The 72,089-nt window shown below is 43.2% G+C and overlaps 3 protein-coding genes across 6 annotated transcripts; 1 reads left to right on the top strand and 2 right to left on the bottom strand.

The window, feature by feature from the left end:
- Positions 1 to 7,411: 7,411 nt before the first annotated feature.
- Positions 7,412 to 40,079, bottom strand: LOC147636272 (uncharacterized). Of its 4 annotated transcripts, none has more exons than XR_015266511.1 (3): positions 39,633 to 40,079; positions 8,441 to 8,642; positions 7,412 to 8,204 (listed from the first exon to the last, which is right to left on the bottom strand). XR_015266511.1 is itself a non-coding variant. In XM_086801719.1 (3 exons), the coding sequence occupies exons 1-2, from the start codon at positions 39,919 to 39,921 to the stop codon at positions 8,469 to 8,471; spliced, it is 324 nt and encodes a 107-aa protein (XP_086657845.1). In that variant the 5' UTR covers positions 39,922 to 40,059; the 3' UTR covers positions 7,412 to 8,204; positions 8,441 to 8,468. The 4 variants fall into 4 exon arrangements, 2 of the variants coding, with proteins under 2 accessions (XP_086657845.1, XP_086657846.1); XR_015266510.1 differs by having other exon boundaries at positions 8,441 to 8,636; positions 39,633 to 40,047; XM_086801719.1 differs by having other exon boundaries at positions 8,441 to 8,503; positions 39,633 to 40,059.
- LOC147636273 (uncharacterized) lies at positions 35,735 to 38,466 on the bottom strand. Its single transcript, XM_086801718.1, has 3 exons — positions 36,813 to 38,466; positions 36,423 to 36,715; positions 35,735 to 36,307 (listed from the first exon to the last, which is right to left on the bottom strand). The coding sequence occupies exons 1-2, from the start codon at positions 36,986 to 36,988 to the stop codon at positions 36,436 to 36,438; spliced, it is 456 nt and encodes a 151-aa protein (XP_086657844.1). The 5' UTR covers positions 36,989 to 38,466; the 3' UTR covers positions 35,735 to 36,307; positions 36,423 to 36,435.
- A 21,175-nt stretch (positions 40,080 to 61,254) lies between the features above and the next one.
- LOC147636274 (transcription factor MYC4-like) lies at positions 61,255 to 64,422 on the top strand. The gene is made up of 2 exons (XM_086801721.1): positions 61,255 to 61,517; positions 61,801 to 64,422. Exon 2 carries the CDS (start codon positions 62,160 to 62,162, stop codon positions 64,320 to 64,322), a length of 2,163 nt encoding a protein of 720 aa, XP_086657847.1. The 5' UTR covers positions 61,255 to 61,517; positions 61,801 to 62,159; the 3' UTR covers positions 64,323 to 64,422.
- The last annotated feature ends 7,667 nt before the right edge of the window (positions 64,423 to 72,089 follow it).

Consider the following 72,089-nt stretch of genomic DNA (forward strand, 5'->3'; position numbering starts at 1 on the left):
CATGATAGTTGCAGGTCACTACTATGCACAAGGGTCAAATACGCAAGGGTTACAATGATTTTGTGCAGTGTGAGTGGAGTAAGGAGGTGATTATATACTCTAATCTAGTTCTTGTTGTGAAACTCACGCTTCGGTGAGTTAACAGCAAGAAGGGAGGCCTCCCATAGTGGTCTTTAGCCTAGCACAGGCATGTGAGCATCTTGGAGACCCTCAGAGCTAGAGAGTATGCATATTGAAGTATCATCCCTCTTATTTGTTGTATCTACTATCCTTCATTTTGCATCTTTCTCTCACTTTGTATCTTCTACCCATATATATTACGAGTTGGCTTTTCAGTTGTGCCCATATATTTTGTATCTTTATGTTAATGGTTTGGGGGTGAAACTTTGTGAGTGGGTGGGACCTCATGCTGGTTGGCGTCCGATGTGGGTGAAACTTTGAAAGTGAGTCCATGGGACTGCTATCCCTCTACTCACAAAGTTTCACCACCATCGGAAGCCATGGGTGGGATGGTGTGTTGCCACCTGCTATTTTTTGCAGTGCCCAAGGGGTCCCCTATGGAAAAAATAGTGGGTTTTGCTAGAGCGCCACGCTTGTATGGCGTCCGATGTGCAAGTGAAACTTTTTGATTAGGTCCATGGGACTAATACCTTACAAAAAATGCATAAATGCAAAAAAAAAAGGTTCATATTGATTAGGTCCATGGGACTAATACCTTACAAAAAATGCATAAATGCAAAAAAAAAAAAGGTTCATACCCACCAATGTCAAGGTTGTCTATAGGCACAATTTGTGTGCAAGTCCACTTTAACAAAGCCTATGATACTTTTTTAATACTTCTGTTGTCAAATCCACATATTCATTTGTGGTATTGTTTGTCCAATGCCCCCCAACAAACCATCAAAATATGCATTGGAATGATGATGCAAAATATTTCATAGTAAGCAGAGGCATGGAGAGTTTGATGTAGGATCAAAGAGAGTGAAATAGATTGATACCATAAGGCCTTCACAGAGTTATTATTACTACATACAGGTTCATTTTTACTTTGGTAGCATAAGAAGTTCCTGTCTTCTCTTTGGTCTCTATGCATTTGTATAAGGGCTCTACCCTTATGCATATAGCTCTTTGTTAAATCGCCTCCTTCAACTATATTTCCAAACTTCACTCAGGGTTTTTAAAATTTTTACATGTATTTACTTGATCTTAAAAAGCAAAACTATGAAGAAAGAATAAAAACATAAATATAAAAGAGAAATTTGGGATTTTTTTTCCAGACTTGGAACTTGATTCATGATCTTGTAAGCTCATTTACAATCTTTTTCTTCTCATTCTCGTTCACAATCTTTTATCTTTTTTTTTTCTATCAATCATCTCCATAGAGGTATGATCTCAAGTTCACCTCCGCAGTAGAGGCCTTAGGACTTGTCACACTCACATTCTTATATTATGTACCTCAATCTTTTATGCAAGAAGAACATAATTCCAATTAAGGAGATTCTGCATGTCGTAGCTCGCGAGAGCTATAATATCAATCTGAGTCATAATTACAATCATGTATGCCCCATACCAATGTGAGATCTCAATCTCATTCACAATAACAAAACAGTCATGCCAAATCATTCTCAACCATAATACCTTGGCATCAATCATAATGAGTTTCAATTAATATCACTGTCAATCTCAATCTCAATCTCGCAATCATATCATGTAATTTAAATCCAACTCCAAATCACCATCACACCAATTTTCATCCAATAAAGTCGTTTTCTTAGGATAACTTTTCAAACAAGAAGACTAAGAAAAAGATCAAATCATAGGTTTAAGGACCTTAAGAATCTGTACAAATTCATATTCTCTCATGTAATTCTCAAATCTATCGTCTATGGATAGCTATTGTGGATTCACAATATTACTTCAATCATAGTCGATATCAAGAAAAATTAAGGCAATACAAAATCTATATCCCACTCCATATATCATCTAATCCTAGATAGAACTCAAAATACCAAAGTAACAATACTTTAATTGCTCTACACTAATGATCAAACTCCCATTAACAATAAATTCAATCATTTTGAAAAAAACTAATTAAAATTAGTTAATCTTTTTTTTTGGTTAAAACGGTGGAATATATTTTAAAAAAAATGTGGTTACAAGATCCCATGCGGAAGGTCCATGGGGAGACACTACGACCTGATGAACCCTTCAGAAAAAGGGGTAAAAACTCTGAAACAAAACAGAAACTGTGCTAAATCATATCATGAACAGTTCGGCCAGCCAGCACCAGTAAAGGTAAGGATCTTCAGAAAAAAGGAACAACAGAAACACTGTAGCAGAAAAACTCTGATGTACCAGTTTGAAAGACAAACAGTCTGAGGCACTCGGCAGTGGCCAGCCATCCCAAGATGGAGCTTGACTGTCTTCTATTCCGGGAGAGAGGATGGTAAAACATCATGAGCAGCATATTGAGGCCATGAGGGCTTAAAGAACCCCACAGAAGCTTTCCGAAGCCTGGACGTAGTACTCGAAATTCTGTAGCCTTCTTTGACATTCGAGAAGCAGCCCTTGTATCATATCTTCCTTTGTTTGGCCATGCGAGGAGCCATGGAATCTCTTCCATTTCCTCCAAGGTAGGTCTTGCCACCGGTCCACCTCCATGGGAACACCACTCGGCTGAAGCTGATGGATTAGCTTGAGTACACTGTCAAGAAAAAGATAAAAGTGGTGATTAGTTTTAATTTCATATAGCGCTTCATTACGTTGCTTCCATACATGCCAAAGAAACAGAATTTTGACAGACTGCCACGTTAAGGGGTCCAGAGAGTGGCATTCTCCTAGGAGGACTTCTTTCCAACTCAGACGGATTTTCCTAATTTTCTTAAAGGCCTTGTTCAGAACATCCAAGAATTGTCTAGTGTCTGGGCAAGAGAAGAAGAGATGGGGGACAGTTTCCAGCTTGGTATTACAGCGGGGACAAAGACCGTTCCCATGTCCAAACTTCAGAGCCTTCTCAAGGGTCCAGGTCGCTTTGTGCATGACTAGCTAGGCCAAAATGGCGTGTTTTCTTTCATGAGCGAAGGCCCAAATAAGCTTAAATCGGAAGGCCCATTGATGTTTGTTCCAGGCCAAGGACCATCTCTTATTGAGCTTAAGAATCAGATTTCTTGCATGAAAAGTGTTAGGTAACTTGACAAGATTACTGGAGCCACCCCACCGGATGGCTTTAGAAAAGGTAATACAGTCACAAATCAGCCCCGGGGGAATGGAAACCTTAAGAGCATTACACCTCTGAATGACCAACTCAACTCCACCACGGGACAAGATGAATTTATTGCAGATTTGTTCCCTGTTTAACATGCCAGTTGAGTCACATAAGTCACCCCAAACCTTTATACCAGCTTTGAAACAAGAAAGACTGATCTGGACCTGTTCATTGGAGATCGGAGACACGAGATGCCCAAACCACATAGAGTCAGCTGCATAGGCATACCTACCTCTCTTAGTAAAGGTTTGGAAACAGAAGAGCTTTTTGTATTTCATCCAAGACTCCCACATCCTACAGCACAGTTTGTTGCCTATGGGGGAGAGATAGGCCTTTGAGAACAAAACTTCATTGAGAGAGAAACCCTTCCAAGATCTTTTACCTTTGAGCCAAAATTTATTAATATCCCTTTTGAGCAAGTCTGCCCAAACATCATTAGACAAGATGGCTCTTTGCACCCATTTAGCTGCAAGCTTCTCAGCCAGCAACCCAATGTTGATGATGCCAAGACCCCCTTGCTCTTTTTCCAAGCAACATGCTTGAAAAGCTACTTTGCTGATCCTCTTACTTTCCAGAGATCCCCCCCACAGATAATTCCCCATGATCGAGTTAATAAGGGATTGGAGTTGGGTCTCAGAGGGTCTCCAACAGGCCAGGAAGTAAACAACAGAGGGGATAATGAAGTGATTGAGGACAAAGGCTCTTGATGCCACCCCTGTGTTGATGTGACTCCATTTCTTGACCTGATTCTTGAGTTTATCAAGCACATAGTCCCACCTTTGTTTGGAAGAGATGTTGAAGCCCATGGGGATTCCTAGAAGCCTGAACACAACACCATCCGGGATACTCTTACAACCAGCGGACAGGATCGAGGGGGGGCACCCCTTCAAAGACTCTGAAGCTGGTCTTGGAGTGGTTTATTTGCGAGCCACTGGCAAGGCAGAAGGTTTCCAGGCAGGTCATGAAGTGGGCAGCAGTCTGCACTTCATTCCTGAGCAGCACATTCGTGTCATCAGCAAAAAGCTGCAGGCATAAAGGATCAGCCCTGTTGGGGATCTCAATACCCTTGATATTATTATTAGTTATCTCCTTGTTAACAAGCCACCCCAGAGCATCCGCAACAATAGCAAAAAGAAGAGGGGACAGGGGACAACCTTGCCTTATAGATTTCCTCAGAGGAAAGGCATCAGTGAGAGACCCATTGACAGCCACCTTGGAAGAAGCATTCCCCAGCAAGGTTTGGACATACTTTATGAATTTCCTATTGAGGCCAATATCTTGAAGGGATTGGAAGAGGAACGACCAGTCTATTCTATCATAGGCTTTATCAAAGTCTACTTTGAGGAAGATGTAGTTCTGACCAGAGTTTTCAGCATGCTCCATACCCTCCCAAAGACTAATGATAGCATCAAGAATATACCTTCCCTTTATAAAGCCCTTTTGCTCCTTGAGGATCCACTCATCCATATAGGGGTTGATTCTGCTAGTCAGGATATGAGCAAAAACTTTGTAAAGGGACGAGAGACATGTTATGGGTCTCCAATTACCGATGGCCCAGGCTGTGCCCACCAGCCATGGCATGGGCTGGAAGGGCTGTCGGCCAGCCCTAGGGCTTCTGGACAGGCAGCCGACAGGAGGACCCCCGATTTTGAGCTCTTGAAGACTGATAAGGTCAAATTCAAAAGTTAAGTCTCTTAACCACATATTAATGGCTACAGCCCTTTCCGGGTTTGTGAGCCCTTTACAGTTGAACGAGAGAAGGTTAAGAGAATTCATTTTTTACTTGTTTTTGACGGTTTCCCCGCAGACACGGAGGTTCTTAGGACATCTTGGCTTTTTTCCTTTTTCCTCTTCATTTTCGAACCCATAAGAAGGGGAGAGAAGTCCTCCTCATCATGCTGTTTCATTGGTGAGAGGGACATCCTCTTCATCAAAGAAGCATCTTCTTCGTCCAGTTGAGCTTTGAAAACTTCATCAATACGCTGAGTTTTGTCAATGAAATCCTCATCTGATTCCATAGGGGAATCAAGATCTTGACTAACGAAGACACGGTCCTTGTTGGGGACCCTTCCCGGGGATGGTTGATCAGCCCCTATAAGGGCTGAGCTACCAGCCTCTTTGGCCTGAAATTGCACTTCTAGACCGTCTTGCACCTCAGCTAAGAGGGGGGCATATCTATTGGCTGGGATATGCCAATTAGATTTATTGTTTTTAGCCTTGGACACATGTTTTCTCTGGGGCAAGACAAAAGCCTCCTCTTTGGCTGGGGTTTTATCATTAGTAGCTGGTTGATGGAGATCAGGGCAATCCCTGATAAGATGCCCTTGCTTATTGCAATTAAAACAGGCGTTCGGGAGGTTCTTATAGGTCAGAGTCTGCTCATAAATAATCTGACCCTCTCTGTTTTTCAAGGGAACTTTCTCTTTGAGGGGTTTGGCGATGTCAACCTCAATGAGCATTTGGTGCGCCCATTGAGGATTAACGACTTGAAAAGGTTTTTGTCCTAGAACCTTACCTATAGCACCCCCTATCCTCTTAGCCCATATAGAATACTTTGTTGGCATATCTGTAAATTCCACCCAGACATGGATTTTGGTGGGTTTGGGTCCTTTGGGATCAAATGAATCATACCATCTAAAAAAAGAAAGGGGGGTATTTCTGATAATCCACTGTCCGCTGTTGATAACAGAAGAGGCGCTTACCTGGTCTTCAAACAGGAACATATAGTACGCATTAGGCAGATGTTGAACAGAGGCTACTTTAATTCCCTTTTGTTCCCAATTCGATTTAATCCAGAATTTCAGGGTGTCAACAGGCGGTCTCGCACCATGACAGAGACCTATCAGGGCGTGAGAAGACAGATGGTCCTGCCATGCTGCCAATTCCTCATCATCGCAAATTACAGCACCATCATTGTCAACATCAAAATCACCAGTTTTTTCCTCAAAGGTTGGGTTCTGTGACAGATTAATCAGTGGATTATCAACAGCTTTAGGGGGAAGAGATGGAACAACATGACCTGATAACGGCAGACGAACAGCTTCCACGAAAGAAGTCGGGGGAGTCGAGCGCGCATGACCAGAATGACCCTGAGGGGGGCCGTCGAGAAGGGACCCCCGAGTACCGTCAGCTTCACCCAGGCCTCCCGGTCCTTTATGATGACGAAGGAGAGGAGTAGCAGCCCTGAGCGTGGTGAGCGAACCACCTAGGGGCCTTGATGGCACTTGATGCAGGACCAGAGACGGAAGAACAGCTCCTTCGCGAGTGGAATGCGAGGATGACGAGGCTCCAGCAAGCACAACGTCCTGCAGAGACATCCTAGAACAGAGTTCCCCCCTCTCGGGGGGAGGAGGAAGAGCAAAGGGATGCTCAGCAGGCAGGACGGAAGGGGAAATCAGCGCAGGGGCGATGAAAGCTTAGCATGCAGAGAGAGGGCGCATGGACGACACCTGGTCGCTCACAGCGGCTACGCGTTGTTCATGCAACGGTCGGCAAAGTTTCTCTTCGTTTTTTTTTTGTAAATATGGTGTATATAAATATGGCTTTTATTCTTAATGCAATTAAATTAAAACGACGCATCACATGTGATGTGTTGAATCCCCCCCCCCCCCCCCTCTCATTCCCTTCTCTCTCTTCCACCTGTACGCACGCACGTGTCATTTTCGACTTGGGGTTTTCTAATTTGATAGTTGATATCACTAAATCACAAAAAATAAGAAGCATACTTTCTATAAAAAGTTTTCACAAGACTAGGTGCTATTGTAACATGACAACCGACCGTGCTAGTTCAGTGGTCTTTTGGGCTATATTATGTGCACTACACTTCTATTTTGGTTAAACTAGCTTCAAGTTCTGTTTTACAAAAGACCGCTACCCAAGCACACTAGTTCACTTGAATCCTCAACTGGGAAACCAAATTAGAAGCAGGCAATCATATTGCTGATGACTCTCTGATTGATTGCTCATGGTGAATTGCATGTGAATTAACAGTGACCAGTTACACGTTCATACATCAACCACAGCATATGCATGAAACCATCAAAGACTATTCAACGCTGCATACAAGACTGCATAGAGGCTCAAAAAGTAGGACCTCAAAGCTGTGTCTCATATCAAGAGAGCCATAGTATCACCTGGGAAATGATTGGAGAGCTCTAACTTTTAGATCATGTGCTGTTTGATGCTCATGGGAAATTACACATACTACTATGTGCACATAACAACCTCCCCTCCCATTGCTGCCTAAAACCACCTTGAGTCCACAGAGCAAGAGGGTGCACTGGTGTCAGCCCCCAATGCATGTGGCCTTCCAGTATTCTGTTACACAAAAAAGGCTCACAATCTGCAGTGACAAGTGATTGGTTAGTCATGCTAAGGCAGGCCCAAAACGGGGTTAACTAAGGGATTTCCTCGAGTCCCGAAGTCTGTGCAGGACACAGCTCTTATTATAATTCCATCAAAGCCCCCATCACCCAAAAAACAAAAGGTTGCACTTGACCAGAGAAGAGGGATCAACTCTAGTCCATAAGACCTCCCAAGGCCACCGTAGGCAGCACATATATACATGTTGCATTGGATATCTAAGCAAGCATTGTAAATGGTAGAAGAACATCAACACTCCATTGCTGCTCAATGTTGCAGTCCAGATCAGTTTTTAAGTAACAAGAAGTGGCTAAGTCATCCTCCATTGAAGGTGAAACATTCTTTACAAATCCCTTATTTTGGTCATTTTCAAACTAAATCAAAATAATCATAAGCTCCTTCAAGTTAACAAATATCTATAAACTGCATAGGGACCATATATAAGACCCACATCAGTGCAGGTCACAAAACCTCCTTTGGCTTCCAGATTCAAGTGGATACTTGACATCTGACACCTACAACTCCCTTCTGAATGGCTTGCAATGGCTGTGCAGATAACCCAGCTTCATAATTCAGCCTGCAAACAACATCTACATATTGGTTAAAAGCGATACATTTGATGTGTACAGCATGTGGACTGTAGGAGCTCTGAAAGTCCTGATCAATTTTTATGCTCTCAGATATTTACATTCACACAAATGTACAAGCCTACGTAAGGGCTTTCTACGAATTAATCTAGACCAATAATCAAACAATTCACTTTTGAGGTGAAGAATGTCAAATCACAGGGATTACATGAAACATGAAACTTACATTCATAAAAGTGGTGTTGTTCTATGCTTCATCCAACTATGAGCCACACCAGCTTATCCTCATCTACATTTTGAATTAACGGGAGTTACTTGTTATCGTTTCTTTCCCTTCCCATCCCATGCACTTGCTCCAAAAAAGTACACTATATAGACCAAGACAACCATGAATATTTGCATTGACATTTGTAGGTGCTTGACTGTACCTATCAAAAAAGGTGGCGTTAGAAAATGACTGCTGTGTTACTTTTCTGATAAATACCTTGAGCTAGGTTAAGCACAGCCCCTAAAAATCAAGTGGCCCATAAAAATTTAAATACTTTTTTATGTTTCAAAAGTTCAACTCAAAGCATGACTACTCAATGTTGTCTATCACTTGGTGGCCTTCTTCTTGAAAGCCCATATCTACTTCACATCGGGATCTTGTTGCATGGCCTTCAATTCAACTATCCCAATAGCGCTGCACTTGATGCCTCAAGGTCTCCAATTCCAGGGTCACTCTTGAGTCTTCTCAGGCTACGTTTTGGTCACATTGTCACATTGTGTGAACTCCACATGGCTAGTTAGTTAAGGGGCTTGCCATATGCTTTAACCAAGCAAATAATCAAGGTTCTGGCAATAGGACCGCCTTCCACCAAAAGGAAGGAAGCCTAGGCTATGATACCAATGTAAGAGCAAGTGTGGATCTCGGAGTGCTTAGCCATTAACTTAACCCCATTAAATACACAATCAACGACAATTGAAAAATATCACAAACCAACACACCTCACAAGGGGTCACAGATGGACCAACCTCCCCAATAAGGTATTTCAATACCAAAGGATTATATGTAGTGCAGCCTTGCGGGTGGTCAGCGGATCACCAAATTGTTCGCAGTCATCTCCTGTCTGTACACTGTGTCAGGGCCTCTGTTGTGGGTGTGCCTGCCCGTATTTAGTGTCTTCCCATTTTTCCTCACTCTCCGTATTTTTTTCCTAGTTTTCTAGGAGTGGATGGGCTGTCGACTGCCCCAGATGCTGGCCGACTGTGTCTATTCTGCCCGGCTTGTGTCCTGCAGTCTTGGCCGACTGCATGCACCTGGCCGACCAGGTATTTGCTGGTTGTGAGTTGTCCAGGTGGCAGTCGTGAGCAGCCAGGCTGCTGTCAGCCTGTTTATGGGCTGGCCGCCCAGGAGCCATTTGGCCCCTTGCCCCCACACTCCATCTAGTGTATTTCCTTGCTCTCTACGGCAGTTGTCTTCATTTCCGATGTGCATTCTGACATGGTATCAGAGCCCCAGGTGGCTTGAAGCTTGGAGGTAGTGTGACATCAAGGGTTTGCTGATTTGAGGTGCTGATTGGAGACTGTTTGGGCTGTACAGGACTAGGGAGATCGGGTAGAAGGCAGCCATCACCGTTGGACAGCCACCTTGAATTTATTTGCAGCCTCTTCTTCTTCTTTTTTTCCCACCCACCCTCCCTTCACAAGACTTTGTGAACCCTTGAGATGGTAGATTTGCTTGAGATGGCTAAGAAGCACGTGAAGATCCCGACACTCCCCACGTTCCCGATGGACCAACAATTGGACGGGAACAACTATGGCGTATGGAAGGTAATGATGGAGTCTGTTTTGTAGTCCTATGGCTTGGCTGATTTCATTGTTGTTGGGGTTCCACGACCGGAGTTGGAAGATGGGGAGTTACCCTCTATGCGGAAGGAACGGGAGGCACAGGCACAGTTATGGGATCGTTAATGCCCGTGTCCGTTCTTTCGTCTTCCTAAATTGCACACCACAAGTGATCAATCACATCAAGCATATGACGCTGGCCAGAGGGATTTCGCAACATTTGGCTTCTCTCTACAATAGGGTATCACCCACGAAGAGGATCTCCTTGGAAGTTCAGATGCGAGTGATGAATCCTGCAAAGTCACCGACGATGCGGGAGCACATCAACAAATTGTAGGCTCTTCAGCAGGAGGTTCTCCAGGCCGGGAAAGAGATATCGTCAGAGGATATGGCCACACGTTGTTGTCACATTTGTCCTCTCAGTACTCAACATTTTACTCCTCTTTGATCACCAGTGGCAGGCTCAGCACCATCACATGGGAGGAGCTTGTGCCAATGGTCTTGGACCAGGAAGAGCGATTTACGAACCCTCCACAGGGCGGAGGTTCTGAGGCCTTGACTGGCCAGCGGTCGAAAGGCCATAATAACAACAACAAAAACAAAGGGAAGTCTTCATCGGAGAAGAAGCCCGATTCAGACCGTAAGAAACTAAAGGCTGAGAGGACCTGTAATGATTGTGGCAAGAAAGGCCACTATTGGAGAAAGTGTCCCAAACGGATTGGGAAGAGTGCTGATTCTGCAAAGACTCCAATCTTTGTGCACTTGGAGATGTTGGACACCGATGTTTCATCTTCTTCGGGCGAGGAGGCAATTGGCTTTACCGCCAAGGATACTTGGGAATGGATTCTTGATAGTGGTGTTTCCAGACACATGACTCCTTTCCGTGACTTCTTTTAGGATCTGAAACAATAGCCAGGTCACATTTTCATTGGCGACAATTCCACCATACCGATTCACAGTGAGGACCGGATGGAGATCATTCCCGATGGCAGAGGGAGGAAGCATTCCTCTCGTGTTCTTTCCGTCCACGCACTTGGTTTTCATCTGTTGTCAACGCATGAGGTTTGCAAGACTGCATTCTGTTGCTCTACGGCACCGTGAGACTGGCCAGGTTGTTTGGGAAGGCGGAGTGGAGAATGGTATATACAACTCTTAGCACTCTCCTCCTTGATAGGTTCTTAGATTGGTGATTAGTGGCAATTTCGGTTTGGCCACTTGAGTGTGGATGCGCTGCGGCGGCGAGCTTTCCGAGACCAGATGGTGGTTGGCTTGCCAGATGTTGGCAGTAGGCAGGGACGCTATAGTTCTTGCATTCGTGGTAAGCAGCACAAGGAATCTTTTCCGAAGCAGGCTTCGAAACCTTTGGAGTTGGTACACACTAACTTGTGTGGACCTATGCAGACGCCATCCTTGGGAGGTTCTTTGTACTTCATGCTGCTTCTTGATGATTGTAGCAGATTCTCTTGGGTTTATTTTCTTTCACAAAAGGACCAAGCTTTTGCTCGGTTCAAAGAGTGGCATGTGATGGTGGAGAAAGAGTCTGGCTTGCAGATAAAGACTCTTAGGGCTAACATAGGAGGAGAGTTTTCTTCCAATGCATTCGTGCGGTTTTGTACGGAACATGGCATCAAGCGAGAGCAGGCCAATACAGGTTCGCCTTCTGAGAATGGAGTAGTTGAGCGAAAGAACAGGACTGTGGTGGAGATGGCGAGGACAATGTTGGAGCATCGTGATCTTCCTCGTCCACTTTGGGGAGAGGTTGTGGCTACGGCTGTCCATATCCTCAGTCGTTCTCGGACGACTTCAGTACCGAACATGCGTCCCTTTGAGGCGTATTTTGGCAGAAAACCAAATGTCTCCCATTTCCGTGTGTTTGGGAGTGATACATATGTTCACATTCCAAAGAAGCAAAGGAGGAAGCTCGACTCAAAGTCCCAAAAGCTTGTCTTTAACTCTCTTTCCAAGGGATACAGGTTGTATGATCCAGAATGGAATGAGGTCGTCGTCTTCCAATGACCGGGTAAAGCAAGCCTGTAGGACACTTCATTGATCTTGTCAGCCACTTTGAAGGGTCCATAATATCGAGTAGAAAGCTTTGGATATGATCCCTCTCGTCCTGGCCTCTTCCGATGCCTAGCTTTCTCAAATTTCAGCAATACCCAATCACCTTCCTTGACTTACATGTCCCTTCTATGCTTGTCGGCAATGGCTGTCCGCACCTGAGCAAAGGCTACATCCAAGTCACGCACATACTCATCGGCTGCAAAAATCTCATCCTTTGTACAAAGGATGGGTGGCAAGACCACTTTGCCATAAATAATCTCAAACGGGGCCTTTCCCGTGGAGGCATGTACCGTGTTATTATAGGCAAACTCTACAAGTGGAAGATACTTCTCCCAAGCACTTTTTTGATCTGCCACATAACACTTCAACAAATCCAATAAAGCAGAATTTGCAGCCTCACTTTGACCATCTGTTTGGGGTGATAAGCAGATGAGAACTCAAGCTTAGTGCCCATGTTATCAAATAAAGCTCTCCAAAAGAGACTCGTAGTCTTGGGATCTCTATCCCCAATAATGGACTTAGGCATACCATGATGCTTGAAGATGTGAGCAAGAAAAAGCTTCACCATATGATCAACTTTAATGGTTTTCTTGACGAGCAAAAAGTGAACTTTCTTGCTAAACCTATCAACTATGGTCCAAATAGCATCATTCCTATACTGAGATCTTGGCAAATCCATAATGAAGTCCATAGTAATGCTTTCCCATGGCTGCGAGGGAATAGGCAATGGCTGAAACAAACCTAGAGGCTTTTGCCTATCAAATTTCACCTTTTGGCAAGTAATACATGCGCGTACATATGTCTCAATGTCTTTACGCATGCTTGGCCAAAAGAAATATCTTTCTATCATGCGTTTCGTAGGTAAAATACCTCTATGACCAGCATAAGGTGGAGCATGACATTCTTCCATAACCTTTGGACGCATATCCTTCACCACACATAAGCAGTTATCCTTCATAAGATATAACCCTCTTTGATCACATAAGAGGCATGTGAGTGACCAGCCATCAAATTAGTCCATATATGGGAAAAATCAGCATCCAAATGATACAAATCATGCATGGCAGATAAGTCCCCATGAGAGGCCACTAAAACTGCAGCTATATAAGGCTTCCTAGACAAAGCATCTGCCACCAAATTCTTCTTTCCCGGAGTGTGTACAATCTGAAAATGAAACATGGAAAGAAAGTTTGCCATTCTCATTTGCTTCTCCGAAAAATTTGTTTGAGATAGAAAATATCTCAAGCTTTGATGATCTGTCTTGACTACAAATTCAGCCCCAAGAAGATAATGCTTCCATATTTTTAAGGCATGAATTACAACCAAGAGCTCTTTTTCATCAATGTCCATATAGATCTCGGCATCATGCAATCGACGGCTTTCATAAGCAACTGCATGACCCTCTTGATTTAGGACAACCCCTATACAATTCCCACATGCATCACATTCCACCGTGAATGGCTTTTGCAAGTCGGGAACAATCAACACGGGCCCACAAAAGATAGCATATTTGAGTTGCAAGAAGACATCTTGCTCGTTCGAAGTCCATTTGAAGGTGGCTTTCTTCTTTGTAAGATCATGCAATGGCGAGGCAATCTTGGCAAAATGCCCAATGAATCGCCTATAGTATGAACATAACCCAAGAAAGCTACGCACTTGATTGTACATTTTGCAACTCTGGCCAATTTCGAATGGTTTCACTTTTAGCAGGATCCATTCTTACACCCTCTTTGGATACGATGTGCTCCAAAGAACTCACTTTTCTTAGCATTTATGAAGAGTTTATGCTTTCGCAACTCTTCAAACACTGTAGCCAAATGAGTCTTATGCTGCTCCTCATTCTTGGAGAAAACCAAGATATCATCAAAGAATACACCTGTAAACTTACGATGGGATCGAAATATCATGTCTATCATACGGTTGGATGTGTCAGAATGCGCAGAAGCATACACGAGAGAGAGAGAGAGAGAGAGAGAGAGAGAGAGAGAGAGAGAGAGAGGCAAAGCGGCCTTTGATTAATGCAGAATGAGTAAATGTTACAATGGTGGGCGATTCCATATATACCTCCCGAATGAAGTTGGCCGACTCTCAATAGAATAAACGAAATAACACTTATCCAACAAAGAGGCTATTCACGTGAGAGATGCACATTTCTAACACCCTCTCTGCAGCTCACAGTGAACAGAAAAATGAAGAAGTGAGTTGCTGATGATGCAACCATGGACTCTCCAGCACCGCAAATACTGGAATCACCTCAGAGTGAGCATCAGTCAACCTGAGTCCCCAAAAACTGTAGAAGACCATGATCAACAAAGAAATCACCAAAGTCGATATAGAATTATGAGTCGAAGAAGAAGCTTCGCCCATTATCCCATGTAACCACGAACAATCAGCTGGAGACACATCTCAGCCAATAGCTCCTGCTAAACCAAGCTTTGGATAGTGCACATCCATAGCCCCGGTACCATAGAACCTGCCTTATCTACCAGATTTTAAAGTGTGAGAGCTGCACTTAACCCTCCTCCCTTCCACAAGCCCTCTCTGGCTGGAGCACGTGGAAGGAGTCAGTAAGACTAGAAAGCCTCATTGGTGGGAACTGCCTTAGCCACCGTGGCCGAAGCAGTATCCCCAGAATCAGTATCTGAATCCCTCTCTGAATCCTTGTTCTTTTTAGGAAGCTTGTCTTTCACCTGTGAGGATTTGTCCTTCCTCTGGGGACAGTCCCTAGACAAATGACCTTTCTTACCACAAGAGAAACAGCGGGATCGAGCTTTCTTCTTTGTGTTGACACTCGCAAGAGCCTGATCACCGAACTGTCGTAGATCCACGACACAGAACTAATCCGTACCGTCTAAGACAACCAATTGAAACACGTGAAAATTGTCCTCCGTGAACCACAACCTAGGTGGTCTTGATCCTCGAGACCGATCCTCAGGACTAGAATTCCATGACAACAGTAATGAAGCCTCGTCCACTGGAACAAATAATCAATCCATCGGATCACCCTTTTCGAGAAACTCACAAACTTGCCGAAAGCCTTCATCGCGAAGTCCCCAAAGGTCCTTAAAAAATGTTCACCTGAACGTGGAGTTCGAAGCGCGCGGGAACATACTCCAAGAATCCTATAAGGATCAACACACTTAAAAACCTTCACTTTAAGAAAATTAACGCTGCCAAAAATTGGAATCCTCGCCATGCTCAATCCGCCATCAGAGGAAAACACTCGCGCAAGTGCCAAGGTTCTACACAACATGGCCATCACCTCAGCCACCGAGTTTGCCCTGCCCTTCTTCGTTGTTGCGCTGCTGTGGCCAGGTTGCGCTCTTGCCCACACACAGGCCTTTGCTTGCGGCTGTCTTAAAAAACGCAACCAGCGCCCCACAGTAAAACAGTTTCAGCGCCGCCACGGCCTTCCCTATCAGGCCTCCCACGAATGATGTCCCAAACCCTGTACGCCCCTTAGTGCTGCAGTAGCCACCTTCTCCAACTCTGTGTGCCCAAGAATCAACGAGCACGTGGCTCTAATACCATGTCAGAATGCGCAGAAGCATACACGAGAGAGAGAGAGAGAGAGAGAGAGAGAGGCAAAGCAGCCTTTGATTAATGCAGAATGAGTAAATGTTACAATGGTGGGCAATTCCATATATATCTCCCAAATGAAGTTGGCCGACTCTCAATAGAATAAATGAAATAACACTTATCCAACAAAGAGGCTATTCACGTGAGAGATGCACATTTCTAACAGAATGTTGCCGAGGCATTGGTACGGCCAAAAGGCATTACCAAGAATTCATACAATCCAAAAGCTGTCCTACATGCGGTCTTATGGACATCTTGGGGTACCACACGAATCTGGTGATAACTACTCTTCAAATCTATACGGCTGAAACAAGCCGAACCATCAAGCTTATCCAAGATGTCATCTATGCGTGGGATTGGAAACCTGTTCTTGATGGTGAGCTTGTTTGGAGCTCGATAATCCACGCACATGCGGAAAGATCCATCCTTCTTTTGCACAAGAAGTACGAGAGAACAGAAGGGTGCCTCTCAAGTGGTAGTTCTCCTGGCAATGCATCGGCAAAACAATCTTCATATGCAATAAGAAAATTCAGCCTATCTTGAGTCAATACATCCACATTGACATTACTTTGTTCAATTATGTGAGAGACAACTGGGATAGAATCCCCTTCCTTGCCCGCATCAATAACATGCATGTGGCCTCTATGCATAAAGGTGATTCTGTTGGTTTTATATTCTTTGCGGGGCTCAAGCCTATGATACCAAGGCTTGGCAAGTAATACATCACATCCATTTAGTGGGGCAATCAAGAAATGCTCATGATCCAAATAACCCTATATATGAATGCGCAACTTTCCAATAAGATACGTGACCTGCACCTCTTTGCCGACAAAAGCTGCCTCTGCTTCAATTTGGGGTCCCATGTCCCCAATCTCTATGCCCAAGGCAGCTGCCATCCGTGTAGAGATGAAATTATTTGTTGCACAATCATCAAACATGAATAAGGCGGGCTGATCCTTGATTTGTCCCCAAGCTTTGCATACCACTCTCTCTTTGCCATCATGCTCAATGGTACCCTGCACATCAGGTATGGCATGCACATTTGCCTTTGGTGGCTTGTCTTCATGCTTTTGCTTGCGGATAGGGCATTGCCTAAACATGTGCTCTTTACTACCACAAGAAAAGCATTTCCCCTCTTTGGCATATTGCTCCCTTTGCTTGCGGGTCAAGCCAAACTTCTTGTTCTTTGGTGCAATGCCTTTGGATGGGGTTCTTTCAGCTTTACCACCCTTTTGGGGTTCCCGAAAGCTCTTTTTAGGTGGCTGTCCACCTTTTTGCAGGTTTGGGACACAGCCCTTTCTTTGCCCTTAGAACCTCCCTGATCCTACTTAATTTTAAGCACCAATTGCTCCATAGCAAGAGCAGATGCTATGAGCTGCTGAAGAGTGTGTTTTGGGTGCAATTCGATGCCCGAACGATAAGCTAGTTGCAATCCGGAGCGAAACTTCCTCTTCCTTTCATCTTCAGAGAGTTGCATAAAGGGAGTTACCTCAAGCAATACTTTCCAAAACTTATTAACATATTGCTACACACTTTCAGTGTCTTTTTGCTCAATGTCTATCCCACTTTTGAGTGAGAGTTTGCTCCGCATTAGGAGGCAAAAATTGGGCATAAAATCTGTCCTTGAACTCTTTCCAAGTGCAAATAGGATCTTTGGTGGTCTTTTCAATGATCCACCAATGGGCAGCTGTCCCCTTCAAGAACATGCTTGCATGACGAGTTTTGGACTTCTCAGTGAAGTCCTCATCACTAAAAGCAATGTCAAACTGTGCCACAAAAGCTAGCACCTTAGAGGCATCATACTCTCCATGAAAGGCATCAAATTTCACGAACTTGTCCCCTGCCTTGAACTCCTTCAACTTTTGGGGATTGGATACATGTTCTTCTCTCTTTCTCTTCCCCTTATCCAACGGGGCAGCCCTCTCTACATGGGCTTCATGGGCAACCAAAGATGTTTCAAGAGGCACAGTGGCATGTGCATTATGAATCTGTGGCCCCAATGCATGTGACCTCCCCAAATGATGCAATGTCTCACCATGAGACAACTCAATGGGCAAAGTCTTTCGGCTTGCATGCCGACCACTCTCTTCATGATATACATTCTTTGAATCCACAAGGCCATCATGTCGCCCACTAGCTCCAATATGCACATACTTGTTGCCTCTTGTCCCATGAGGAGTAGATGCATGGTGAGAAGTGACTGATACCTCTTCCTTGTGTATAAAAGACCTCAACCGTTGAGATGCTGGGTCTCCCTGCTTCAAACAAGGTGGATTCTTGAATACTAACTCTCCATCCTGTCCTTCCTTGAGATCACCCTTCCGGATGAGATAGGAGACTCCCAACTCCCTTGGCTTCTTGCCCACTTCACGAGCCATGGACTCAAAGGTCATATCCACCATAGCATCAGCTTTCCTTGCTTCAATGACACTTTGTACATGGGGATCTTCATGCAGAAATTTCAGCTCTTACTCCTTTGCCTGCAAAAGCTTCTTCATGTGCTCCAATTCAGCCCTCAATGCATTGGGCTCATCCTCATGCATAGGCTCTTTTCCACGGGATGGCTGTCCCATGAATGCAATGTCATAACCTCTCTCAAGAGGTTTGTGTCTTCCAAGCAATGCACTAGAATCACGAGAAGCACTTAATTGACCTCTTGAATTTGGCACCTCCAAAGAATTGCCTTGGTTGTCCATTGAGTCAAGTGTCTGTGTATGCTTCCAATCTCAAAACACCGTCTCTCTTCTTGAGAAAGAGAGACGACCGGGCTCTGATACCAATGTAACCACTCCCTACAGGAGGCCTACAAATCGGAAGACAAAATACACATTTTTAGATCACTTAACTAATACCAACAATGGAGTCAAGTGTCTGTGTATGCTTTCAATCTCAAAACACCGTCTCTCTTCTTGAGAAAGAGAGACGACCGGGCTCTGATACCAATGTAACCACTCCCTACAGGAGGCCTACAAATCGGAAGACAAAATACACATTTTTAGATCACTTAACTAATACCAACAATGGACATTATTAGCAACATTAAAACTGAAAAATGACCAAGAACACTTGACACCAACATTGGGGTCAGAAAGAGCCCCCCCCCCCCCCCCTTCCCCCCCTCAATACAGTTTGTATTTCTTGGAGTATTTATATGTACAAGTGTTCACGGGCCTCATGGCCAGATTCCTCCATAACATGAAGTGAGAACAACTGAAATACAATAAGATTTTGTCGATGCAGAATCAACTGTCGTAGTAGACCAAATCACAGGTAGTCCCCCACCTTCACTGGGTGAACACCTGCTCTCACTGGTCTTCCGGGACCGTGCACCAACGAGCACGCCCGTACTAACGCCTGGCAAGGTGAAGCACCGCGGTGGGAGAAATACCAGGTGCTCCCAAGTCACCTTTGCTCCCTGTTTTTCCTCATATCCACATGACCTTCACTGGCTCCTCTAAAGGTGAGGACACGGATAGGGCAATCATGGGAAAAATCACTATCCCAATGGCCTTCTAAGGTGTAGGCAGCTGGAGGTGAAGCTTGCCTACACAAAGCTTGTAAAAACAACATGTAACTTCATCTGAAGTTGAAATAAGATATAGAAACAAATACCTGGCAAGAGTTTTAATTCAAATCTCAACAGAGAAGTTCATTCCCTTTTTGTTGTACTCCTAATGGGTGCAAACAACAGGTACCAACAGGGCAACCAACTTGTACAAAGGGGACAATCAACAGGTACAGTCGTGGTAATTGCAGATTAGTGATAATCATGTATTGTAGGGCTGTAAACAAGTAATCAGCACGTGGGTACATGTGTGGCAGCCACGTACCATTGCAGCAGCTGGATACAGTACTGACAGGCGAGTACAATTACTGCACCCAGGTACAAAACTGCAGGCGAGTAGAAGGACAACAAGCGGATGCAAAAACAATTGCCAAAAATCAAATTTTTTTTCCACCCTTTCATCAACCACTCCCCTCAATACCTTCCACGTGTGGGGAAAGAAAAGTTGCCCATGCAATAGATGCTTTAAATATTATTAAATCTTATTCAAAGGTTAGCTCATGGGCACCCACACTAGAAAGTGTCCAGACAATATTTTAAATGTATGTGAACATCCAACCCTATAAACATTAAAGTTTACATTACTTCATGGATTTTACGTTTGAAAATCAATTTTTTTTCCCAATTCTGTAGTCGCCTCCCTTTCATCAACCACCCCCCTCAATACCTTCCACGTGTGGGGAAAGAAAAGTTGCCCATGCAATAGATGCTTTAAATATTATTAAATCTTATTCAAAGGTTAGCTCATGGACACCCACACTAGAAAGTGTCCAGATAATATTTTAAATGTATGTGAACATCCAACCCTATAAACATTAAAGTTTACATTACTTCATGGATTTTACGTTTGAAAAGGGCAAAAAGGGCAATACTTACCAAATGTTCACACGCCACAACTACTCATCAGCAGACACCACACCCACGGTACACTAAGGGCGTCCCTGTCTAGTGTACTGGCACGTCATATCAGGCAAACACACGAAAACAAGTCATGCGAAAACAAGTTTATGCATACAAACACAAATGCATGTGCACATGTAATGGACGAAATCTCCCTTTCATGAAACTTGTATAAGGATTTCTTGTCGGGCACAAAACTGGCGCGACAGAAATGTGAAGTCTTGGTTTTCCTATGGAGTGACAGTCCCATAGGCAAAACACACCCCCTGTGGCACAGGCCTTCCTATGGAGTAACAATCCCATAGACAAGGTCGGCACAAATATCAGTCCTACCATGGAGTGACAGTCCCATGGATAAGACGCAATCTTGGTCATACACGGGTGGCAACAAATAGGCTCCCATCCATATGGCACAATACTAGTCACACACGGGTGGCACAAAACTGGTTCCCGTCCATGTGACACAAGATAACTGACCCTTTCACATGGGGCACTCCACATGTGAACATGGTACAAATCTGGCCGCTCTATGGAGTGACAATCCCATAGAAGTGGCTCCAGAAATGGAGATGGACCAAATGGTGACAATCTCTATTCAGCGTTGTATATACTTCATGTTAGTAATACATGGTAGATTAGGTATTGTGTGAAAACGGTTCTTGTCCAGCCCTAAAAAGGGGATTGTTCTGTTAGAATCATCTCCTGTCTATACATATACACCAGGGCCTCTGTTGTGGGTGTGCCCGCCCGTATTAGGTGTTTTCTCATTTTTCCCCACTCTCCATATTTTTCTCCCATTTTTTTCCATTTTTCTGTGGCTTGGGTGGCAGCCCTATGGTGGTAGGAGGTCTTAGTTGTTGGCCGACTACAACTGTATGCCTACTGGAGGTAGCCGACTGTACTTGCACAGGTCGTGGACTTGTTTCCATGCAGGCCGACTGTTCACACCTGGCCGACTGGGTGTAGGGGCTGGTCGTGGAGTTCATGCACCTGTCGACAGTCCTAGAGCAGGCCGACTATAGTGCTAGGGCCATATAAAATGGCCCCACAGCCCCCTTGCCACATTGTATCATATTCGACTTGTGCCCATGGTCTTGGACCAGGAGGAACAATTCACGAACCCTCCTCAGGGCAGAGGTTCGGAGGCCTTAACTGGCCAACGGTCGAATGGCCGTAACAAGGGCAAAGGGAAGGCTTCAACGGAGAAGTCTTCTGAGCAGAAGTCCGACACTGACCGCGAGAAACTAAAGATAGAGAGGACCTGCAATGATTGTGGCGAGAAAGGCCACTATTGGAGGCAGTGTCCCAAGCGGAAGACCGAGAAGGGTGAAGATTCCTCGGCAGCAATCATGAAGACTCCGGCTTTTGTGCACTTGGAGGTGATGGACACCGATGTTTCATTTTCTTCACGTAGGGAGGAGGTTGGAGGACTCTCCGCTAGGGATACTCGGGAGTGGATTCTAGACAGTGGTGCTTCCAGGCACATGACTCCTTCCTGTTCAAATTTACAAGATCTCTGCAGGTATTCTAGTCACATTCTTACTGGGGATACATCCACTATCCCAGTTCACAGTGAGGGCAGGTTGGAGATAGTTCCCGATGGCAGAGAGGGGAAGCATTCCTCCCAAGTGTTGTATGTTCCGTCACTTGGTTTTCATCTGTTGTCAGTGCATCAGGTTTGCAAGACTGGCGTACGGGTGGAGTTTGATGAGCATTTTGTTGCTCTCTGGGACAAGGCAACAAGCCAAGTAGTTTGGGAAGGCGGAGTGGAGAATGGAGTTTACAAGCTTTCAGCACTCTCTCCCAGGTCCTCACGTTTGTGATGAGTGGCAGTCTAGTAATGGCCACTTAAGTGTGGATACGCTACAGGTGCACGCTTTCCGGGACCAGATGGAGGATAGCTTGCCAGTTGATGACAGCAGTTTGCAGGAACTTTCCAGTACTGATGTTGGTGGTTCTTGCGTTCGTCAGTCAGAGGAAATTGAACATGTAACTTATGCTCTGATGTCTCGTAGCATTCGGGACAAAGAAACTCATGTAGATGAGGATGTTCTTTCCACAGGGACCTCTCAGAAAGCCAGGCAGGTGGCAGTTGATTACTTGCAGAAGGAGGTGGATTCTCCAGGCTTTGTGGATCCAGATTCAGAGGGGGTGGTTGACAGGTTTCAGAAGGCCTTGCGTGGTCTTCAACAGGTTTCCAGGACTTGGCTTTCCACCGCAACAGCAGGTGTTGATCCTTGTGAGCAGAGTGATGTCTCTTTGACTCGGAAGCAGAATGGTCCATTGATTTGGTTGACGGATACCGGATTGGATGGGAGCTTCCTGATGACGCAATTGAGCTCGTGTTTGCAGATGACTCTTTGGGAGGCAAGATTGCGGATCTTGTGGTTTCTGCAGCATGCGAAGGATCATGGACTCTTATACACAGGAGGGGGATTGATGGATGGAGTCCAACTCCACGGTTGGAGTGACTCAGATTGGGGAGGAGATCCGGACATGAGGAGATCTACTTCAGGCCCAGGAGCAGTTTTACAGAGCAGTAAGGGGCAGTCATCTTTTGCCTTGTCGTTGACAGAGGCAGAGTACCAGGCTGCTTGTGAGGTGGTACGGTTGCAGAGGTTGCATGGCAGGATTGGGCTTCCACTGGAGGAAGCCACGGTCATCCAAAAGCACTTTGTTCATGAACAGATCGTTGCTAATGACATCTTGCTAGAGTTTTGCTCGACAGAGGACAGTACGGTGGACCTCTTCATGAAGTCGCTATCTCAGACTTTGCTCAAGCGGCACCCCAGCTCCCTGTGGTTGGTTTCACAACCAGGGGGTGTTAGAAGTCATCTCCTGTCTATACATATACACCAGGGCCTCTGTTGTGGGTGTGCCCACCGGTATTAGGTGTTTTCTCATTTTTTCCCCACTCTCCATATTTTTCCCCCATTTTTTCCCATTGTACTGTGGCTTGGGTGGCAGCCCTATGGTGGCAGGAGGTCTTAGTTGTTGGCCGACTGCAGTTGTATGCCTACTGGAGGTAGCCGACTGTACTTGCTGTCACCAATTGGCCGACCATTTGGTCCATCTCCAGTTTTTGCGTCTCGTTCACGTGAGGCCAGGCCGGTGTCTCGTGTGAAGAGGCCAGTATTTTTGCTGACTTGGACGGGAGCCAGACTGGTGCCACCTGTGTGTTAGCAGGATGGTGTCGTATGGACGGGAGCCAGACTAGTGCCACCCGTGTATGACCTGGACTGTGTTCGACCCATGGGATTGTCACGCCATGGAAGAGCCAGTATTCGTGCCGTGTTTTGCCTATGGGACTGTCACACCATAGGGAGACTCGTGCCTGGAACTGTGTCTTACCTATGGGACTGTCACTCCATAGGAAGACCAGGTTTTTATGTTTTATGTCGTGCCAGTTTTGTGCCGACAGATATTTTGTACTTGTTCCATGAACGGGAGATATGTCCATGTTACTATTTGCACATGCACACATATTTTGCATGTTTGAAACTGTTTTCGCATGACATGTATTTGTGTGTTTGCCTGCTTGACGTGTTACTTACTGAGCGGGGACGCCTGCCAGTGAGTCGTGAAGTCTGCCCTGTATTCTGACGAGTTTTGGTGCGTGTGAACAGGTGGTAAGTATGTTACACATGTTGTTTTAATGTTTTTTATTCTAACCCTTTATTTTATAAGGTTTGCAGCCTCAAGGTAAGACAAGGCATAACAGCCAGAAAGCGGAGAAGGGGCAACCGCATGCATATGAGATGCCAAAGGGACAAGCATCGGACTTAGGTGCATTTACAATGAAAGTGAAGAAGGGGCAGTCGACTACGGCAAAGCATGCACAAGAGATTCTAGAGGAGCGGACAACATGATCAAGAGAGGTTGCTAAGAAAGTGGAGGAGGAGGAGCTAGATGCGGCAAAACATGTCTCCAACCTTAATAAAAGAAGATCCCCACGACCACATGGGCACGCATGATTTTTGTGCGCCTTCATCGCTTGTTTGCTGACGGCTGCGCTACTCCTCCAAACGTCGACCATCCCAGGCTGCGCATGTGCTACTACATGCGGCTATTTACTCCACGCTGCTCTTTCTCCCAGGCGGCTGGCTGTAACTGCATTACAGCGTGCTGTCTCTGCTTCCACAGGCGACTGAACACCAGCAAGAGGCGCTGTCCTTTCCTTTGCATGAGTTCTCCTGCAGGCTGCACGTTACTTCCACAGGCGGCTGCTCCTACAGGCTGCGCTGCCCTTCTCCACTGTTCTCAGACGTGGGCCACCTCCACAAGGACTGTTGTGGCTGCTCTCACAGGCGGCTACTGACAGGCTGCCCTTTTCTCTACCCTCAGGCGACTGCATCTCCTTCCTTCTACGCAGCCCACCAAAGCAACTGGCTGCGTGTGTCCAACACCCGCAGGCTGCGTGTGCATCACCAACCATTGGCATCTTGCTTCCAGGACATTGTCCACCACCAGTAAGTTGTGCTCCTTCTCTCACAGCAGGCGGCTGTGGTCTTTCGTGGTGGTGCTTGTCTTGATAGTTCTACACGAGGCAACTCTTTCTTCAACAAGGGTGGCTTCAGCATACCACAAGTATTGGTTTTCTATCAACCATCCACAAGTAAGTGACTTTCAGATTTGAATAAAGTATTTTTATGTTTAAATCTGATAAAGGATTCATCCCGCTCGGCCAACACCCGTTCGGTGCCGGGTTGTCCAAGCTATATTGGCGAACCTCGGTCCAAAGGTGCTGAGATCGGGAGAGCCAGGCGTTAGTACGAGAGCGCCTGTTTGTGCGTGGTCCCGGAACACCAGTGAGGCGCTCTCTGCGGAGTCCAGTGAAAGCATAGGACCGTAGCGATTGGACCACACTAGTGGTCGTTCTGCTTCGAGCTTCTACATCGAAATTCGAGCCTATTTGTTTGGTACTGTTTTCATATGTACATGGACATTATCTGGTTCTTGGAACCCATGGAGCATTGTATTTATTAAATACTCCCAATAAATATATCATATATTGAGGGGGGGGTCGGCCCGTTCCGGCCCCAGTGCTGGTGTCCATCTTTCCATTTCATTTCTTTTAAATTTCAAGTTGTTTTAAGTTGTCCATTTCAAATTTGTGGTTTTAAAGTTGTGCTATTAAGCGTGTGGGTGTCCAACGGAGTCTTTCCCACTTGACGGGATCGGTTTCATTGGTATCAGAGCACGGTTGTTTCCCTCTTCCTAGTGGGGAAACGAACCTGTGTACTGGACATCCCGCTTTTAGCAAACTTTAAACACAATGGACAGCCAAGGCAACCCTTTGGAAGTACCAAATTCGAGGGGTCCATCTAGTGCTTCTCGTGGGTCTGATGCCCTGCGTGGTAGGCACAAGCCCCTTGAAAGGGTTATGGATAGTGAATCCAAGGGTCAACTGTCTCCAGGAAAGACAGTTATGCTTGAACAAGAGCCTGATGCTATGAGGGCTGAAATGGAACATATGAGAAAACTTTTGCAGGCTCAAGAGCAAGAATTAAAGTTTTTACATGAAGATCCACATTTGCAAAGTGCTATTGAAGCCAGAAAGGCTGATGCTATGGTTGATGTAACCTTTGAATCAATGGCTCGTGAAGTGGGCAAGAAACCAAGGGAGTTGGCACTTGCCTATCTCCTTCGCAAAGGTGATATCAAAGAGGGGGATGACGGAGAGCTGAAATTCAGAAATCCACCTCGTTTGAAGCATGGAGATCCCGCATCCCAGAGGCTGAAATCTTTTATGCAAAAGGAAGAGGTGACTGTCACCTCTCGACATGCATCCTCTCCCCAAGGCACTAAGCTTGACAGATATATGTATGCCAGTGCTCATGGAGGGCACGAAAGTCACATGCATGCAAGATATGTATCTCATGGTGACAGGTCTACTTCCAGAAAAATTTTGCCTTCTGAGTTGTCTCATGGAGAGACCATGCCATATGCAGGTAAGTCACATGCATCTGAGCTTCAAGTTCGTGGAGCACATGCCACCGTGCCCCATGAAGCTTCTATGACGGCCCATGGAGCCCATGCAGACAGGGCTACCCCGTTGGATAAGGGGAAAAGAAAAAGAGAGGACCATGAGCCTCATGCCAGGAAGCTCAAGGAGTTCAAAGCAGGTGATAAATCTGTCAAATTTGATGTCTTTCATGGTGAACATGATGCTTCTAAGGTGCTAGCGTTTGTGGCACAGTTCGACATTGCTTTTAGCGATGAGGATTTCATAGAAAAATCAAAGGTGCGCCATGCTAGCATGTTTCTAAAAGGGACTGCTGCCCATTGGTGGATCACTGAAAAGATCACCAAGGATCCCATCTCTACTTGGAAGGAATTCAAAGATAGATTTTATGCTCAGTTCTTGCCACCCAATGCGGAGCAAACTCTCACTCAAAAGTGGGATAGGCTGGAACAAAAAGATAATGAGAGTGTGCAACAGTATGTTAACAAATTCTGGAAAGGTTGCTGGAAGTGACTCCCTTCATGCAAATCACTGAAGATGAAAGAAAAAGGAAGTTTCGTTCTGGATTGCAACCAGCATATAGATCGGGTATTGAATTGCACCCGAAACATACGTTGCAACAACTCACAGCTTCTGCCCTTGCTACGGAGCAATTGGTGCTCAAGATCAAGCAGGATCAAGGAGGTTCCAAGGGGAAGGACAAGGCTGTCCCAAATCAGCAAAAGGGTGGACAGCCACCTAAAAAGAACTTCCGGGAGCCTTACAAGGGTGGTAAAGCTGAAAATAACACATCTAAAGAACAGGGCCCAAGGAAGAACAAATTTGGATTAACCCCGGAGCAAAGAGAGCAATATGCTAAGGATGGAAAATGCTTTTCTTGTGGTAGCAAAGACCACATGTTTCGGCAATGCCCAAATCGCAAATCAAAGCACGAGGACAAGCACACCAAAGCTAATGTACATGCAGTTCCTGATGTGCAAGGTAATACAGGTCATGATGCTAAAGAGAGAATGGTTTGCAAGGCTTGGGGGCAAATCAAGGATCAGCCCGCACTCTTTATGTTTGATGATTGTGCAACTGACAATTTCATCTCTATGCAAATGGCAGCTGCTTTGGGTATTGAGGTTGAAAACAAGGAACCCCAGATTGAAGCCGAAGCTGCATTTACTGGTAAAGAGGTGCAGGTTACCCCTTTGATTGGGAAGTTGCGTATCCATATACAGGGCTACCTTGATAATGAGCATTTTCTAGTTGCTCCTCTGAACGGATGTGATGTATTGTTGGGCAAGCCGTGGCACCATAGGCTTGAGCCCCGCAAAGATTACAAGTCCAATATGATTTCTTTTATGCATAAAGGCCGCATGCATTTTATTGATGCTGGCAAAGAAGGGGATTCCATCCCAGTTGTATCACACATCCAAATTAATAAAGCAATGAAAAAGAGTCTTTCAGCGTACTTGGTTTTTGTGCGTGATAGTCTTGTGCCAAATCAACAAAATGTGGATGCTATGTCTAATGATAGGCTGAATTTTCTTAATGCATTCAACGACTGTTTTGCTGACTCGTTGCCAGGTGAATTACCTCCCCAAAGGCCTGAAGATCACCGCATAGATCTTGTGCCAGGTAGTTCTCCACCTAACAAACCCGCATACCGAGTGAGTGCTGCACAACAAGAAGAAATTATGAAGCAGGTAAACGAGCTTTTAGAGAAAGGTTTGGTTCAGCCTAGTTCCTCACCTTACTGCTCTCCTGTGCTTCTTGTTCAAAAGAAGGACGGATCATTCCGTATGTGTGTAGACTATAGAGCTTTGAACAAGCTTACCATCAAGAACAGATTCCCAATTCCACGTATTGATGATATCTTGGATAAGCTTGATGGTTCAGCTTGCTTTAGCAGACTTGATTTGAAGAGTGGTTATCACCAGATACGCGTGGTGCCACAAGATGTCCATAAGACTGCATTCAGGACAGCCTTCGGATTATATGAATTCTTGGTAATGCCTTTTGGTCTCACCAATGCTCCTGCTACCTTTAATCGTATGATGGATAGGATATTCCGAACTCATCGCAAGTTTACAGGAGTCTTCTTTGATGATATCTTGGTTTTCTCCAAGAATGAGCAGGAACACAGAACTCATTTGGTCACAGTGTTCGAAGAGTTGCGGAAGCATAAACTTTTCGTCAATGCCAAGAAAAGTGAGTTTTTCCTTTCAGAGATTCATTATCTGGGACATATTGTATCCAAGGATGGAGTTACAATGGATCCTGCAAAGATAGAGACTATTCGGAATTGGCCCGAATTGCAAAACGTACATCAAGTACGTAGTTTTCTGGGATTATGTTCGTACTACAGGCGTTTCATAAGGCATTTTGCTATGATTGCCACTTCTCTACATGATCTCACGAAGAAGAAAACTGCTTTCAAATGGACTTCAAAGGAACAGGATGCTTTCTTGCAGCTCAAGCATGCGATCATATGTGGTCCAGTATTGATTGTTCCTGACTTGCACAAGTCATTCGTGGTTGAATGTGATGCTTGTGGTGATTGTATAGGAGCTGTCCTAAATCAAGAAGGGCATGAAGTTGCATACGAGAGCCGTCGTTTGCATGATGCTGAGCTTCATATGGATATCTATGAGAAAGAGCTCTTGGCTGTAATTCACGCCTTAAAGATTTGGAAACACTACCTTCTTGGGGCTGAATTTGTAGTCAAGACAGATCATCAAAGCTTGAGATACTTTCTATCTCAAACCAAGCTTTCAGAGAAGCAGATGAGAATGGCAAACTTTCTTTCCATGTTTCATTTTCAGATTGTGCATACTCCAGGAAAGAAAAATGTAGTGGCCGATGCACTATCTAGGAGGCCTTATGTTGCTGCAGTCTCAGTGGCCTCTCATGGAGATCTATCTGCTATGAGAGATTTGTATCATTTGGATGCTGATTTTTGCCATATATGGACTGATTTGATGGCTGGTCATTCACATGCCTCTTATGTTATCAACGAGGGTTATCTCATGAAGGATAATTGCCTATGTGTGGTGAAGGATTTGCGTTCAAAGGTTATGGACGAATGTCACGCTCCACCATATGCTGGTCATAGAGGTATTATGCCTACTACTCGCATGATTCAGAGGTATTTCTTTTGGCCAAGCATGCGTAAAGACATTGAGGCTTATGTGCGTGCATGTATTACTTGCCAAAAGGTGAAATTTGACAGGCAAAAGCCTCCAGGTTTGCTTCAGCCATTGCCTATTCCCTCGCAACCTTGGGAAAGTATCACGATTGATTTTATTATGGATTTGCCTAGATCCCAGCATGGGAATGATGCTATTTGGACTATTGTGGACAGGTTTAGCAAGCAAGCTCACTTCTTGCCCGTCAAGAAAACCATCAAAGCTGATCATATGGTAAAGCTTTTTCTTGCTAATATTTTCAAGCATCATGGTATGCCTAAATCCATTGTTGGGGATAGAGATCCCAGGACTACAAGCCTATTTTGGAGGGCTTTGTTTGATAATATGGGTACTAAGCTTGAGTTTTCATCAGCTTATCATCCCCAAACGGATGGCCAAAGTGAAGCTGCAAATTCAGCCGTGTTGGATTTGTTGAAGTGTTATGTGGCAGATCAAAAGAGTGCATGGGAGAAGTATCTTCCACTTGTTGAGTTTGCCTACAACAATACGATCCATGCTTCCACAGGAAAGGCTCCGTTTGAGATTATTTATGGCAGAGTGGTCTTGCCACCCATCCTTCGTACCAAGGATGAGATTTTTGCAGCTGATGAATATGTTCGTGACTTGGATGTTGCCTTTGGTCAGGTGCGGACAGCCATTGCAAGATCTCAGGATAAGCATAAAATGGCTGCTGACAAGCATAGAAGGGACATGGAAGCCAAAGAAGGTGATTGGGTATTGCTGAAATTTGAGAAGGCTAGGCTTCGAAAGAGGCCAGGACGAGAAGGATCATATCCTAAGCTTTCTCCTCGCTATTATGGACCCTTCAAGGTGATTCACAAAATCAATGAAGTGTCCTACAGGCTTGCTTTACCTAGTCATTGGAAGATTCACAATGCTTTTCACGTGAGTCTATTTCGGAAATATGTGGGGCCAGATCCTGATGAGCCTGTCACACAGAAGATCCGCCAGAGATTGAAGAGCTTGAGGAGATCCTCCAGCCAGAACAGATTGTTTTTCACAACGAGAGAAAGCTACCTGCAGGAAAGCTTTCCAGGAGATACCTTGTGAAGTTTAAGAATTATTTGCCTATTGATGCCAAATGGGTAAATGAGGATTATTTTGCAGATTATCCGCAATTGTTGCAGGCATATCTTGAGGCTTTTCAGTTGAGGTCAACTCTTTAGAAGCCCGGGGGGATGTCACCAATTGGCCGACCATTTGGTCCATCTCCAGTTTTTGCGTCTCGTTCACGTGAGGCCAGGCCGGTGTCTCGTGTGAAGAGGCCAGTATTTTTGCTGACTTGGACGGGAGCCAGACTGGTGCCACCCGTGTGTTAGCAGGATGGTGTCGTATGGACGGGAGCCAGACTAGTGCCACCCGTGTATGACCTGGACTGTGTTCGACCCATGGGATTGTCACGCCATGGAAGAGCCAGTATTCGTGCCGTGTTTTGCCTATGGGACTGTCACACCATAGGGAGACTCGTGCCTGGAACTGTGTCTTACCTATGGGACTGTCACTCCATAGGAAGACCAGGTTTTTATGTTTTATGTCGTGCCAGTTTTGTGCCGACAGATATTTTGTACTTGTTCCATGAACGGGAGATATGTCCATGTTACTATTTGCACATGCACACATATTTTGCATGTTTGAAACTGTTTTCGCATGACATGTATTTGTGTGTTTGCCTGCTTGACGTGTTACTTACTGAGCGGGGACGCCTGCCAGTGAGTCGTGAAGTCTGCCCTGTATTCTGACGAGTTTTGGTGCGTGTGAACAGGTGGTAAGTATGTTACACATGTTGTTTTAATGTTTTTTATTCTAACCCTTTATTTTATAAGGTTAGGTGTTCACACTTATTTAAAAGTGGGCACCCACTTTGGGGCCAAGGTGGGGAGCCCCACTTTTAAGTGAGTGTGGGGGTGGGCATGGTCACCTACCCCCACTAGTCCCCCACATGCATGCGTGGGTATCACCAAAGTAAAACTCCCTCTCCAACCTTAATAAAAGAAGATCCCCACGACCACATGGGCACGCATGATTTTTGTGCGCCTTCATCGCTTGTTTGCTGACGGCTGCGCTACTCCTCCAAACGTCGACCATCCCAGGCTGCGCATGTGCTACTACATGCGGCTGTTTACTCCACGCTGCTCTTTCTCCCAGGCGGCTGGCTGTAACTGCATTACAGCGTGCTGTCTCTGCTTCCACAGGCGACTGAACACCAGCAAGAGGCGCTGTCCTTTCCTTTGCATGAGTTCTCCTGCAGGCTGCACGTTACTTCCACAGGCGGCTGCTCCTACAGGCTGCGCTGCCCTTCTCCACTGTTCTCAGACGTGGGTCACCTCCACAAGGACTGTTGTGGCTGCTCTCACAGGCGGCTACTGACAGGCTGCCCTTTTCTCTACCCTCAGGCGACTGCATCTCCTTCCTTCTACGCAGCCCACCAAAGCAACTGGCTGCGTGTGTCCAACACCCGCAGGCTGCGTGTGCATCACCAACCATTGGCATCTTGCTTCCAGGACATTGTCCACCACCAGTAAGTTGTGCTCCTTCTCTCACAGCAGGCGGCTGTGGTCTTTCGTGGTGATGCTTGTCTTGATAGTTCTACACGAGGCAACTCTTTCTTCAACAAGGGTGGCTTCAGCATACCACAAGTATTGGTTTTCTATCAACCATCCACAAGTAAGTGACTTTCAGATTTGAATAAAGTATTTTTATGTTTAAATCTGATAAAGGATTCATCCCGCTCGGCCAACACCCGTTCGGTGCCGGGTTGTCCAAGCTATATTGGCGAACCTCGATCCAAAGGTGCTGAGATCGGGAGAGCCAGGCGTTAGTACGAGAGCGCCTGTTTGTGCGTGGTCCCGGAACACCAGTGAGGCGCTCTCTGCGGAGTCCAGTGAAAGCATAGGACCGTAGCGATTGGACCACACTAGTGGTCGTTCTGCTTCGAGCTTCTACATCGAAATTCGAGCCTATTTGTTTGGTACTGTTTTCATATGTACATGGACATTATCTGGTTCTTGGAACCCATGGAGCATTGTATTTATTAAATACTCCCAATAAATATATCATATATTGAGGGGGGGGTCGGCCCGTTCCGGCCCCAGTGCTGGTGTCCATCTTTCCATTTCATTTCTTTTAAATTTCAAGTTGTTTTAAGTTGTCCATTTCAAATTTGTGGTTTTAAAGTTGTGCTATTAAGCGTGTGGGTGTCCAACGGAGTCTTTCCCACTTGACGGGATCGGTTTCACTTGCACAGGTCGTGGATTTGTTTCCATGCAGGCCGACTGTTCACACCTGGCCGACTGGGTGTAGGGGCTGGTCGTGGAGTTCATGCACCTGTCAGCTGTCCTAGAGCAGGCCGACTGCAGTGCTGGGGCCATAATGGCCCCACAGCCCCCTTGCCACATTGTATCATATTCAGGATCTTCTTTGTGTATATAGAGCAGAGTTACACGCCTCTATCTCTCTCTCTCTCTTGTGCTGTTTTTCTGCATTGCGTTTGCTCGTGTTCCCAGATTTGGTCATCATCTCCGCAGCGTATTCTGACATATTCTGAATTTTATTTGTTTTAGTTTGGATTTTGTGGGTCTTGCTGCTGGCCGATAACCGCTAGTCTGGCCGACCAGCAACCCCACTAGCTATATATAGGAGAGCCTCGTCATTCAGCACATAGTACCACTTCATAGACACATCCGGTACCACATCTGCTGGTGTTGCTGCTGCCAGGGCTTGCACTACATCTGCTTCATCATCAGCTCTCTAGCGTTTTACCTCAGCTTATGGGACAGCAGCCCTCTCTGCTACACGGTACAGCACGTCAGCGTTTTTATCTTCAGCTCATGGGACAGCAGCCCTCTCTGCTACATACAGCAACTCAACGTTTTTGTCTTATGTTCATGGGACAGCAGCCCTATTTGCTACACAGTACCGCACCTCAGCGTTTTATCATCAGTACACCACTTGGGACAGCAGCCCTCTCTGCTACACAATACAGCACCTCGGCGTTTTATCATCAGTACACCACTTGGGACAGCAGCCCACTCTCTGCTACAGTTCAGCATCGTTTTTCTTCTACAGTTTACCTTTGTGAGTAGCCCTCTCTCTGCTCACCATCTCACACCACTCGGGACCCTCTCTGCTCCTCTCCATCCCTCAGGGATTGCAGCACCCTTGCCACCAGAGCTTTGCACCACCACCACTCAGGACAGCAGCCCTCTCTGCTCCTCACCACCCCTCAAGTATCGCAGCACCCTTGTCACCAGAGCTTGCACCACTCGGGACGGTAGCCCTCTCTGCTCTTCATCACCATTCAGGTACCGCAGCACCCTTGTCACCAAAGTCTGCATCATCATCACTTCACCTTCCGCTGCCCACTACCACCTCGGAGTGCCCTGCATCCACCGACACAAATTTCGACACCGATCACCTCACAGAGTGCCTTTGCCTCACATCGACGCGAGCCTTCATCATCAACTGTGCTTCAGCCCGACATCGTCTTTGCTTCTGCACTGGTCTTCTACTCAAAGTCTCCGCACATTAGAGGGCCTCTTGTACATATTTTCACTCACCATCATATATACACTCACTCACCCATTTCATGCTGTGTTGTTTTGCTCTAATCTCTCATACATCTGGTCCTTTTGTCCTTTTTCCCTCACATGGTATCAGAGCTATCATGAGCAAAGGGATTGAAGACCTCGAGAGCACACAGCATGGATCGTCTACCCGCACTCCTGTAGGACCAATTCTTCTCACCAGAAGTTGATTCTCCAAACTCTGATCTGGAGCACACAAGGAATGGGACTTCTTACTCAGAGGAGAGCCCCGTTCAAGATCTTTCTTTGGGAGACGATCAACCCATCTACATCAGCTCACCTTCCCTACCTTTGCCATCACGATCTCCCTCTCTAACTTTAGAAGACTTTGCTTCCAGAGAGGGATACACTCCTTCTGCCAATGTGTTTGTGTGGGACCCTGGCATCCTTTTTTCTCTCATCTTCTCTCATGGTCCCCTTTTTGGCCTGAGAGGGGGTGTGTGAAAACAGTTCTTGTCCAGTCCTAAAAAGAGGATTACACTAGATTTTATCTATTTTATTTTAGATTTTGTGGGTCTTACTGCTCACCGACAACCCCTGGTCTGGCCGACCAGCAGCCCCTCTCATTATATATAGGAGAGACTCATCATTCAGCACATAGTACCACTTCATAGACACATCAAGTCTCGAGCCGTGCCGCACCCCCCCGCCCATGCCCTCCCTCACACCCCCCGGACCACATCTGCTGGTGTTGCTGTTGCCGGTGCCCGCACTAAAACCGCTTCATCATCGACTCTCTACTCCAGCTCACCAACGTTTTGCCTCGGCTTATGGGACAGCAGCCCTCTCTGCTACATAGAGCATACCAGCGTTTCACCTCAGCTTATGGGACAGCAGCCCTCTTTGCTACACAGTACAGCACCTCAGCGTTTTTATCTTCAACTCATGGGACAGCAGCCCTCTCTACTACATGCAGCACCTCAGCGTTGTTATCTTCTGTTCATGGGACAGCAGCCCTCTCTACTACACAGTACAGCGCCTCACCATTTTATCATCAGTACACCACTTGGGACAGTAGCCCTCTCTGCTACATAGTACAGCACCTCGGTGTTATATCATCGGTACAACACTTGGGACAATAGCCCACTCTCTGCAACAGTTTATCATCGTTTTTCTTAGTTTACCTTGGGACAGCAGCCCACTCTCTGGTCACCATCTCACACCACTCGGGACGGCAGCCCTCTCTACTCCTCTCCATCCCTCAGGTATTGCAGCACCCTTGTCAGAGATTGCACACCACCACTCGGGACAGCAGCCCTCTTTGCTCCTCACCACCCCTCAGGTATTGCAACACCCTTGTCACTAGAGCTTGCACCACTCAGGACGGCAGCCCTCTCCGCTCTTCATCATCATTTAGGTACCGCAGCACCCTTGTCACCAGAGTCTGCATCATCATCACTTCACCTTCCGAGCCTTTGACATCGACCACCTCACGGAGTGCCTTTGCCTCACATTGATGCAAGCCTTCGTCACCGACCGTGTTTCAGCTCCGACATCATCTTTGCTTCTGCACTGGTCTTCTACTCAGAGTCTCCTCACATCAGAGGACCTCTTGTACATATTTTCACTCACCATCATATATACACTCACTCACCCATTTCATGCTGTGTTGTTTTGCTCTGATCTCTCGTACATCTAGTCCGTTCGTCCTTTTGCCCTCACAGGTGTATACTCCATGCAGTGCTGCCAGGCATTTCTGAAACGGCAGGTATGAAACGGGTTTCATACGTTTTGAAACGTTTCATAAAAGGTATAAAACGGGTACAAAAAGGTTTCATACAAAATAGAAAAAGCATGTATATTTTTAACTTGAAATATACAAAAGAAAAAACTATTGACCTAACTTATAAGAGACCACATTGAATTCATTTCAATAAAAACAAAATACATGTAAGATATGATGATATCACAAATCACGTGGGTGATGACTAAACAGAAATCAAAAGGATCACCATGTGGGTGATGAGTCATGACTCAAAATCTAAGATCAAAATAAATAACATGTCCAAAGTTCAAACTAAATAACAAAGTTCAAACTAAATAACATGTCCAAATAAAATGATGCTGGCAGCTGCTAGCTGCTATCTGCATCCTCATCCTCATCCTCATCTGCATCTTTTGTCTCTACAGCCTCACTCTCAGGATCACTGCCAGTAGCCAAGTCCTCAAATGCCTCATCCTCTAGAGGTGCAGGTGCACCACTGGTACTAGCCTCTCGAGAAGATCATGTAGTGCGAGCGGGATGACCCTTTTGCTCTGGCAATTGGAGATTGCCATGACAAAAGACAAGCCTCTCCAATCGTGCTGTAGAGAGTCTGTTTCTCTTTTTCGTGTGAAAAAGAGACCATGTACTCTAGTTCCTCTCACAAGGCCCTAAACTGCAATCCTGGGAGAGAACTCTCAATGCAATCCGTCTCTACATTGTACAAAAAAAGAATGTTAAGTTAGAGTCAAAAAGAGAGTAGCATTTGAATGTAGATATTGAAAGAATAGGAGACAAAGATACAAGATTCAAGAATCAAAAACCTTACCAAGTTGGATGTCCTAATACCGTATTTCTCCCACCAAGACACTGGCTCCACCTGTGTCTCCCTGCGCAATGCAGTAGCTTGCCCAACCGTTGCGGTAAATGAGAAGCTCATCCTTGAGCTTTCTCATAAGCTGTATATCACCTCCCAGTCCCACCAACTTGGTAATGTACTCGGTCCATCCTGACTCTAGCTCCTCATTCCTCCAAAGGGGATGCAAAATGTGAGCAATAGCATGGATTGGCCTATGAAACCAATCCCAACGCCGATTCCAAATCTCCTTAATATCTTGAACTCTACATGTGACATACATAAGAGATCAAGATTTATAAAATAACTTCAAGACTCAAGAGAAAGACTCAAAGGCTAAAGTTAAAGCCCAAGGGTGAGCACCTGTCAGGCGACAAGGTAGTGCAATCATTGAGAGCTTCACCAATTCTGTCCATGAACTCATAAAGCAGCCCAATGGTACTCCCCTCCATGTCTGTGAGCCGAAGGACACTATACATGGGTTGAAGCGCCTTCACAAGTCCCTCTATATCCTGCCACCAAGTATCTCTCATGACCATACGAGAGAATGCTATAGACTTGGGCTCATCCTTGTCCTCCCATGTTGTCCATTCACGACACACAACAGTGCGCAATAAGCCATGTCACACTCTCACTAGTCTCTCCACCACAATAAACATATATGCAAACCGAGTTATGGAGGGCTTTAGAAGCTCAAGATCACTATTGCCCCTGTACATGCTCGAAACCTTTGGCCTCTTTGTGACAAAGTTCACCATGCTACATGCAGCTGAAAATACATGGCTCACCCAATCAAGCTTCCCCACATCCTCAATCATCAAGTCAAGGCTGTGTGCTGCAGAAGGTGTCCACACAATCTTGGGGAACTTCAACATCCTGCCCATGGATCCACAATTGGACCCATTGTCCGTGATCACCTGCACAATGTTATCAGGGCCAATTTCATTGATTGCCTAGCGCATGTGGGACATAATGAACTCCCTTGTAACCACTGTCTCTGGCACCGATGCATCTATGGCACGAATGAACATCGTCCCTTTGTAGGAGGACACAAGAATGTTGTACACATTTCTCTTCCGCACATCTATCCATCCATCACAAAGCAAAGTACAACCATACTTTCCCCAAGTGGCCTTGAGAGGCTCCATCTCCATCTCCACAGCCAGTTGCTCCTTGCGAAGCTCAGTAGTGCACAATGTTTCGTAGAAGGGGCCATCCCACTCACACCCAATGCGGGAGATAGCTCTCATTGCCTTCTTCCATCGAGGAGTCTTGACAATGTGGAAGGATAATCCACATTGAATAAACAACTTTATCAACTCCCTCGTTGCCTCTTTCATGGCAACCTTCTGCATCCCCGCCTACACGTCCTTTCTTGAACACTGGAAGACTAGTTCTTTTGGCTTCAGGTGCCGAGCTAGAACCACATGCAACACCACCTACAACCTCACCATTGGTATCTTCCTCTCTGATACTGCGAGTCCTCTTGGAGACACTTTGACGTGCTTCAGGTTCTCCCAGATTGGGGATATCCTCGAGGGGGATACCTTGCTGCATGGCCTTTCAAGCCTTTAGGCTATCATAGATTTCTTGTGGCACATGCTTACATGGCCCGATGCCAAAACCCTTTGTTTGTGACAAATGTGCCTTCGGCCTGGTGACACTGCCATGGTGCTTATCAGCACAAAAGTTGCATTTCCACTTTCCGGAGCCCCGAGCCACCATATCTAGACTCGAAGGTGACATTGATCCACAGAGAATCACCTGTTCGAGGCATCCTACAAGGCCGAGATAAATGCAGATTGTTGGCCCTGCAAGTGCGACACATAACATAAAGTAATCTCATTTTATGATTCATGATTTTAACTGTCATCTTGGCCAACAACAGAGCAAGGGGAAGAGAAGGTAGATAGCCTTAGGCCTCAATAGAGCAAGGGGAGAAAGATATGCCATAAATATTGATGGAAGAGAAAAAAAACGTGCTGCTTTGTGAGTTGTGCAAAGAAAACCAACATAAAGCAAAACATGACATTACCCCTTTAGAAGACCTCCACAAGGCCCAAGGACACCAAGGAGCAAGCAGGCTAACACGGGCGTTGATTCGATGGCAAGCTGGCACACAAAACGGCGAAAAAGTACAGGCGGCCGCCACTAGGAAACGTGCACAAAAAGGGTACGAAACGATTCGATGTGACTGGCTATAGGGTATTAAAATATTCATGATGATGAATAAAAAACGTGTTTCGTACAGAACGAAATGTTTCGTACGTTTCAAACTTGTACGAAATGCGTTTCTATGCAACACTAACTCCATGTTAGTAATACATAGTAGATTAGGTCATCTCTCTCTATTGTGCATTGAGGATGAAGAAGAAGCAATTTATTGTGTATGGAATTAAGTCTTTGATTAGGTGCTAATCGCAATCAATCAATCATGAACAAGCTTCTGCAACCATGTTACATTGGTTCTCCACAAAATGTTCTTCAAGTCCTTCAAAGTCTTCAAACTGTTCTCCAAAATATGAACAAGATTCAATCATCTTCAAAGGCTGTCCAAGGCAAGGACATAGCCCTCAACACAATGGCTGAAATAGAGACCTCTATCTTTCAGAACAGCTCTTGTAGGAGGTCGACCAAAGCTGTAAACAGGGAAGCCGTACAAAAGTAGAGGGCGCCCAAGTTGCCCACAAAGTGGTCGTATAGCAGCACGAGGGAAACAGTACAGCCGTACCCGAATGGAAAACAAGAGATGATTCAGTGCAGCCCACGATTAAGGAGAATAAACAAAAGATGACACAATCGCACCAAGTACCATTCCTAGCCTCATGGGAGCCACTCACAGCGTTGTCATTTGAGTAGACAGGAGCAGCAATGATCCTACTATCAAAATTATCACTCCAAGAAGCACGAGAGGCATCCAAGATGTATGAGAAGCAACATCTCTTGGGATCTATCTTTCTTCCTCTTCTACTTCTTGTAAATCCGTTGGTTCTTCCTCTTCCTATTCCCATTACTCAGCACAGCTCAACTTCTCAACCTACCTTTCCAAACCAGAGCAGCTTAAGCAGCACAAGTTCAAATCACATATAAAGTATCTTATATCCGTGCTTAGTTTTCCTTTCAAAATACATCCCTAAAGATTCCATGCAAAATATACAAAACTACACATGGAATTATAGTAACCTGGTAAGGATTTAGAGCCATTGGTGTCGTTATTGCCCTGGGGAACTGGTGTGTCTTCATCGGTGGCCCTGGCAGCGAACAAGATGCGGGGGGCCTGCCTGTGCAGATGTTGGGACAAAACGTTTTGGAAGTAGGGTGTTTGCAGAAGAGGGCAAAATGATGTGGGTCTTCGCCTCAGACTGCGACCTCTGCATAGTGGACTGTGCAGGCCCACTGGTTGTGAAGCAGAACTCATGTCAACAGCTTGGCCTCTCAGAAGAGACTGGGCAGCCAAAGGAAGCCCATGCATGTTTTGTACTGGAAGCCTGGAATACTCTCTCTCGCTCTGTGTGTCTCTCTCTCTCTCTCAAATGGTCACTAAAAATCAATAAGCTCGCAGGTCATTCTTTAGCCACTCAAAATATCGGTGCCCGTACATACGTGTCCACATAAATCCCCTCCATGTTGGACCATAGGCTCGCTGTCCCATTGGCCCAAAACCATCCAATGCGAAGATCTCTCTCACGGACTTTTTCTTATTCTAGACCTTTTTTCCTATTAGCCTTTGGGGTAGTTACTTGTTTTCACTTAAATCACCCCCATGTTGGTCCATAGGCTCATTGTCTGATTGGCCAAAAACCATCCAATGCGAAGAACTCTCTCTCACGGGCTTCTCTTTTTCTCGACCTAGCCTTAGGGGGTAAGATACTCTCATAGTAATTACTGGTATTTACCTCAAGTTAGTCGCTTTCTTATTTATCCGTAGAGGGAAACCTTGTAAGGTTTTGAACCCATGACCCCCTAGTCCTAGATAAATACCTTTACCACTTGAGCTATCACCTCATTGGCCTCTTACAACATTTATAAACTTCTATATATAATTTAGAGGGCTTGCCTTCCCTCTTTACACTTGGCGTCTTTTTTTGATACTCTCTTGGTCGAGTCTCTTTCGAGCATGTGCAGAGGTGTCCTCACCTTTCCTCGCCCCTGCAATGCCTGTAATGCCAGTTGAGCGTCATTTATTTCAACTTTCTAATTTCAAACACGGAATTTGGAAAATGCCTTTTTGAGAGAGAGAGAGAGAGAGAGAGTGTCGTTTGCTCAGGGCAAGAAATGCAAGATGAACCTCCACGGTGCTATTCTCTGGCTGGTGTTGTTGTCAGTGCTTCAAGTCTTCAACAGCAATTGCACAAACCTCCACGACTCTATTCTCTGGCTGATGTTGTTATTGGTGCTTTGGGTCTTCAACTACTACACAAATGGACAGGGGCGAGCTACTGGCCATCTCAGTCGTCCAAAAGCTTGATTGGGTATCTTTCATGGTGCTGTGCCGAGCTCCTCGCGCTGATGAGAGTGACGAAGCGGCCTTCCAAGGTAGTAGGGGCAACAGTGTTCCGGTTGGTGATGTTCTTTTTGCTGATCTTGAGGATGCACTTGCTGGCAGCAGATTTGCCAGACCTCGAGGGGGGGAGGACTTGGATATGATGAGCCCGGAGCAACCGTGGTGGGCGAGGAGAGTGTTGTTAGAGGAGATGAAGAGTTCGTTGGTTTCTAGGAGCTCTCCACATGTGGGCGTTATTGGAAATCCGGTTACTCCATCTTCTTGCAGCATTGTTGTTGCTAGAGGCAAAGATGATGATCAACTCACCATAGAGATGATCGGCAAGGTGGACCAGCAGCAACAACGCTGCCCCTCTCTGTCGGAGCCTCTCCATGGATAGAGCATGTCCTTTACCGTTGTGAATGAGAAGTTCTACGTGGCAGATTATTATTCAGGAACAATACGGCGAGGAAGACGTGGGTGTCTGCCAAATGAGAGAGGTTGAGGGGGGCTATATTTTGGCACCTGGTGGCGTGTGAGGGCGAGGGGCTGCTCGAAGAGGTATGTGTACCCTTTGTCTATGGTGTGGCGAGGAATCCATGAAAGGTTTCCACCACCACCCGTGTTTGACATATGCGTTAAGTGTACAGTGTACACTGCTCTGAGTCGGTCTAATTAAGCTACTAATCGTGAGTCGTGAGACAAGCTCATGCACACTTGACAAGATATAATGGTAATGCCAATACCTTCACTTTTGTTTGTGCGGCAGGGAAAGCTTTTTAGTGTTGAGATGGTCCTCACTATAGGGCTGCAAGAGCGGTTCTAAGAGGTCGTCGTTGGAGGCCATGGCAAAGCAATACAGAAAAGCAAAAATTCAACGGGTGAGAGCTTAGCAGGTAAAGTGATTGTGTTTTATTTCATGTATTATAAAGCTAATCATACAATTAATGGGATTAGTACTGTGTTTATTTAACTATTTAATAGTGGAGGGAAACAAAGGCAAAAACCCAAATTATATGGTTTTTTTAGATCTCTTTAAACACTTACTTTTTTTTCAATATTAAAGTCAGGTTTTTTTTTACGTAGGGTTTGGTTGGCGAAAATATAGTTAAAAAATGAAGGCTTTTGTTTTTGTTTTTTGTTTTAGGACCGTTCGTGTGGATGCGGTTGCACAGATTTTTTGTGGACGATACGCCCATCAAGGTTTTTCCCAACATAGAAGCAGAGACAGGAGTGCCTTACCTGCACAACCAATTGATTGAACGTGTATGGTACGATATGGGATGGCGATAGAGCTGGGCAACAGAGGGCGGTCAGATGAAGATCAACCGGACGCACACGCCTTTCGTAGCATCTTACAAGGACTTTAGCAACTCATTCGTGTAGATTGACATATGTTCAGATGTGATTTTGCTTAGAGGCTTAAAAATAATTGTAATGTGTATGTTTGTGTTTAATGCAGGTTTTGTGTATATCTAAGATTGTGTATGTGTGTGTGGAGAGAGAGAGAGAGAGAGAGAGAGAGAGAGAGAGACGTTTTAATGTGCATGATTGTGTGTGTATATCAATGTGTTGCAAGTGTACGTGCCTGTGAAGAGAGAAAGAGAGAGAGATTTGATTTATGTGTGCTATGAGAGAGATTTTAATATGTGTGTGTGTGAGAGAGAGAGGGAGAAAGGGAGGGAGAGAGAGGTTTAAATCTTTGCAAATGTGTATTTGTTTAACATGCATAAGAGCATAGTTTTGTTCCTTCATTGTGTACTCATAAAAAAAGCAAGGTTGGAAAGCTCTTAACTCTTTTGCTTGATATGTATGAGTAGGGATGTATTCTCTTGGAATGTGCTCATGTATGTACAAAAGGGACTTTTGGGATATCTTAAGATAGATATGTATGCCAAATTGAATGCTCTTGTAATAGCTTGAGTTCCACTAATTGTAGTATATGCCTAGCCTGGCCAATCAAACACATCAAACTTTCAATTCATATGTATGCCAAGTGTGGTGCACTTGCAAAAGAATAACAAGAGCCTGGGGAACTCCCTTCTCAAAACGTCTCTTCTTGGAGTGCATTAATTGCAGTTTATGCCTAAGAGGACCAAGCTGGACAAGTAGGCAAGGGTTGATGGGGGATGATATTGTGCTTTGCAATGCTTTCACATGGATATGTATGCAGGTGTGATGCTCATGGATATGTATGTAGGTGCGGCGGTGCTCTAATGTACAGTATGCCAAGTGCAATTCTCCTAGAATGTGCTCATGTATGTACAAAAGGGACTTTTGGGATATGTTAAGATGGATATGTATGCCAAATTTAATGTTCTTGCAATAGCTTAAGTTTCACTAATTGCAGTATATGCCTAGCACGACCAATGAAACACTTCAAATTTCAATTTATATATATGCCAAGTGTGGTGCACTTGTAAAAGAATAACAAGAGCCTGGGGAACTCCCTTCTTGAGATATCTCTTAAAGTGCATTAACTATAGTTTATACCTACAGTTAAAGTGCATTAACTGTAGTTTATACCTAAGAGGACCAAGGTGGACATGTAGGCAAGGGTTGATGGGGGATGATATTGTGCTCTGTAATGCTTTCATGGATATGTATGCAAGTGCGATGCTCATGGATATGTATGCAAGTGCCATGCTCATGGATATGTATGTAGGTGCCATGCTCATGGATATGTATGTAGGTGTGGTGAATGTTGAAACAATGTGGAAGCATGACGAGATTGCTATACAGAGGTTGCTTGGAAAAAATATTATGGTTGGCATTGCTTTGATGGATATGCATGTTGAGATTGTAATGCTTGAATGTTATATCTTGGAATGCATTAGGTGTAAAATATGGCCTTGCATGTTGAAAGTATGTGGAAGCATAGAAGCAATTGACAAAGGGCAATGCATGATGAGATTGCTATACAGAGGTTGCTTTGAAAAAATATTGTGGTTAGCATTGCTTTGATGGATATATATGTTGAGATTGCAGTTCTCGATTGTTGTCTCTTGGAATGCATTAGGTGTAAAATATGGCCTGAAAATAATACCATGTTTGGCAACGCACTAGAGTGGCATGCTATGGGGAAAGTTGATGAGATCCAAAACAAATATTTTTTTTAAACCAAAGCTGATATAATGTGTGTGTGTGTGTGTGTGTGTGTGTGTGTTTTCTTCCTATGTATACACATGCATGTTTTTTCCCGTGGTGGTAGATAAGTAGGCCGCCCAAACCCGCATATTTGTACTCATTTTATTGGTTGTTATTATGTGTACTTTTACCCCTTTATAGACAGCTCTACCCACTCGATGTAGTGCTTGGTCTGCACTATTTGCACAATGTGCCCAATAGATGAGGTCAAGAAAAAGTGAACTTTCTTTAACGGTTATACAATTTTAGGGCCTTCATCTTGACATGGTCAACGTCACTTGCATCTTAGGCATGTGGGCAGTAGAGGAGCAAGTGACAAACACAAAAAAATTCCTAATCCAATTATCTGTCAAGGGTTGTTGGGCAATGCCTTGCTGGACATGCGTAGCAAATGAATGATGTTTGCAATAGCAACACAAGTGCTAGATGGGCTGCAAATTAAGGCTTGCCTCCATGGTATGCATTCCTCCCTGTCCGGAGGACGAGTACTGGCAAAAAGGGAAAAAACCTAGATGGATTGGGGAGACTCCCCATCAATTTCCAAGAAAATGGGCGCAGTCTGTAAACACCCTAAGTATGCAATTGGGTCCCATCTTTTTTTAGGGGGGGGACCCTATTCATAAAGTATGAATATAAGGTTTGTGTGATTCTCTTTATATGGTTCGGAGAGTTAGTCTTTTTGTGTTGGTTTCTCCCACCCTCACTCTCTCCTTCTCTGCAACATGACATCAATTCTCTCTCTCTCTCTCGCATGGTGGCACATCATCCCACTACAACTTCTTCTTCTGTATTTTTGCTTTTTGTTTTGCTTAGACTATCTCTTCTCGGATTTTTTACATTTTCTTTTGATTCATACTTCCTTTCTTTAGGTTTTCTTGGGATGGGCTCTCCAAATTATTTGGACATGACCTTGTTCTTTCTGCACCATTTCTATCTTCATCCCTCACTTTCCTTTATCCTTCCTAATTTACATTTTTTTTTCTTTTTCCTCATAGGTTCTTTCATTTCTTTGGCAAGTCCCATTGACCTCATGACTACATTTACAATCACATCTTTTTTTAAGTTTGTCATTAGCTCAACGTGCACCATGTTTACCATGGGGTTTTGCACATTATTTTACACAGTTGGTGCTAGTTGTTGCAGTTCATATCGGTGTCTGATCCTCCACACTTAGCCTTGAGAATTTCTGTGTATGATGCCCTTGCAGTAGTAGCACTAATAGTTACTGTCCTGAACATTCCCCCAACTTGTCGTTCTTCTTTTTATCTCCCATATTGTCTTCGTTGATGTTTGTTGGTATGGTGCAAACGAAACTGTCGTTGTTACTTGTTGTAGTGGCATTGTTGGTCTCACATATTCTATCCTTCTAATTCTATGTGTAGTGCATCATTGTTTGACAGATCTTGGGTAAACTCTGATGTAGCTTCTTCTTTTTCTGTTGAATGTCTCTATTGATGGGGACCAGGTAGGGCTACTAAATTTCTAGCTCTACTCTTTGTACACCCTCTTGTTGCTACTTATGGTGAATGCTGAAAATAAAACTTTGATCTAATATGTAAGAGAAATAGGATTTCTAATTGCATGCTATGAGCTAGCCTAGGAGATGGCTCTTATAGGGCTGAGTGAGTTGGTTCTCTCCTTCTCTTGATGTTTTTTTCTCTCTCTCTCTCTCTCTAACATCAAGAAAGATCTAATAAGAAATGGAGAAAAAGACAGAACTAATCACACCTTAATGGCATAATCACAAATCTAAAAATACAAAACCCTAATCTCAATCTCTTACTAAGAACCACAACCCTAGGGGGCTCTAATACCAAGTTAAAATATATGCTACCTAGGATAGGATGGATCATAATATCAAATATATGATACCTAGGGTGGATCATAATATGAGAAAAAAGCCATGATTAAGAAGCTAAAAGGATTAACAACATACCGAAGCAATGTCACACTTAATCATCAAGACAATCTTATTAATCAAGCTCCTCAAACAATCCAAGGTTACATGTTTTTATAACTCTCAAGGAGCTCCATCTCATAAGATATATGCACCCTTATGCCACACATATGTCCATAAATTCTCACACTACATACACTTTCCATGTGCTACTTTTTTAACCATTGACTTTACCTTTTTTACCATTGATTTTACCTTTTACAAGTGACCATACAAGTAAACCTTTGATCTAGGATCCTTAGTCTTTCTTCTTTTCTAATGTGCATGCTTTCCCCCTTGCTACACTTGTTGCACCCTCACACATTGCTATTTCAACAGTTAACACTTCCCTAGGCAAGTAGTCGACCATGCCTCCACCTCACCACCTCATTGACTAAAAGGAATTACGAGCAATTGGCCTTTGCACTAATAAGATTTTGATACTCACCACTCACTTACCTTTCAAACTAGCATTGAATGACATGTGCCAATAAATCTAAATGACATGTGCCAATAAATCAACCATGGTAAATACATATGAAAACATATAAAATAGTGAAGAAATTAACACAACACAATGCATTAAGTACAATAATTAACTATTTTCCATACATCCAAAATCCCCACCTTTATCCTAAGATTTATTGAGATTATGGCTATGGACTAGTGATGTATCAAAAGCTAGCCATAATCACAAGCCTTGTATACATGGATAAATATAGGAAATGGGCACCCACTTAAGTTGGGGTGACCAGGAAAAGCCCTTTTATATATATACAACTTTTGATAGTGTAAATATGGGAATTCAATCATTTCTCAAGTGTAAAACTTATTTTTCTCTTAACATCTTACCTTCTTGCTTGCTTGATTGTTGCACTTGTTGAATGTAGGATGCACTTGTTGACTGTAGGATGTGTGCTTGTGTGTGTGTGTGTGTGTGTGTGTGTGTGTGTGTGTGTGTGTGTGTGTGTGGATGGAGTGTGTTGAGTGTGTATGCTTGCTTGCTTGAGTGACAATGTGATTAAGCATGTTTGTAGAGAAGAAGGTGGTTCAAACTTTCTAGCTCCTTTTGGAAGGATTAATTAGTTGATTAGGGAGTAGAGAAAAGGCTCGAACAAGAGGGATTGACACATCTCTTGGCCTCTTTAGCCTCTTTAATACTTCCATGATCCAAGACAAGTGGTCTAAGCACTAGCACTATGGTTCTTTGCTAGAGAGCAAGAAGGTCATCAACATGAACACATGGCGCCACTACCGAGGAGGATCAAACTAGTATTGGATGAGGTAAGGAAGTAAAGCTATTTTTCTACACAAAAATCTTTTATTACTCACTCTATCTTTTCCCTTGGATACAAATCCTTGGTGGAATGTTGAGGAGATGTATTCTAGAGCAGGATTTGAGTTATCTTAAGTGATTATTTGTGCTATTGGTGTGATTAGGAGTGGATTTGTGTGATTAGAGTAGGCTTTGCTTTTTAACCTCTTTTATGTTTTATGTTAATTCATTATATTCTTTGTCTCTTGGGAGTGGTGGAATGAAGAGAAATCTCTCTTAGGTGTGCTTGAGGTAGACTATCTCTTCACTTGGTTGATTTCATCATGACTATGAGTATTAGCATTAGTGTATATGGACATTTTCTGATCTCGCCGTTCCTATCTCTAGATCATTGACAATCTAGATCACACCTATATTAAGATCGTTAATCTAGTCCTTGGATCATCCACGATATTTAAATTGCTAGAATTTTAGATGGTAGATTGTTCAGATCGCTATTGTTCAAATGGAAAAGAACACTCAAGCCTTGTAAGATACAGAGAAGGAGAGGAGAATGCAAGGGTCGTACTAGTTGGCACCTCAAGCCACTCTCGGTAGAGTAACTCTCTCTTGTGGAGAGCTAGGGTAGGCTAGGGTCCTCAAGTACGAATTGGCTTTTATTTCTCATGTGGGATTATGCTAGGTGCTTGACTCTCACTCCCTTCCAAGACTTTTTCTCCATGGTACCATATTTCCCAACGGCCCCCCTTGGTGTCCTATTCTTAGGCTACTACAAGTGTTTGGATGTCAGGTGTTATAACATGTCATCACTCCCCCTTTAGTGCCAACATATCTACTTAAGGTGGTAAGGTGTGATTGCCTACACCCCCCCCCCTTAGTGTGCCAACATAGCTACTTAAGGTGGTAAGGGGTGATTGCCTACCTAGTGCCAACATGGCTACTTAAGATGGTGAGGTGTGGTGGAAACAACATAATTTAGGTCTACTCATTTGATGACCTTTACAATATTTAAGATAAAAACATAGGCTTGGGTAGTGAGTTTTGTTGATGTAGCTCTTAGAAGAGCTTGTCGTTTGGGGGAAATCTCCTCTTTGCTCGATGAATACTCCACATAGCTGGCTTCTTAGTTCTTGAATCTACACTTCTCTTCTTTGTGTCCGAGCTTCTTGCAATACACTTTGGCTTGTGCTTGAGTCTACATTCACTTTGGTATTGTCCCATCCTTCCATAGTGGAAGCATTTATTGGTTGTCTTGTTGTTCTCCAGTTGTGCTTCTTTGCTTTAGCTCCTTTTCTTCTTCAAGAAGAGAGACACATCCTTCAAAGGTTGGTTCTGGCAAATTCTTTAGTGTTGTCACCAATGAATTGTACTCTGTTGGCATGCTTTTTAAGAGAATGGCTAATGCACCTTTATCTCCTATCTTGGCATTTATGCCATCTACTTGTGTCATAATACTTTTCATCTTGCTAAATTGTGCTAGTGACTCATTGAAGTTCATTTCTAGCCTATAGAATTCAATTTTGGGATGAGTTTTTGCTTTAGCCCCGAACATGGTGTTTAACTCTTCCCATGCATCTTTGCCATTATCCTTGTGATCAATGTGGTGAATGGGGTTATGCCCCAAATGTAACCCAATGAGTGATAATGCTTACTCATCTTTCTCCACCCACTCATCAATTTCATCATTAGATGCATTTTACTTAACAATTTTCCAAAGCTTTTTGTGCATTAAGAGATACTTCATTTGTGTGACCCCAATGTGAAACCCATCCCTAGTGAACTTCTCAACTTGCCTCATTGTGCATGATGCCATTTGCGAAGGTCTTACCCAAGTTTGAACTTAGGCAATGTCTAGTTACAATGTGGCTGTGAAAAACACAGTTAGGATGCTTCTCGATAACACCCAAAAGCCTAAATGCTGGATTTATGTTATAACACAAGAAGGATGAAGTTATTCCCTTAATGCATGTGAGAGTCCTCTTATAAAAGTACATGTGAGAGTCCTCTTATAAAAGTACATGTGAGAGTCCTCTTATAAAAGTACATGTGTGAAAGATTTGTCCACCTTAGCTCAAGATTATAGGTTACTAGCAAAACCTTATCTCATGATATGGATTTTTGTTGGTTGTGTGGAATCCGATGACGATAGTAGTAACTCTAGCCAGGATAGATGCCATTTGAGGAGCATGGAGATGTGACAAAGAGCACGGGGCAAATGAAGAGGAGACTATACTAGCCACACTGATTATAAAGCCTCTATGTAGTAGCAAAAATCTAGAACAACACTAGAACAGAGTCCTATGGCTCTTTTAATGTTAACCCACCTCTTGTTATTATCAGCTCTCAAATTGCAAAGCAAAGAGCAAAATAGATTGTGGCTTGTTTAGTCACTTAGAACGTGAATCAGTCCTGCACAGCAGACAAGATGTTGATGATCAGTATCCTTACAATAATCTTTGCTACAAATCAACCAACCATTTGTGTGGAAGGGTGAACAAGGCATCAAATGCTAGGTGTCGAGCAACACAACAAGCTAAAGTTTACAGAGCATCGATATCAAGCATCTACATAAGCACCAATATCTGAAGCGCATGAGAAAACCAGACCAATGTCGATGACAAAACCTTAACACAAAAGCTTCTAATGATGAAAATCCCCAAACAAAGAAACTCAAGGGTTGAACCCTAATAGAGGATGATATAGTCTAACGGTAAACCCCAGTGTTGTTGAGAAACCCTAAAAGAAAACCACTAAGCAAAGCTTAACCCTATAATAACTTCACACACTATGCAAGAGGATAAGATTCTACTAATCACACTAATGGATTGATGTGATCCACGAGGAGAGGGATGGCTCTAATACCATGTTAAAAAACATGAGTACCTCATGCAAGATGGCTATAGTCTAAGCTATGGTGGTTGAGAGAATGCTAAGGTGGGTGAAGCCTAAGAGTACTCATGATGATGAGTGTGTTGTACTAATAAAGCTTTAGACTCAAGTTGTAAGAAAGCATTATGGGCCCAAGGCCATGGACAACTAGTAAGTAGGTGTGAACTCTTGGGTGGAGTATAAATACCAATGTAAATGGGATTATGGCTCATTCATGATAATGTTATCTATTCCAAGAATCAATGGTGAGCTTCTCCCGTGAGATGCTAAGTGGTGACTCCTTCATGAGCCACTCCCTTGGTGAGGGACTAACCCACCCCTGTTACTTTCTTTCATTGGTATTAGAGCCTGGCTTTTGATCCATGATTTTTAATTTTTCTTTTCTTCTTCTCATTTCGTGAAATTTCTGCTTCATTTGATTCATGGGGGAAGGGGATATGGCTAAGGTAGAGTTTGTGGTTCAAATCTGAGCACATGGACCTATTTTTTTTGAATGAGTGGACCAAATTGGGGAAAATTTCTAATCTTGATTAGCAGTTGTTAATCAAAAACGTTTTTTTGTTTGGGAGCTTTCTTGCAAACCCTAGCCATGGAATCTCAACATGAGCAAAGGGCATTGAGTCTCTCATGTATCTAGCAATGTTTTATGAAGTATTTCACCTAATTTCCATGAGCAATGGGGCTCCCAATGTGGCTGAAAATCACTACCAAAGCTGCCCACGTTTTTCACCAAAGTGACCCTAATCTTCATCTCCTTCAACAAATTCAAGCATTAAGGCTTCCCGGGTGACATTGGTGAGTTGCTCCATCACTTCCTTACAATTTTGAAGCATTCTTTCAAGCTATGGAGTGAATTAGGGTTTTATTACACATAAAATCCTAATTTTCAGAAATTGGACTTTAATCATGGCCATTCATGCTGCTCTTTATGCATTATGAATGCTTGAATGCTACACATAGCCATTCAATGCTATGCCTTGCATATTGGCATAAGTGAGCATAGCTTTTGGCACATTTGGGGGATTGAATAAAATGTTTTGGGTTGGAAGCCCACTTTTTGGTGACACCGTTTTCCATTGCCGGTTGCACGTTTTTGGTCATAACTCTCTCATACGAACTCCGTTTTTGGAGTTCTAGTACTCAAAACGACCGGCTCGTCGTCCTCTTCGAGACGAGCTATAGGTCTTGAGGTGCAGGATTCAGCAAGTGCTCTCTGTTTTCACTTTTGTACTGGATTTTCTAGTCCCGAGCACGAACTCACGCCCAGAACACGACCCGAGATCACCGCTCCGTGACACTTGGATGTTGTTGATATATGTGGAAATGTATTGACATTGCCATGAGTGGATGTGATGAAGGAAGCACTATGAACCATGTATTATGATATGAATGAGCATGAGTCGTGCTATAAATCAATTGTAAGTCAACTCTACTCATTCATTTGAGCTTGTAACTCACGATTTTATTCCTAGAATCTAGAATGAAGTAAGGGTACCTTGGCATTTGGAGGAGAGGCCAAGGGGAGAATGTCTTGAATCTTCCTTGCCGTTAGTGCCGGGTAACGCGGTAAGGAAGAGGATTAGGTACTTGGTGGTAAAGAAATGGCCTCAACCTTCACCTTGGATGTAAACTTGGTGAAGGGGTGAGAAGTGCTTGGCCGGGAGATCGGCAAGCATCGACGCGCTTCATCGACCACTTCATTCGACTTGAGCAAACAAGCAAATCCTCTACATCGACTTCTTATGCAAAAGGACAAAATTGATGCCATAAGGTCACATGCTCAGATGGAAAAATGATTGAGGATTGATTTGCTTACAGTGGTCAAATGCATAAGGATTTTAATACTTGATTGAGATGCTTTGATTTGATTGAGATTTGGTGCAAAAAGAGGGGAGACCATGGCAAAATTTTTGCAAAATTTGCCTACTTGCAGCCAGGACAAATCCTTGAATTTCTAGGGTTTTTCAAAAGCTTTTCAAATCTGTCCTGAAAGCTCTTCAATCTACTCGAAAACCTCTTTCAAACAAGCTAAAGATCACTCAAATCGGAGTAGTATTGAGCGGTCAAAGTTAAGAGTTGACTTTCAGCTAGAACAGTTGACTGGTCAAAGGCTGTTGACTTTTTCAAATCTATTTTTGGGGATCCTTACTCGTCTCGTCAAGAGCTTCGCATCGATATAAAGATCACCCAAATCGGATAAGAATTGAGCGGTTAACATCAAGAGTTGACTTTCAGCCGGTATAGTTGACTGGTCAAAGGCTGTTGACTTTTTTAGATCTGTTTTTGGGGATTCTTATTCGTCTCGTCAAGAGCTTCGCATCGATATAAAGATCACCCAAATCGGATACCGTTTGAATAGAGAAAAAAAAATCAAGTAAGTGGTCTTTGCAAGGAGGGATCAATTACGCGCATGGAAATGACTAGAGGAGGTCAAAACAAGGGAGCCCGGAATGAAAATGATCAAAGAAAACCGGAAGCAATGATGGCAACGAGTTCATCAACTAGGAATGAAGAAAGTTCAACCATAAAAGCACCATCTCCAGATGAATCTAAGCCAGTGGAAATGCCTCAATCTTTGGGAACTACTCCGCTAACAATGGACATGATGTTAATGGCTATGGAGAGTATGTTTCAAAGGATTGAAAATAACCAAACAAATCGGCAACAACAATTTGGTGAACACCTCATGGAACGGTTCGACAAGCGACACCACTACCTGGATGACGTGATGCAAAGAGGGTTAAAAGACTTGGAGAAAGCCATTAGTGCATTGGCTCCTCTCAAGCTCAACCAAGAAGCCGATATGAATGCAATGGATGGTGTACATTATGATGCCAAACATGATGGAAAGCCTTCTATGCCAGAAGAGAACAAAGTAAGACAAATGATGCCACCTCAAATGATGCCACATTCTTCTTACATGGACAAGGGCAAGAGACCTATGGGTGATGCTTCTTATGAGAGATCAAATGCCAGTATTCCAAGAACTTCATCCTTTATGCAAGATGCAAGAAGAGGGTATGAACAGAAGGGATTTAAAGATGCAGGTGATTGGCAATTGGAAGATGAGCAAATGCATAGACACTTGGGTGAAGGAAGAGGATTTGATGATCCAAGAGCACGGCAGAGGGGTTCAAGAATGCATGGTGATTTTGACAATGCTGTGAAGGACAAAATCATATTTAATAAGTTCAAAGGAGAATCAAATTCTATCGAAGACTTTGAAGAGTGGGCAAACAAGATGGATCTCTACTTCGAAATCAGCCCACGGAGCGAGATTGCCAAAGTCTACTTCGCCTCACTTCATCTTGAAGGTTTTGCTCACACTTGGTGGAGGAGGAAGCAATCTCATGGTTATGTCATCACTACTTGGGAAGAATTCAAGAATGACATGGCAGAAGAGTTTACTTCTCGCATGCAAAGGGACAATCACATTGTGGAATGGGACAAGCTAGAGCAAATCACTACCGTGAAGGAATATTCTCATAAGTTTCTAAAGCTTCTATTATACTTGGATGACTTTGATGAGCATTATCTTGTTGTCAAGTATATAAGGGGCTTGAAAGCTCCTATTGGTGGTGATGTCAAGTCTCATGAACCCGCCACTTTGAAGAAGGCAATGATGCTTGCAGAAATTCATGAAGAGAAGTACTTGACAAAGTGGGCTAGCAAAGGGAATATCAAAGGGGAAGTGATCACAAGGACTGACATGGGTTCTCATGCAAACACAAGACCTAATCTTCCAAGATTTCCTACCGTGTATGGTAGAGGGTCTAATAGACTTCCATTTAAACCACCATTTATGTCCAACAAAGCTACATACAATGAGTCCAAGCCAGCAAATGGGGGTTCAAAAAGCAAGGTTATCAAGGAGGACCGTTTGCATGAAATGAGGCTCAAAGGTCTATGTTTCAAATGTGGAGAAAAATGGAACAAGGATCACTTCAAAGTATGCAAATCCAAGGATATTTCCATAAGCTACATTATCACTGAGGACAATGCTAATCATGAGGAGGAGGAATTCCTTGAATGCAATGATGCCTTAGGATGGGGAGATCCTCATGAGGGTGGAGGTTCTCATGATGATGGTTTTGATGAAGAAAATCCCGAGTTTCCTTTTGATCCGGGTGGGAAACTAAAGTTTGCTCATGACAAAATGGATGATGGGATGCCTCTATGCGTGTGGAATGAAAACAATAGTGCACATACTACCTTGTGTACAATCTCTCATGATGCTTATGCGGGAAGTAAGGGTGCCAACACATTGAGATTGAAGATCAAGGTGAATGGGAGAACAGCATATGCACTCATTGATACTGGAAGCACGCATAGTTTTGTCAATAAAAGGTCTTTGAACACTCTCAAAATGCAACCAACTTCTTTACCAAACAAGCACATGGTGCAAGTGGCCAATGGTGATTCAATGGGTTGCAATATGAAGTGTCAAAGTACAGAATTGGAGTTGTCCAAGAGCTACTCTTGCAAAGTTGATCTTTTGGTGATTGAGTTGGGACCAATTGACATAGTACTTGGATGTGATTGGCTGTCCACTTTGAACTCTTTTACCATGAACTTACAAAAAAGTTTCATGAGTTTTGTGCATCATGGAGGGGTTATTACATTGAATGGAATGCAAGGGTCCAAGCTCTTCATGATCAATGCTACTCAAATGAAGAAAGAGTTCAAGAAAGAGGGCTATGTTTATGTACTACAGCTTTGCAAAGAGGAAGATAATAGCAAAAAGGATTGCATCGAAAATGTGGACATGGTTAAGCTACTCAAGGATTATGAAGATGTGTTTACCATGCCAAAATCAATGCCACCAAAGAGGAGTGTTGATCACGCTATTGATTTGGAACCAAATGCCAAACCAATCAACAAGCCTCCCTATCGTTTGTCAAAGGTTGAAAAGGAAGAGGTGGCAAAGCAAGTCGAAGAACTCATTGACATGGGATGGGTTGAACCAAGTCAATCTCCTTTTGCTTCTCTGGTGCTACTTGTGAAGAAAAAGGATGGTACTTTCCGCATGTGCATTGATTACCGTGATTTGAATAAGATCACCATCAAAAATCGTTTTCCAATACCAAGGGTGGATGATCTTTTGGATGAGTTGAAGGGTACCACATGCTTTTCAAAGATTGATTTGCGTTCCGGATACCATCAAATAAGGATGAAAAGTGGTGATGAGTTCAAAACAGCATTTCGTACAGAAAGGGGTCTTTACCAATTCATGGTTATGCCGTTTGGATTATGCAATGCACCGGCAACTTTTCAAGCATTGATGAACAAAGTGCTTCAACCTTTCCTCTACAAGTTTGTATTGGTCTTTTTCGACGACATACTTATCTATAGCAAAGATGAGGAAGTGCATTTGAAGCACGTGAAAGAGGTTTTGGAGGTCTTAAGGCAAAACAAGTTGTATGTTAAGGAGACAAAATGTACCTTCATGGCACATGAGGTGGAATATTTGGGTCACATTGTGAGCAAGGATGGCATTTGTGTGGATCCAAAGAAAGTGGAATGTATTAGGAATTGGCCGGTTCCTTCAAACACTACTCAATTGAGGGGATTTTTGGGGTTATCTTCATTCTATAGGCGCTTTATTGCCCACTATGCAGAAATTGCAGCCCCAATGACGGACAAATTGAAGAAGGAAACCTTCTTTTGGGATGCCATTGCCAACAAAAGCTTTGAAGATATGAAGAAGATGCTCACATCAGCACCTATTTTGGTATGTCCAGACTTCACCAAACCTTTCACAATAAGGGCGGATGCAAGTGGAAGAGGGATTGGTGCGGTACTTTACCAAGACCATGGAGTCATTGCTTATGAAAGTAGAAAGCTGAATGACAAAGAAAGAGAACTCCATGTGTATGAGCAAGAGATGATTGCTATACTCCATGCTATCAAGAAATGGCACCATTACTTATATGGGAGTCATTTTTATGTGAGAAGTGATCATAGGGTGCTGAAGTATTTCCTCACACAACCCAATTTGTCTCCTAAGCAAAGAAGGTGGGTAGCAACACTACAAAACTATGATTTTGAAATCACATACACAAAGGGCAAAGAAAATGTGGTTGCCGATTCCTTGTCTCATATGTGGGCCTGCTCATTGTATGCTATTTCTGAGGTGCATAAAGATTGGATCATGGAGATACAAGAAGAGTACTTGTTTGATGAAGAAACCTCACAAATAGTGCAGAAATTACAGCAAGGTGTATGTGAAGAGTTACCCCATTATGAGCTGAAAAATGGTCTCCTCTACTACAAAGGCAAAGTCTACTTGGTTCCTACTTCATCATTTATCAAGAAGATCATGGAAGAGATGCATTGTACTCCTATGGCTGGTCATTTGGGTGTCTACAAAACCTTTGATGCAATAAGGAAAAGTTTCTTTTGGAAGGGGATGTGGAAGAGCATTCATGCTTATGTAAGTGGGTGCCGGTCATGTCAATTGAACAAGGATCCTACACATAAACCGGGAGGTTTGCTTCAGCCATTGCCCATTCCCGAAGGCAAATGGAGTCATATATCAATGGATTTCATTACTAACCTTCCGCGCACAAAGAAAGGGTGGGACAGCTTGTATGTTGTGGTGGATAGATTGACCAAAGTGGCCCATTTCATTCCTTCCAAGGTCACATATTCAGCCCAAAATGTTGCCAAGCAATTTGTTGATGGGGTTTTCAAGTTGCATGGTATGCCATCACAAATTGTGAGTGATCGCGATGTCAAATTCATGAGCACTTTTTGGAGAACATTGTTTGAATATATGGGAACCAAGCTTACTCCAAGCACCGCCTATCATCCCGAAACCGATGGTCAAACAGAAAGAGTAAACAAATGGGTGGAAACATATCTACGCCACTATTGTCATGATACTCAAAGCACATGGGATGATTGGTTACCTTTGGCTGAGTTTGCTTACAACTCAACATATCATGTGAGCATTGGCATGTCACCCTTTGAGGCTTTATATGGTTACAAGGTCAATTTGCCTATGTTGGTGGGTACATATGAGACTTCTAACCATAATGCCAAGGAGGAAGCTGAAAGGATGCAAGCTTTGTTGCAACAATGCAAAAGTAATTTGAAGGTTGCACAAGAGAAAATGAGACAATATGCCAATGTTCATCGAAGACCATTGGAATTCAAAGTGGGAGATTGGGTTCTTTTGAGAATACCAAAGTCAAGATATGCGTCTTTGAAGGGAAGCACCAACACCAAACTAGCTCATCGCTATTATGGTCCTTATCAAGTGATACGAAGAGTTGGGGAGGTTGCATATCAACTCTTACTTCCATCTACAACAAAGATTCATGATGTGTTTCATGTCTCTCACTTGAAAGGATATGTGGGTATGATCGATCAAATGGTTGATGAGTTACCTCCAATGAATGAAGAGGGAATGATTGAATACATTCCAAAAGCTATCTTGGGTACAAGGAAAAAGGTACTTCGCACTCGTACCTTGGTGGAGTATCTTGTTCAATGGAAAGGTTTACCTAAGGAAGAAGCTTCATGGCAACCTATTTCAGCATTGGAGGGATATGAAGCATTGATAGAGCAATATGGGTTGGTGTAAATTCAGCCACATGGAACATTCTTCTCCGAATTTGGGGTATTCATTTGAGGTTTCGAGGACGAAACCATTGGGGAAGGGATGGTTTGTAAGAAAGCATTATGGGCCCAAGGCCATGGACAACTAGTAAGTAGGTGTGAACTCTTGGGTGGAGTATAAATACCAATGTAAATGGGATTATGGCTCACTCATGATAATGTTATCGATTCCAAGAATCAATGGTGAGCTTCTCCCGTGAGATGCTAAGTGGTGACTCCTTCATGAGCCACTCCCTTGGTGAGGGACTAACCCACCCCTGTTACTTTCTTTCACAAGTTTAATTAGGTTATAAGACTGAGTGCTCATATGCTAAAGTGGTTGAAGCCTAAGGTTACTCATGGTGGGTGATGAGTGTGTTGTGCTAATAAAGCTTTAGACTCAAGTTCAATTAGGTTATAAGATTGAGACTTGTACTTATAGAAAGACTTGATATAGCTTGCATGATTTGATTGCTTGAGAATGACCCCCTTTATATGAGGTGAGTACAAATTGGCTTTGATTGCTGATATGGGATTATGCTAGGTGCTTGACTCTCACTCCCTACCAAGACTCGTGCTCCATGATGGCACCATATTTCTCAATAGTAAGGGTCCAAAAGAAGGAGGCAAACACCCTCTAGGCATAAATATTAATGAGTAATCTAAGGATGCTGAGGCCTACCCTAGTGAGCCCCACGGGATGGAATTCCTAGACCACGTCAATGATGATGCCTTTGAGGAACCACCATAGCCTGCAAGAGGGCAGCAAACAACAAGAAGGAGGTGAGGTCCCGCCTGACACCACTCAAAAAGCCACACCACACTGCTAGGTGTACGGCTCCACTACCTAGTCATTTTAATCTTGCTCATTTTTTCTTTGAAGCAAAAGAAAGAGTGCAAGAGGAGATTCCAAAGGACATCTCCCATTTGCTACCAATCCATGATTACGATGAAGCCATTTACTTTCTTACTAAGAATCTTTCTTGCTGAGAGCCCATTCATGGTGTACACATCCTTGAGGCCCTACTCATGTGACTCTACCTCGAGCAACCCTTCAAACATGGGTTGCAACATGCCCATCAAAAGGCATAGAGGATAGAAAAGGCTAGTAGACCTAGCATCTAATAGTGCAAAGATATAGAATCACCCCAAGTGGTAGCTCCACTACCTCCATAATCTAGAATGTTAGGCAACATATTGCACTGTGCTAATTAACAAAAGAGTAAATCTAATGTACATGCCACTGCACGTGCCCGGAGGTTAAAGGAATATGAAGCCAAAAAGAAGATCAACCCTCTCCTCCTAAACTTCCCTAAATTCTAGTCTCCATCGTTTGACATGATCCCAATAAAACAATGGATGTGCAGGATAAAAGTCTAGTTTATTACCTCATATTGGGACACCCTAGATGCTATCATCCAAGTTGTCATCAAGTTCCTCGACACAGTATGTATATATTTGTAAGATTTTAAAGAAGAGAAGGGTCACATCATATAATGGCACAAGTATGATGAATCTGATATATAGGGCCTTACCTTTGACATAAACCTTGGGCCCACACTTCATAAGATCTATGGGTTGTTTATGCGCATCCAACTTTTGGGAGCATTTAAGATGCGGGCCTTTGAAGAGATGTTCTCATCCAAGTTGATCCTCTATGGCTACAATTTTGAATTCAACACCAATAATGGGAAGCCACTCACATTTCCATATGATGAAGATAAAGTGAGGATCATCTCATTGACATGCCCATCATTCACAACTTTCAAATATAGAAGTAGGTCTAGGCCACGAGAGGTGGTTGTTAACTCTTTTCCATACATCCAAAATCCTTGCCTTCAACCTAGGATTTATTCACATTATGTCATCTCTTTTTTATTCTTAAGAGGACATAATCACCTTCTTTAAAATAAATGGCTTTACATTTCTTGTTTGCTTGTTAAGTGTACGCTTCATGGGATTTGCATATAGCTTGGTAGACTTGTTGAAATATTTTCTCAAAACCTCAAGTAAAGAGGTAGAAATGGGTAAAGCTTTCCCATAAATAATCTCAAATGGTGCACATGGCCCGTAGCTAAATAATGCATATTGTTATTAGCAAACTACCTCACAAGTCGCCATGGCAGCACCCCTGTACTCAAGCCTCTGTACTCAACAAGGCAATTGTCGAGACTGTTTCTTGTTACTTTAACTAACAATAGCACTCCCAAAAGAGAATATAAACCGGCTGCTCGTAGATATCCCATTTGAGACACTATTAGCCTATAATCTACATTTGTGTACCCATATACTTGTACATGTATCCCAACCTCATAGAGAAGTCCATAATGTGTACTATTATGGACTTTATGTACATGAGTATCATCCTAGCCACATCCAAATATGCCTGCCTCTTAGGGCCTACATAAAAACTAACTCATCAATCCGATCGAACATGTCAAATCTAGCCTGATGATAGTCATGTAAATCAAACTATCTACTATGTACACTATTCTTGGAATTTTCAAGAAATGCTTTCCATTGCTTGGAACCAAAATCAAAAGGTTGTTTCTTTTGTAAAGCTTTATCACCACATCTAATCCAATAGCTATCTTTGTAATCTCAATATTGTCCTTTTGGAATTTTCTATTTTAAGCAAGATGTCTTTCAATAAATGTAATAAAAATTACACTTGAAAGGTAGTGGCCATGGTATGTAGTGTAGCATCATGCTACTTGAACTCTTTAAGTAATGCATTCGATAATCTCACTAGCCTTTGCATAGTCTGATGCAGGCATTATACTCGCCTACCTTTTCTTGAACCCCTTCAGGTAATGCAGGTAGCATTAATGTCACCAACCTTGCATAGTTTGACCTTGTGAGACGACCCATCGTACCTTATAAATTCTTAAGAATTCCAAGGGTCGAAGCTTACATGCCTTCATAAGTTCATTCAAGGCTTTGATGTTTTAGATGATCTACCAAAGAACTCATAAATCTTGTTTGTAAATGCATCCATAAAAGAGAATTCATTAAATTGATCGCATGCATTGGCAACCACAAGAGAACACATTATTAAATCAATCACATGCATTGGCAACCACAAGAGAACTCATTATTAAATTAATCACTTGCATTGGCAACCACAAGAGACTCTCTTATGTGCAACACGAGAATATGTGAGCAAGGACACAAAGTTTTGTAAGTGTACCGTTGTTTACTCCTCTCACGGTAGACACACCATCAACCAATCGAACGTGGTAGTGGTAGATCCATGTGCTTTAATAAGCGCAAAAGGCGCCAAACTTGGTTTGACCCTTTCCATCTTCCAAGAGTAAATAGTGAGTTTATTTTGCAACCCAAAGTTCAAACGCCTTGCGAGAAAAGGTCTACGGGCAGGGAGAAGTCGTCAGATGCACAGTGCAGAACGTGTTGCAGTAAACCAATATGAAAAACGTGATGAAATTCCACCTCGTGTCGTAAGGCTTGAGCTACCTCGTGGGATCCACAAAAGGAGATTGTCTCTGTTCAAACTTCCAAGGGCATACGGCAGTGGAGATCAAACCATCTCTCTCTCTCTCTCTCTCTCTCTCTCTCTATCCATAGCCATGGTGATCACAGCCTTTTATGCCGCCATTGCAATGGATAGTAGAATTTCTAAGTCTACAAAGGAGCTCGGTTTGCCATCTACACTAAATGGTGCCATGGATTGGAATGGAATGCACTGATAAACTTACCAAGGCTTTTTATGCACAGGTAAGGGTTTTTGTTATCCTGCAAGCAACCCTCTTCTTTGATTGAACTGTCTGTAGTCCACTCTGTGTGTGTGTGTGTGTGTGTGTGTGTTTGTTTGTTTTAAGCCTGTGTCCAAGGCCATCATGGATGCCAAATTTTCCAATGCAGGTTATACAATCCTTTGCATCTATCCATATGCATATGCCCTTCATTTTTTCAGTCCCACATTGCATTGATCCCTTCTCCTGCAAACCCCACATTGCACTGATTAACCGTGTTGATTGATCATATGCGCATGATGCAGATACTAAGCTCGCCCTTTCATAGCAAGCTACTGAGTCACCCTCAACTGCACAAGCAGCCTGACATGTTAATCCATGCTGCCCACTACATGAATGAATGATCGGCACGCCCTCTAAGAATCCAGGATCAGATCCCTATACATACATGTGGGAAGTAGGAAGACACATACGTGTGGGAAGTAGGCCCTTTTTTTATTAAAGAGGACTAGACAAGCCATCCTGCTACACCTACACGTGTGGGAAGTAGGCCCTTTTTTTAATTAAAGAGGACTAGACAAGCCATCCTGCTACACCTGCTAAGAACCCTCGCCTTGATTTGTACCCTTCCAGAGAGAGCAAAGAGCTGCCCTACCCTCCCAGCATGAAGAGTTTGTGGCATGATGACCAAGCTCTGCTTGAAGCCTTTGTGGCGGGTTCACAGAATGACAATGCTTTATGGTTGGATTCAGAACAATATGCAGGCACCTGCACCACAGAGGCAGATCAGGAGGATGGCCTCCAACAGAAGCTTCAATCCATTGCAGAGACCAGAGGTCAAGCCTGGACCTATGCCATTTTCTGGCAGCTTGCTCACTCCAGCAAAGGGGAGCGGGTTCTGGGCTGGGGAGATGGATATTTCAACCCCAGTTTGGATGCAGATGGCACAGCAAGGCAAGCAGCGGCAGTGAGTGAAGCAGACCAGAAACTAAGGAGAAGAATTTTGAAAGAGCTTCAGTCTCTGATGGGAGGGGACGGTCCAAGTGCATGCGGGCTAGATGATGGTGCATTTGATGCAGATGTAACAGATACAGAGTGGTTCTACCTTGTGTCTATGATGAATTCTTTTCCCATTGGAGTTGGAACACCCGGACTTGCTTTTGCTACATCTCAATACATATGGCTTACAGGGCCAAATTATGCTCAGCAGGGCCAGTGCCCAAGAGCTGAGCTTGCCCAAAGATTTGGCATACACACACTCCTCTGTGTTCCCACATCAAATGGCGTTCTGGAGCTTGGATCCACGAATCTTGTCCATGAAAACCTCGCTTCTTTACATCTAATAAAGAAAACCTTCCCAGATTGTTTATGGGATGGTGCCTTGCTGTCAAATTCTGATGCCACATTCCATGGCTTCCCTTCTTCCATCTCTAGTAGCTTGCCAAGCTCTCCAGGCTTCCCCAGCGGGTATCTGTCTATCCCAGTCCATGGGCTTCCTTCAAGCTACATTTCTAGTAGTTATACTCCTTCACATGATACCAAAAAAGCACATGAGGACATATTTAAAACCTCATACTCGGAAAGCTCTTTGTTGAGTCAGAAAAGTGAGGTGCTATCAGATTTGCAAAGCTGTAATGGAGCAGCAGCAAAGTGTGTGGAGGCTCAAAGCAGCAGCCAACATGATAAAATCCAATTGGCCAGGGCTTCCAAGGCTCAGATCTACACAAAGCCTCATGTCAGTATGGCCGCGGCTGAGGGGCTAGGTCGTGGCAACAGTGAGAAACACTGGGAGATGGCCTTAAACAGTTTTGTTCAAACTCCGTCCCATCAAAGCTACCATAATCGAATGGAATTGTCAGAACTGTATAGCCATAGTCAGGATGTCAAAGTATCAGCTATTTCAGATCACATGCAGGCTACAAAGGTCCCAGCAATGCAAAGACATAATCTGGGTTCTTACCCTTTTGCAAACCTAGGGTATGGCATGCCAGTGCAGAGCTTTTTTTGTCCTGATGATACCAGAATGCAAGAAGCAAGCAACATCACTAGAGAAGAGATGTCCCATTGGGTTTCACAGCCAAATAAAGGCACTGTATGCACCAGTGTGAAATCAGAAGGTTTTGATGTGGAGAAATGTCACGACGAGGACAGAGAATGCAGCGAGGCTGTTGAAGAGATAAGGCCAAGAAAAAGAGGTAGGAAGCCTGCAAATGGCAGAGAGGAACCCTTAAACCATGTGGAGGCGGAGCGTATGAGGCGTGAGAGGCTCAACCAGCGGTATTATGCCCTAAGGGCAGTGGTACCCAATGTGTCTAAGATGGACAAAGCCTCGTTACTGGCCGATGCAGTGTCCTACATTGAGGAGCTCAAATGCAAGGTAGGGAATCTTGAGTTGGAGAAGGAGGGACTACTTGCTCAGGTAGAAACAAGTGAGAAGGAGATGGTATGTGGGCATCAAAGTTATGCAAAATTCTCTTATGCTGATCATGGAGAGGCTTTTATGGGGGGTGGAATGAAGGGAGAGGGCGGCACTGATGTGAGGAGTGATTGTCCCAAATGCAGGTTGGCAGTGAGGGTGCAATTTCTGGTTGGCAATGAAGCCCTTGTAGAGGTCTACTGCCCCATTGGATGCCGTCCTGTTGCTAAGGTTATGATGGTGCTGCAAGAGCTGCAACTCCAAGTCCATCATGCAAATGTGTCCACAGCCCAGCACATGGTCCATCAAACAATCCTTGTAAAAAACTTGGGTCATAGATTTTTCACTGAAGACCAGCTCGCAGCTGCCATATCTAAAGTAGGAGTTGATTGCAACTGCTCTAACAATTGATCTTAATTTACACGTTTTTACTGTTTCTTTTTAATACACATCAAGAACAACTTTAATTCAATTGTTAATATATTATTGAGGTTGAAAGAATGGTTTAAATGTGAGATTCGTTTTCCAAATTTATTGCATGTGCTCAATCACAAATTGGGCTTCTACCATATAAAGCCCCTTAATGTGCCCCTTATAATCCACGTGTTAATTAAGGATTCTAGAGTGTTATTGAAGCTACGCCATATTAGAGAAAGTTGTTTATTAATACACATCATTAGTGGAGGCATGTGCTTGTGAGCCTACAACCAAGACAATAACACAAACAAAGGCAGCATGCAGGCTGAAACCAAGAGAAGGCTTTACTTAGGGGCTCTTATACATAGGTCACAAGTGTGTGCCTAATCTTCAAACAAGGCAATACACCATCTTCAATGGTCACAAATGTGTGCCTAATCTTTGAGTATGTTCATGGATTTCTTCTATACTTAAAATTTGGCAAATCCTTGTCATCATTAGCCACCTTATGCCCAATTTGTGTAACCAAATTATGACATGTCCAAGGAATGGGAACATGTAGTGTGAAAACCCTTCCTAGTTAGCACTTTGTTAAACACTTTAATTAACATGGCGTCGCCTAATTCTTTTTTGTAAGACACTGCATCATTCTTTTGCAACCTAAGCTTACTTTTGTAATATGACGTTGGAATATATAAAGAGGACTTACGTGAGCTTAATAGATGAATTGGGAAAGTTTATAGGCTTCATGTGTATATTTGTTGGAAGGTTGACTAGTGTGCCAAGCACTTCTAGCTTCATAATAAGCAATACAACAAGAGGAATATACAACAAGTCATTCCTCTTGACTAAACATGGTACATGAGCTCTCTTCTTGTCCTGTCTACTCTCCAACAAATAGATTGTGCAAAAGGTTATAAGGCTCTAAGGTTTTGGGGCTAACCTTGCATTAGCATTAGAGCTTTCTAGAGTGTGACAATGGAGAGGCAATCATGATGAGGAGCTAGTACACCCACAATAGGAAGCTACATTTGCGGCTCTTTGATAAAGTCCCATGACATTTGTATATCAAGAAGGTAAGCAATCAACTGAACATACCTAACGTTGGTATTGAAAGCTTAGCCCTAATTTTGTTTTGATTCCTAGCTATTTTAAACATCCAATATCATACCATCTCTCATCACATGGAATAAAGACATAGAATAGCTTTGAAGACATCTCAAGGTTCATGTTACATCATGTGCAACATGTAGGATGCATCACAGCTAGTGGAAATATGTGTTCCTATGTTATTGAAGATGTCATAATATTGTTTATATCATATCTTGCAATCCAGTACTACACCTACCTACCTACATTGCAAAACACACACAGAGCCAAAAAAAAAAAAAAAGAGACTACACCTACCTAGCAATTCAGCAAAAAATTAATCATTAGATCGAAGGTGAAATCTACTAGCCTACAATGTCTAGGTAAATTATTACCTGATGATTGTGGTAGATTGTAAGAACATTCATAGTAAGATCTTCTTATAAGGATGAATCAATACAATTTTAGATTTCATTAGATCACCCTTGTTAGGATGTGCTTTAGCACTCATTATCATATATCATTGGGATTGGAGTAATTCTCCCATTGGCATTAATCTCATATTCAATTATTCTCTCAATTATTTGTTACATTAGTTAGTACATCATTTGATTAATATGTATTACAATCATTTGGGCTCAACTCTTCTGTTGTGTTATCTTTGAGTTATTCAATTATACTTCTTCCTTAAAGTTTCTCATGGTATCCGAGCATACCTGAGCCTAGGACCAAACCTTGTGTTGAGTGATTCAACTTATGTAGTAAGCTTTCATCTCTAATGAGAGTGTCAAAGCCTTGAGGATGGCCATTTCACGAGCGAGGCTCAAAACCAAGCAACTAATAAAAAATGAGCACCAAAATATGAAGTTCTCCACATAAAAATATGATTGTTGAACTAAGCAATGCAAGCAAACAAAGAACATTTAAACTGATAGATTACACTCCATTATGAAAATTTTAGTACATAAATTGACCCACCATAGTCAAGGCTAAAATGTATAGAGGTGAAGAATACAAGCAAAAGGCCTAAACTTGTGATTCACTAGAGGATTGGAAGTTATGTAGTATCCATTGCTCCATGATAATGATGTACCAAAAAGCCTGAAACAATTCCACCATTGTAAGTGCTTGTTGATGCATGAGTTTAAGGACAACAACATCCGGGTTCAACACTTGCAAGAAAGCATAGTACAAATGTTTGCAAGGAAAGTAAGCCATGTGCTTAAACATGAACAACGTAAAGAATCAGATATTATGTCTAAATAATTCACACATGCTTCCCTTGAGCCCTTAGTGGTGACATAGAAAACGTGCACCTCATTACAAAGCATGATCACCTCTCTTAGAATCTCGATCTTATGAAACAGCTTTCATAGAAAATATCTATGCCCAAGCAACCCATGCCGACGCGGGCTACTTGGGCATAGATATTTTTTAATATAATATGGTCATGGTAGTTGATTCTGAGAAATGGTCATGGTAGTTTTTAAAATATTTTTTTAATATTGATGGTCATGGGTGCCAAATCTTTGGATTCTTTGAGAAAAGGTGCATTGAGTCTATGTGTAGAGAGGATCAAGAGTCATTGAGAGCCACATTTAAGGAGAAAAAACTGTGTATTGTGCTCCATGGAGATTAGAAGTAGCCAAAGATACATGAGATGCAAAAGTGGGCTGCTTGGGCATATATTTTCTAGAATGAAAGTTTAGCACCTTTGGGTACTCCTTTTTTTCAACAAAGAACCATGTGAGAAGTAATTTCAATAATGAGGGATTGATATTATGTTTTGGGAAACTCATTTCAAATCAACATGGTTGCATACCACTTATCCCCGCTAAAGTCATTGAATCCAGACAAAATTATAGTGTTGTCACTCTTCCTAGGAATTGGTGGTGCATAGGTTACATTACACAAGCTTGGAACTTTTTTAAACAAGGTTGTGGTAGTAAAGAAAAGCAGGAAAAAAAGGGATATTTTAGTTAGCTAGTGGAAGGAGAGAGAAGAGAGAGGGTAGTTAATTAGCAAAAAAAAGATGTCAAATAGCTCATGTTTGATGTGTTGTTTGAATTGGAATTTGTGGAATGTAGGTTCTTTTTTGCAATTGAGAGGCAAAGGAGATCATATTTGAAAGGGAAAATAAATGTGTTACCTTAGCATAATTTCATGCACGTGCCTACTAAAGAGAGAGGCAACCAAAGCTACCTTAGATAAAACTATTCCAAAAATATATATATATGCAAATATATGCCCGCTACCTTAGATAAAAGTATTCCAAAAATATATATGCAAATATATGCCCCAGGTAGCCCACGCTGGCACGGGCGGCTGCCTGGGCATATATTTTTTTGGAATATATGCTCCTGTGTGAAAGGACGGCAGCCACCCAACCTACAATGCTAAGTGGAAAACAATCACACCAAAGTGTCTTCTCGGCCCACGCTTCATAGTCTACTCGTTGTAGCCCGTGTGTCGGTGTGGGCTACAATGAGAGGGGTTACAATGAATGTACTATGGAAATCACAAGATTGCAGAATGTCCCAACCAAGGAAAATACTAGTGCATTTGTGGTGGAGAGTTTGGAATCATCCATCTCTATCAAAACTACACATGGTTTCCCATTGAGAGAAGAAAAGATACCTCAAGGAAAAAGACAGAGATTCTCTATGAAATGGAGATGGTGTTAGGTCAAGCAACACAACTATCCTTGAGAAATTATTTATTAATGATGCAATCATGTAGTTTTTATCTGCAAAACATTACCTACCTTAAAAGGTGTTGAGCAAAAAAATAAAAGTATTGGAGCTCTCTTATTCACTGATCGATACACCAATGAATACCCCACTAAGGGTACTACTGAAGATTAGCCCAAAATTATCACAAATGTTAAAGCATGGATGGATAGGAATCAAATCTCAACAAATGGAGAAGTGGATGTAATGACTTGCCATGGTGAGATGGCATTGTCTTTTCTTTTCGGGATTGTATTGATGGGATTCACTCGTTCTTTATTTCACTCATTCCCACTCGCTTGTTGTTTTGTATACCGTTAAAGACTTATGAGTTGTGAGTGTTTCATCATCCCATTTCATTTATACAAGCATCAAGATGTCTCCCATGATCACTTTACATTTGGATGCAATGAGAACTTTTCATTTATACAAGCATCAAGATGTCTCGCATGAGCACTTTGCATTTGCATGAAATTGAGAAACTCAATGTGTTAAATATGGAACTTGGAAGACGATAAGCATAAAAGTTGTAAACTACCCTAAAAAAAAAAAGCTCCCCCCCATACCTACTTATGACTAAAAATATGTTTTTTAACATCTAAAGTCACATTTCAAGCTCCATAATCACTCCACTTCCTAACCTGCAATTTTTGGACCACTACATCATCATCAGGCCCATTAAATGGCCCTTTAAAATTGTCATTTTTTATTTCTCTCTAGAATAGTGTAACAACTCTTGTGAGATCCCAATCTCCACCACGCAACGGATTCGGGGTACTAGCAGCGGAAGTAGCACATCGTGCGCGGGTAGGGGTCTCACACTCGGGGCCTCGCCCACGGATATCCGGACAAGAGACTAATCCGTCGGTTTGTCCAAAATCGAAACCGGAAAAACTCCCTTTACCCGGAAAGCATGGGCGATTCCACCAGGATAACTCTTACTCTAACGTAGTCAAGATCATTACGGATCAACTGATCTGACTGCACCTTTAACGGTACTTGGTCAATTCAAGGAAGAAACTTGCACTTGGATCATTGGGATCAACGCTTTTTTCCCCATCAAGAGGCACAGCCGTTGATTCCTATTCATAGAACAATTTCTATCCGGGATTTACTTCATCTATCGTAATAATAGAAATTAAAATCTCGATTTACGGATCCATCAGTCCAGCCTAACCCCATCCAGTCCCATGGGTTAGCCAACCGCCCAACCACTGTAGTGATGGGATCCAATTAATAATTTGGTTAGGTTTTGTCCCGGGTACCAAGGAAAAGAGTTCCAAGGCCCCCTAGCCGGAAGTTCATACAAACATAAAACTAGTCATACCACTTACACACCCAATATGAAATTGCCTTTTTCTTAGCATCAACTAGCTTTAAAACAATCCTTTAATAAAACCATTATGTCACTGATGACAATCCTCAAAGTCTCTAGTTGAATCCTTATTTCCAGTCATTCTTTCATCGGTGTACTTATGGCATCATTGGCAACCAGAACGCTCACCTGTTCTCTCAGGGGCCTTTTCCATAGTTCCTAGCTCATAGTAACCGGCAATATATTCATATAATAGAATGGAATCTCCGTGGAAGATCAGCAAGATCAACCCACAGATCCATATAAAAGAGCCATGGACTCATCTGTTGAGGACCAGCAAGGTCAATCAACCAGATCCATGCCCAGTTTCAGAAAACAACTCTTACTCCTTGTTCCAATATCTTCCACGACGCACGTGTGGGTATCTTCGGCGACCCAGAGCCCGAGCACCGTATGGTCAGCACCCTCTAGGATCCTTCGCAGGTGACCTAGCGCTTCACTCATAGGCCGCTTCCTTGGTCCCTCATCCACCGTACCGGAAGCTCACCATTTAAATCGAACCGAGGCTGGTCAAGACCTCGATCGACCTTGCTACGCGAGACGTCCTCCATTGACTCTCCGTCAGCAGTTGCAACTTTATCAGTTCAGTCTTCATGACCTTAATCCTCAAGACGGTCAAAATGCTTCTCCAGCATTCTTGACATAAAACAGTCATTTACAAACAGTCACAAAATACAGTTTCTATAACGAACTCTTGTCTTTCCATATTATCCACTCTCGGACCACATTACTTATTCCACATTCCATTCAGTGTGTACTCGTTCTCATCCATTCACTCATATAGACTACATTATCTCACATACATCTTCATATTCATTATTCTACATACATATCCATGTTCGTACGTCCACATCATACATCCAATTTCACATTCATACATACGCATCTACATGCATACATCCACATCTACATTCATACATCCATACCTCCATTTCCACATCCACACATCCACATTCATATTCATACATCCACATTCACATGCATACATCCATTTTCACATCCTCATTCATACATCCACATTCACATACATACATCCACATCCACCTCTTCATTCACATTCACATCCATACATCCACATCTACATACATACATCCACATCTACATACATACCTCCATACATCCACATCTACATACATACATCTATTTTCACATCCTCATTCATACATCCACATTCACATACATACATCCACATCTGTATCTACATCCATACATCCACATCCACCTCTTCATTCACATTCACATCCATACATCCACATCTACATACATACATCCATTTTCACATCCTCATTCATACATCCACATTCACATACATACATCCACATCTGTATCTACATCCATACATCCACATCCACCTCTTCATTCACAATCACATCCATACATCCACATCTACATACATACATCCACATCTACATACATACATCCATACATCCACATCTACATACATACATCCATTTTCACATCCTCATTCATACATACACATCCACATACATACATACACATCCGTATCTACATCCATACATCCACATCCACATCAACATTCACATTCATACATATACATCTACATGTATACATCCACATCACATTCATACAACCATATTACATCCATTCTCGTCCTAACACATCCCATATACATCTTAACACATCCTAACTCATCTTAACACATTCTATCACTTCTCATACACATCTTATCACATCTTTTTACATCTCATACACCTCTTATCACATCCTATCACTTTCCATACGCATCTTATCAAATCTTATCACATCTCATACACATCTTATCACATCTTTTTACATCTCATACATCTCTTATCACATCCTATCACTTTTCATATGCATCTTATCAATTCTTATCACATCTCATACACCTCTTATCACATCTTATCACATTTCATATCTTTAAAAAAAAAAAAGAGAATTCTTATATTTGATATAAGATTTCTCTACACATTTATTTATACATAAATTCCATTTAAGGAGACTAACACTTTCGAAATTAAAATCAATCTTTTATGCATCTTCTTATGCATAAATTCAATTTGGTAGGAAATTACACTTTTAGAATAAAAGAATTTCTCTTATGCATCTAAGTTATGCATAAAATCCATTTATGAGGAAAATCACACTTTTAGTATAAAAAGAATATCTTTTATGCATACCTATATGCATGAAATCCAATATGATAAAAGTAACACTTTTGATATAAAAAATTTTCCTTTATGCATACTTCTATGCATGAAAATTAAAAATGATAAAAGTAACACTTTTGATATAAAAAATTTTCTTTTATGCATACTTCTATGCATGAAAATTAAAAATGATAAAAGTAACACTTTTGATATAAAAAATTTTCCTTTATGCATACTTCTATGCATGAAATTAAAAATGATAAAAGTAACACTTTTGATATAAAAAATTTTCCTTTATGCATACTTCTATGCATGAAAATTAAAAATGATAAAAGTAACACTTTTGATATAAAAAATTTTCCTTTATGCATACTTCTATGCATGAAAATTAAAAATGATAAAAGTAACACTTTTAATATAAAAAAAAATTTCCTTTATG

Source organism: Cibotium barometz, chromosome 8 (genome assembly GCF_041138505.1).
Source record: "Cibotium barometz isolate CiBa-2024 chromosome 8, ASM4113850v1, whole genome shotgun sequence".
Lineage (NCBI taxonomy): Eukaryota > Viridiplantae > Streptophyta > Polypodiopsida > Cyatheales > Cibotiaceae > Cibotium > Cibotium barometz.

Coding starts and splice junctions, on each gene's coding strand:
- LOC147636273 (XM_086801718.1), bottom strand. CDS start 36,988: ATGGTCATGAGAGATACTTGGTGGCAGGATATAGAGGGACTTGTGAAG. Junction 36,716..36,812: donor ACTACCTTGTCGCCTGACAG/GTGCTCACCCTT, acceptor TGTCACATGTAG/AGTTCAAGATATTAAGGAGA.
- LOC147636272 (XM_086801719.1), bottom strand. CDS start 39,921: ATGCATGGGCTTCCTTTGGCTGCCCAGTCTCTTCTGAGAGGCCAAGCT. Junction 8,504..39,632: donor TGGCTCTAAATCCTTACCAG/GTTACTATAATT, acceptor TTCAAAATGTAG/ATGAGGATAAGCTGGTGTGG.
- LOC147636274 (XM_086801721.1), top strand. CDS start 62,160: ATGAAGAGTTTGTGGCATGATGACCAAGCTCTGCTTGAAGCCTTTGTG.